Source organism: Lactuca saligna, chromosome 5 (genome assembly GCF_052625555.1).
Source record: "Lactuca saligna cultivar CGN05327 chromosome 5, ASM5262555v1, whole genome shotgun sequence".
NCBI classification, from domain to species: Eukaryota; Viridiplantae; Streptophyta; class Magnoliopsida; order Asterales; family Asteraceae; genus Lactuca; species Lactuca saligna.
In genome coordinates, this window is record NC_136421.1 from 120,009,557 (window position 1) to 120,081,645 (window position 72,089).

Here is a 72,089-nt window from a genome sequence, read left to right on the forward strand (position 1 = left end):
TAGTTTTTTATGGTGGAGAATTAGTGAATCGTCATTCACTTACCTTCAATTTATTTGCATGTTAGAGTACGGTATCCCTTTTCTAATATGTAAATATTGTTGTTGGATCCTAGCCCTAATTTTTCTTATTGGGTGATAATTAGGGATTCATATTCTAATCTATCTTTGTCCTTTCTATTTGTAGATGTCAAACGCAAACAATGCTGCTGCTAGTTCTTTCACATTGATGAGCCTTTGCCAAAAGGTCACTTTCGATGGAACGAATTTTAGCGAATGGATAAGATACATTCGCACCATTGCTCGCTATGAGGATAAGGAGTATATCCTCGATGAGAAGCTCGAGAAAATCAACCCTGAAATCGCTACTCCGGCTGAAATGACCACTTTTGAAACTCATGAGCGCGATCCAACGAAGGTACATTGCATCATGATAGCCACCATGAACTCCGAATTCCAAAACTCCTATGAGGACATGTACCCGTACGAGATGCATCAAGACTTATTGGAGAGATACCATCAAAACGCGAGACAAGAGCGTTATGAGATTTTCACTAACATGATTTCCGCTAAGATGGGTCATGGAGAGTCTCTTACCGTGCACCTGCAAAAGATGCAAAGGTATGTCGACCACCTTTGCAAGTTAAATGTTGACTTTGGGGAAGACTTGGTGATCGACATGGTGCTTCACTCGTTGCCTCCGATGTACAATCAATTTAGGATGACCTACCACATGAACAAAGAGGAGGTCACCCTAAGCAAACTCCAAGGTCTCTTGAGGGTCGCTGAGAGCAACTTCAAAGACAAGTCTGTTGCACCAAATCCCAATCCACCTGCTGCTCCTATCTTGGCTATTGGTCAAGGAAAGCGAAAGAAGAGGAAGGCTTCGTCTAAGAACTATCGCAAGGTTAAAGCCCGAGATGGTGCCTCTTCTAGTGGGACCAAAGTTGATCCTGCTAAGCCCTGCCCTAACCCAAAGGAGGCAGAGTGCCACCACTGCCATAAGATAGGACATTGGAAGAGAAGCTGCCCAGAGTACCTGCAAGCCATCAAGGAAGGAAAGATCAAGCCTTCTTTCGCAGGTATATACACAATTAAATCTAACGATTCTAATCATGCTATTTCTTGGGTTCTTGACACCGGTTGTGGTTATCATATTTGTTCTAATGTGCATGGACTAAGAAGAAGTAGGGATGTGGAGCAAGGTAGGATCAATCTAATCATGGGGAACAGAAGATCATCGCCTGTGACCAGGATTGGAGTGTATTCTTTAGTGCTTAGGAATAATTTATGTTTAGACTTGAACAATTGTTGCTATTTGCCAGAAATGGCTAGAAACATCATTTCATTTCATGGTTTATATAGACAAGGTTTTAGATTTTCTTTTAATAATGAGAATGGTTCTATTTTGGCTTATCTAAATGGTGTCTTTTACTTTGAAGCTATACCATGTAATGGAATTTATGAAACTGTTATGATTGTTGATAACTTAGGAAATGATGTTTTAAACATAGATTCTTCCACTAGTATGGATAAAGCATCCTTGTGGCATTGTCGTCTTGGACATGTCAACAAGAAGCGCATAGCCCAACTCCAAGAGGATGGAGTGTTGGAGTCATTCGACCTTAGGGAAGATGACACGTGCGAGTCTTGTTTTCTTGGAAAGATGACTAAGTCACCCTTCACAAGTACATGTGAAAGGGGTGAGGATCTATTGGACCTAATACATACCAATGTATGTGGACCGTTTAGATCAACCACGAAGGATGGGAACCGCTTCTACGTGACTTTTACCGATGACTATAGTAGATATGGGTATACCTATTTAATCAAGCAAAAGTCAGAAACTTTTGAAAAAGTTCAAAGAGTTCAAGAATGAAGTGGAGAATCAATTGGGCAGGAAAATCAAGATGCTTCGATTCGATCGAGGAGGAGAGTACCTAAGTCCTGAATTCCACGATTATCTCAAGGAGTGTGGAATGGTTTCACAATTGACGCCACCTAGGACACCACAATTGAATGGTGTGGCAGAAAGGCATAATCGAACCTTATTGGATATGGTTCGCTCCATGATGAGTCGTGCTTCACTATCAATCTCTTTTTGGGGGTATGCCTTAGAGACTGCCGCCCATATCCTTAACCGAGTCCATACTCAGAAGGTTGCCAAAACACCTCACGAAATGTGGACAGGGAAAGCTCCCTCATTGGCACATATCAAGGTTTGGGGTTGCGAGGCTTTCGTAAGATGAGATACTCACGACAAGCTCGAACCTCGAAGTGAGCGATGTATTTTCATCGGCTACCCGTAGAAATCCTTTGGATATCTCTTCTATAGACCGAAGGACAATGTTGTCTTTGTTGCAAGGAGAGGAGTTTTCCGAGAGCGAGAACTCATAGGCCAAGGAGACAGTGGGAGGCAAATCGAGCTTGAAGAGATTCAAGAGTCGATAGATGAAGGAACCTTTACCGCTGGCGCTCAACCCGAGGAGGAAACTCCGGTTGAACCGATTGACGAGTCCTTACCTCTTAGACGTTCCGGTAGAGTTAGAGTTCAACCCCAGTTTTATGATTTTGATATTACTACCGAAGGGGACACGTATATTAGTGACGGTACACTAATAAACCTTGATGAACCTAATAGCTATAAGGAAGCCATGGCAGGCCCGGAGTCTGCGAAATGGAAAGAGGAAATGGATAGCGAGATCTAATCCATGTATGATAACCAAGTTTGGAATTTGGTTGATAATGTGCCCGGATGTAAGACCGTTGGGTGCAAATGGATCTTCAAGAAGAAGACCGACGTGGATGGAAACGTACACACATATAAAGCGCGATTAGTTGCGAAGGGCTTTACTCAAACTCCTGGAGTTGACTATGATGAGACCTTCTCACTAGTTGCGAAGATAAAATCTATTAGAGTGATGCTAGCGATTGCCGCATTTCATGATTATGAGATTTGGCAAATGGATGTCAAGACCGCTTTCCTTAATGGGAAGTTGGCTGACGATGTTTACATGGCTCAACCAGAGGGGTTTGTGGATCCGAAGCATCCGAATAGAGTGTGTAAGCTTGAGAAGTCCATTTATGGACTTAAGCAAGCATCTCGCAGATGGAATCTTTGTTTCGATGAGAAAGTCAAATAGTTTGTGTTTGTACAAAGCGAAGATGAATCATGTGTATATGTCAAAGCCAGTAGGAGTATAGTAAGCTTTCTCGTTCTATATGTCGATGACATATTACTCATAGGAAACGACATCCCGACTCTGCAGGAGGTTAAGTCCTGGCTCGGGAAGTGCTTCGCTATGAAGGACCTCGGAGAGGCTTCTTATATTTTGGGAATAAGGATAGTGAGAGAAAGAAGTAAGAGACTAATAGGACTTAGTCAGAACACTTACTTAGAGAAGGTACTAAAACCTTTTAGTATGGAAAACTCGAAGAAGGGAGAATTACCGATACAAAGTAATGCCAAGTTGAGTAAGACTCAAAGTCCGAGTACCGAAGCTGAAATAGCATAAATGAGCCCAGTACCATACGCTTCCGTAGTTGGCTCTATCATGTGCGGTATGACTTGTACTCGCCCTGATGTAGCCTTTGCTTTGAGCATGGTTAGCAGATATCAAGGGAACCCTGGCAGAGCCCATTGGATTGCGGTGAAGAATATCCTTAAGTACCTTCGGAGGACGAAGGAATGGTTCTTAGTCCTCGGAGGGAGTGATGACTTGAAGGTGCGAGGGTATAGTGACGCCAGCTTTCAGACCGACAGGGACAACTACCGTTCGCAGTCGGGCTGGGTCTTTACCCTGAATGGAGGAGCAGTGACATGGAAGAGTTCCAAGCAGGAAATCGTAGCTGATTCAACGTGCGAATCAGAGTACATTGCAGTGAGCGAAGCGTCGAAGGAGGCAATATGGCTGAAGAACTTCATCGGTGATCTTGGAGTCGTACCTGCCATAAAGGAGCCCATGGAGATTTTCTGTGATAACGAAGGAGCGGTTGCCTTGACCAAGGAACCAAGAGATCATGGTAGATCACGACATATCGACAGAAAATATCATTTCATTAGACATCGTGTAGAAGAAGGAAAACTCGTAGTGAAGAGGATATCATCAGAAGATAACCCAGCAGATCCGCTTACGAAGGGACTGAGTAGGGTTAAGCACTTGCAGCATGCTAGGAGTATTGGGCTGAAGGATGATATTAGCATAGATTAGATAGATAGTATTAGAAACGTGTAATAGATAAATGTAATTAACATTTGATGATTAAATAAAGGAGGTTTATTTATGAGTAATGTTACTATCTTATGTTAATTGTTTAACTATTGTTTCACTTTGCATGTTTTGACTTCCAGAATAATTGAATTTATTAAGAATAATCGAATTATTCAAATTGTCCACAATCGTTCATATGTTGGAAGTAGATATGAATGAATATTGTCGTGAATTGGTGTGTAGATTGTCTAAATGGTGTTAGACATAGCAAAGGGTTGCTGCAACATTCATGAGTGCTTATGAACTGATTTTGAGCATTGCAACAAACCCGTGCTTGCTGGAATCACCTTATGGAATATGATATAAAAGGGTGATCGCAAGATGATAATATCCTATAGTCTTAAAACCTAGATATATGGTTTGTTATTTGTTAATTGATTGTACATTGATAATGCGAAAACGCATCAGTAACTCGGTGTTATAAAACACATTGTTGTGTATAGTTGGTTAATGAATAAGTAAATGCATATAAGTCGAAGTTTATCTGTAACTTTTATCCCAAGAAGGTAAAAGCGATATCTTGGCCGCTCGATGATTTGATTTGACTTATGTGTCGGGCCCGGTCAGAACTACATTGATGTGTTCGATTAAGTTCTATGTCGAATAAATCAGAGATCAAGAAACCTAAATGCTTGACTAATCATTCCATAGAATTGTCAGCATGATATCTAACTGAGGACTGTACGATCCCTTATCTAAAGGACAAGATTGATTAGATCAGAGTTTGACAGCGTCTTTGAGAGCTATGATTGCAAATCGAATTGTACTTGTGCATATAGTTACTAGACTTATCCAAGTGGGAGACTGTTGGAATAGTGTCTAAGGCTGCAACTATATTAGGCAAGTATTTGACACGGTTGTGCATGGTCGTTTTGGATTGCCTTCACCATAGCAACTTGATAGGATGATTTATTAAGAGAGAATAAATATTATATATATGTTATGAGAATAATATAAAGAATAATAATATTGTTATTTGATTAATATAAGTCATAAATTAATTGGTATTAATTTGGTGACTTAAAGAGATTAATTAAATAAGAGGGTATAAACTGTCAATTGTTTGATAGTTAAACTTTAGACTGTAAATCCATATTGGATAGGGGTTGGACGAATTCTAGAAGCTAGGGATAGCTTAAAATCGTCCAAGGCTATCTAAGGAATGGATTTGGATTGCTTTAAGAGAAGATTATCCAACTAGGGTTTGGGTTATAACCCTTAAGGAGTCTACAAGTATAAATAGACCCTATGGCAAAGGGAAATCTGCACCTCATTGAAAATAGAGAACCCCTGGCCGATTTTCTCCTACCTCCTCTCTCCCAAATCATCCTCTTTGCTATTTGGTGTTTGTAAGCCATTAGAGGAGTGACAATTGTGACTCTAGAGCTCCAAGACAACAAGATCAAACAAGAGATTCAAAGGTATGATTCTAGATCTGATTTAGTATTGTTCTTACACATAATTAGTCATTAGAAGTCTTGGATTCAAATGTTTAATTAGAAAGCCTAGATCCAAGCATTAGGGTTTTGCATGCGCACATAGGAAAGTTCTTATGGATAAAACCAAACAAAAATTTCTCCAGAATCGCTAAACCACTTACTACCCTGACTCAGAGGGGCATAACTTTTAGTTGGGGAGTAAAACAAGACACTGCGTTCCAGGCATTGAAGCAAGCCCTTCGTAGCACACTTATCTTGTCTCTTTCAGAAGTGACATAAGATTCGTTGTATATTGCGATGCATCCAATTAAGGGCTAGGTTGTGTGCTTATGCAGCGGGGAAAAGTTATTACTTATGCCTCAAGATAGCTTAAGGCACATGAATTCAACTACACAACTCACGGTATTAAGTTGGGAGTAGTGGTCTTTGCTCTAAAAATCTGGAGACATTACCTTTATGGTACCAAGTGCACTATATTCACCGACCACAAAAGCCTTCAACATATCTTCGATCAGAAAGAACTTAACATTAGGCAGCGGCAATGGGTAGAGCTACTCAATGATTATGAGTGTGAAATTCACTATGATTCTGATAAAAACCAATGTAGTAGCGGATGCCCTTAGTCGAAAGGAGTACTCTGGTCATAGGGTGAAGGCACTAACCATGACAATCCATTCCTAAATGTCCACACAAATCAAAGAGGCTTAGATGGAAGCCTTAAAACTAGAAAATGTGGTGGATGAAGCCTTAAGAGGGATGGAGAACAACTTTGAGATCAAATGATACATAGTTCGTTGTTTCATGGACTAGATCTGGACCCCAAAGTTCGGTGGTTACAGGGAGGCTATCATGAATGAAGCACATAAGACTCGATATGCCGTCCACTCAGGTTCAGATAAGATGTATGTGGATCTCAAGAAACTCTATTGGTGGCCAAACATGAAAGCAGAGATTACTACCTACGTGGGAAAGTGTCTAACTTGCGCCAAAGTAAAAGGTAGAATATCAAAAGCCCTCGGGTTCACTTCAACAACTAGAAATACCTGATTGGAAGTGGGATCAGATCATAATGGATTTCATTACCAAGTTGCCCAAGATGCTAGGTGGTCATGATACTATATGGATGATCGTCGACAGATTAACCAAGTCCACCCACTTCCTGCCAATCAAATAAACAGAAAAAATGGAGAACCTAACTAGAACTTACATCCGAGAGATAGTACAACTGCACGGTGTGCCAATATCTATTATTTCAGAGAGGGATAGTAGATTCACCTCATGATTTTGGTAGTCACTTTAGAAGGCTCTTGGAACTAGGTTGTATATGAGTATAACCTACCATCCACAAACGGACGGGCAGAGTGAGAGAATCATTTAAATGCTAGAAGACATGCTGAGAGCCTATGTGATCGACTTTTGTAAATCATGGGACACCCATTGGCCACTAGTCCAGTTTTCATATAACAACAACTCTTACACTTGCATCAAGGTTGCTCCATTCGAAGCCCTCTATGGTCGTAAGTGCATATCCCCTCTATGCTGAGCTGAGGTGGGTAACATGCAACTAGCAAAAGGGAATGTTCCTAATAGCACTCTCACTGGCCCATAAATCGTTAGAGAAACCACAGAAAAGATCGTACAAATCTGAGAACGGTTGAAAGCCTCAAGAGATAGACAAAAGAGCTAGGCAGACAGGAGACGAAAACCCTTGGAATTCCAGGTTGGTTGTAACATCCTAAATTCTGGTATGTCTTGAAACCCTAAGGAATGATAATTTGTGCATAATTGGTCCCTTAAGTACGTTGGGCGTACTTAAGTGTACACCTAAGCTGTTTTGGGCCTTTGGGCCTCATTTGGTTGTTGGGCTTGATTTGATTCTGTGAGTTAGAGGCCTTTTCATCTGTTTTGGCCGTGGACTTATCGGTTGGGCGTTATTTGGCCAAGGGGACCATTAAGGATATTAGACTTGGACTTTGGGGGCCATTTGCAAGAAAAGGGTAATTGGGCCTTGGGGGTAGAGTTTGAAGGTTGGGCCTTTCCTGGGATAATTTAAGGTCTTATCATTGATTATATTATTATTGTTATTATTCAGCTTGGAAGGTTGTGAATCATTAGGAGGATAGTATTCATATTCATCAGACGGAGGTGAGTCTTCTCACCATACCAATGGGTCTACGGCACCAAGGCTGGCCCATTGTGTGAAGATGTTATATGTATGTTATTCGCTTATGAATTGATATGTTATGTGATATTATGTTGGTACGGAAGACCCCGAGGGGAGCAAGTGGCATTGGATATAAGACCATGTGCAGGAGCCCATGGCATTCCTAGGTAAAGACCATGTGGGGTAGCCCATGGCATGGGATGTAAGGCCATGTGGGGTAGCCCATGGCAGTCCTAGGTAAAGATCATGTGGGGTAGCCCATGCCATTCTTGTTGAATCGTATTGCATGGTTTTTGTAGCATGTTTATGGATTTATTAGCCATCAGGATATCTGTATGTGAATGTGTGTGGTATGCTCTGGAAAACTCACTAAGCATTTCGCTTAGAGGTTGTTGGTTTGTTTCAGGTACTTTTCAGCCCAAGGGCAAGGGCAAAGCGTGATGATGTGGCGTGCACTCTATCTCTCTTTTTAATGTGTTGGGACCCTTTGATGTTTTAAAAAGGAAAACAATGATGTAATGAATGATGATTTGAAAACAAATGTTTTGGGAATTTATGGTTTATGGGATTGGTTTTGATTAAATCAAAAATCAAAAATTTTCTTTGAAAAATTGGGTCGTTACATTGGTGACCGCATTCTGTTTAAGGTCTCACCCTGAAAAGGCATGATATGCTTCGGAAAGCGTGTAAAACTAAATCCAAGGTACATCGGGTCATTCGAGATTCTCGCTAGAATCGGCCCCGTAGCTTACGAACTCCGTTTACTACAGGAACTTAACAACGTACACCCTGTCTTCCACGTGTCAAATCCAAAGAAGTTTTATCTGACAAAACTCTTGTGATTCCACTCAATAAAATCAAGATAAATGAGATTCTTAACTTCGTGGAATAATCCATAGAAATCATGGATAGGGAAGTCAAACTAACGAAACAAAGTCGCATACCGATAGTGAAGGTTCGCTGAAACGCCAAGCGGGGACCTGAATTCACTTGGGAGGGAGAAGACCAGATGCAACAAAAATACCCACATCTTTTCCCTAGTCCATGATGTACTCACTATAGAAAGAATTTCGGGACGAAATTCCCTCTAACGGGGGGATAATGTAACAACTCGTCATTCTTAATTCAATAAGAGTATTAAATAAATAAATAAATTACATTTCGATCCTTATGTATAAATACATCCTCTATTATCTCAGGGGCATAATTATAAGCTAATAACAAAATATAGCTTAGTTCTTAAGTGAATTATGATATTATAAATAAATTTAGGTGGATACTCTAAGGTTTAAATCATAAAGACAACTCCAAAAGGACTTCACGCTCAAGAAATTCAAACAAAAGGGGGTTTACAGAGTAGGAATAAAGATCAAGAGGGTTTACGGTTTAGAATTGGGATAAAAGGAGTGTTTATAGTTTCTTTTAGATCGTAAACACAATCCAAAGCCCATTAAGGGCGAAAACCTAAGAGTGAGGAACTGTGAACACCAAAGCCCAAGGCCCAATAGAACCGTAGACACCCCCATATATATACATATATATATATATATATATATATATATATATATATATATATATATATATGTATATATATATATATATATATATATATATATATATATATATATATATGTGTGTGTGTGTGTGTATGTGTGTTCACTCATAAATCAATTCCTTTCCCACCTTTTCAACCGTGAACGAATCTCAAAATCCTCTCAACTACCATCCGTGAACACCCCCTTTTTCTCTCAATCTTCAAGAGATTACGCCCAGATTCCTTCAAATCTTCATATTTTCAGCAAGAACATTCAAACCCACCTTCAAATCTTCATAACTTCCCAAGAACACATCGTAAACTCATCAAGATCCAACCGTAAACCCTTTTTGCCAACCAAAAACACTTTGCAACATTTCCAAATAATTCCAAATAAATTGTAAGTATTCCTTAATTAATATTTCCAATATTATTTAACTCATTATTTAAATTAATATATATTATTAATTTAAATATGACGTCAAATATAATTATTTTTAGGATAATGTTATTCGCACGTACGCTTACCCGAGGATCGTTTCTACGGCTCAATATTCAAACTCAAACGCAAATACGAGGTGAGTTCGTATCCCTATATTTTCAATATTTTTCCACATTTTTAGGGGGGGGGGGGAGGAATACAAGTACAACACAACTAAATTTGTGTAAACGATTTCAAATTACTTTAAACTGTTTCAATCAGTTGCAACCATTATTCTTACAGAAACACACATACGCACACACACACACACACACACATATATATATATATATATATATATATATATATGATTACAATTGTTAAACCTTTGTAACATGCTAAGCAAAGGAAAATTTTCAGAATAATCATAATTCAAATGGAACGGACATATAAACTGTAATAGGTATAGTTTATGGAACACCGATATCAAATTTACAAAGTGCAAAGATACAAAAAAAAATGAACATAGAAACTATAATTGGTATAGTTTATGGAACATAAGTATTAACTTACTAAATACAGGCTTTATTATAGTAACGAACATATAAACTATATTAGGTATAGTTTATGGATCATATATATAGTTATTCATTTCAAAGGATTTTTAATTATTCTACACATAACCGTCAGTATAGCTTTGTGAGACGCCCTTCAAGTACTTTCCTAAGTACCAACAAAAGCCCTGAAATTATAACCAGATTCTCCTGGAGGGAGAGCGCGAATTTGTGTATAGATCTATACAGGACTGACAACCTCGCACCTGAGCTGCTTGCAGCAGCTAGGCCGGCATGCCTATGTTGACAAATGTCGTATCGATTCTAACACATGAAGAACGTCGTTTCAGGCTATCCTAGGAGATCAAATATGGTTATGATAACTCGCAATTTGGTATTGAACAACACGATTAGTGTATGAATAAGTAACCACTTCACATAGTTTTATTTAAATAATAAGGCTATAAAATCATTATTTTACAAGTACCACTGGTGAATCCATAGGGTTTTTAACATAAGTACGAACACAAAAGACTATTCCAGCACATAGAAAAGATATAGTCATAGTTTTTTGTGAATTAAAACTACCTTTTTACTTTTACAGAGTACTATAAGATTTACCCGTTTTGAGTTCAAGAAATTACAGCAGAAAATATAGGATTTTCTGGGAAAACATACTTACATTTTCAAGGAACAAATTGATGGTTTTCAATTACAAATATGCTTATGAACTCACCAACTTAAAGGTTGATACACTTTCAAAATCACTTGTATTCTTAGGCAACCGATAAGACAGGTACACCCACAAGGTTTTGCGAAGACGAAGCTTTATAGAGTCATGTCTTTTATACTTTTGCTATACATTTTGATGTCAAACAAACTATGTATTGAACAGATGTAAACACTTTACTTTATCAATGTAATGGTTGTGATGCTTTGATTCCTATTATACAATTGTTGTGATACTGTACATGATATCCTTTTCCCCCGAACGTTTCCGCCGTTCCGGTTTGAGGGTGTGACAAAAGATACCATAGTGGGTGAAATAGACCGATTACCTATTGAAAGATAATAAAGCAGGTGAAATAGACATATTTTAGTTTCGAGCTATTATGTATGCTTAGTATCTGGTACTTTGGGGAAATCACTAAGCTTTGTGCTTACGGTTTATGTTTAAATAATTTTCAGGTACTTCTGTTTCTAAAGGAATGGCCTGACTTGATGGCACTGCATCCCCTAGTGTCACACCCCCAAATCGAAACGACGGAAACGTTCCGGGGTGGAGGACGTCATGTACAATATCACAACAATTGCATCATAGTAATCAAAGTAAACACAACCATTACATTAAGATATAAAAATTTACATCTGTTTGATACATTGTTTGTATACATCAAAAGTATAACAAATATAAAAGATGTGACTCTATACGCTCCGTCTTCTTAAAAGCTTGCGGGAGTACCAGTTTACTGATTTCCTGAGAATACAAGCGATTTTGAAAGAGTATCAACATTAAGCTGGTGAGTTCATAAATATGTTTTTGTAGTGAAAACATGTCATTGAATTCTGTAAAAATGTTTGTATGCTTCCCAAGAAAACCCAATATTTTCTTACATATATGTTTGTTGATGTGTTTTGTAGTAGTGTATAATGTATTAGTTCATATGCCTGGTTACCACCAACTGTATTGTATATCATTGTTTTGAATGAAAAACCCTCCGGGAGACTCTGGTTATACTATGATAGAATTTAGTTCAGTACACCAAAGGGTATAGTTTTGAAGTAGAGTCTTACAATCCTGTATAATCTAGTTTACGTACAGTTCTGTATTGATCTATTGTATTTACCCGTGTTTATACTTTATTGAGTAATAATTATACTTAAATAATTATGTAATAAAGTATCCTTGTTACCCAAGAATATCATAACTAAGTTTGTCATAGTTTATATGCTTAAGAATGTATAAACTCTAAATTTGTAATGCTGTATTTTGAAACCCCAAACTATATCTATTATAGTTTGCATGAATATTATGTATTCGATCCATAAATGGGTCTGAAAACTATGCAATTTCATAGTAAGTCGAAAACGTCCCATATGCTCAGCATAATACAAAAGGGATAAAATATCTAAGTATTTTATGAAAAATGAAAACTGTACAACAATATTCATTGCATCAGTTTTAAGTGATTAGAAATCCTTTTGTATAAATTCACAATTTATTTGTGTTTGGTTTGTATTCTCCCCCTGAAAACATTAAAATCATAAAAGTATAGGGGTATGAACTCATTGTTGGTTGCGTGAAATGTCGAACAATGAAACTAGAAATGAAGACCCTTAGATTGATGTACGCGACACTTAACGGGATCCTAATAACCATTAAATACATATGCGTATTTTATTAGCGAAACCATTATTTATAGTGTTGGAAAAACACTTGCTTTTGGTTTAGAATGTTACCGACACTTGGTTGAAGCAAGGAAAATGAGTTTTCAGTCGAGTTCACCACTTAGGGAGGGTTTGCGGCCGTGAAGGGGATTACGACCATGAACTGTTTATGGCCATAAATTGCCCCTTGAAGGGTTTACGGCCGTGAACGGTGTTCTTGAAGGAAATATGAATTTTTAAAGGGTTCACAGCCGTGAATGGTTTTTAGCCCTTGAAGGTTTGAAGATTTGAAGGGTTCTTGGTCGTGAAGTCAATAACAACAATGCTTGATCCGACGAAAAACGCGTTTTAGATGCTCCACAATAACGCCCAAAGGTGATTTTTGATATTTTTTGAAGAAAAGAGGGTATTTTTGTGTTTGCGGTTGAGAAGTTAGAGAGAGAATGGGGGAGTTTTCGGTTAGAAAAGTGTAAATTAGGGTAGGAATTACATATATATAGGGGGGTTCATGGTCGGTGGTGGGGTCCACCATCCGTGAACTTGTCACACCCCCAAACCAAGGATGGCAGAAACGTCAAGGGGTGGAGGACTTCATGTATAGTATCACAACAACGATTATAGTAGTGCTCAGAGTAAATACAACTATTCATAAATATAATCAGGAAAGAATTACACGGTTTTAAGTATTACATATTTTAATGATTGATCACGACATGATATAAAAATAGTTGTTCAACGCCGTAGCGTTCCATCCTCAAAAGCTTGTGGTTACTTGGTTTCGTTGATTTCATGAGAATACAAGTAATTTTGGAAAAGTGTCAACAATTAAGTTGGTGAGTTCATAAGCTTTTTAGTTAAAGAGTTTGGAAATCGTTCATTGTAATGTGTTGTGTGTTACCAAGAAAAATCCAATATTTTCCTTATAAAAGTTATGTGGCCCTAAATCCCAGGACCAAGAATAAACAAGTATTTTCCATACTTAAAGATATAAACATGGTTTTAAATCGGCATAAAACCCTTTTTAATTTGAGAAAAATCCCGTAATGGATGACTTGTAGTCTTAAATACCAAGACCAAAAGTGTACAGTAATATCCGTGCTTATTGATATAGAAAGTGATTTTAAATCGACATAAAACCCTTTTTGATTAATAAAAATTCCCGTAAAGTTTATGTGTTGTTAACTCCCTATGTGATTCGCTATAACCATACTATGACTGAATGAACCTGCCACGATGTTTCTCAGGCGTTGAAAACTGATATGACACTTGTCACCCGTAGACCTGCAGGTCCCACTGTAGCTAGCAGCAAGGTGTGGTGTGTCAAACCCAATATAGCTCTATACACAACTATTACGTTCTCCCTGCAAGAGACTCTGGTTATAACTACCAGGAATTTTAACCCGTACTCTAGGAGTATTGAGAAGAATGTCTCACAATTTAAGTTAACAAGTTTACGTGTGGTGTGCGTGAGTGTAAAACCTTTTTATATGGGAATAAAACCTTCCAAAATGTCTTTGTTGTGTTAATGGAAACATAAACCATACCTATTATATTTTATCAAAATGTTTAAATGTAACAGTATAACTTTGTTTATTATGGTTAACTGCTGTACTTGTGAAGGTAAAAACCATTTTGTTTACCGATATGTATATATACCTTTTACTAAAGTGAAGCAACATGCAATATAACAAATAATTAATTACCATACTTTTGTAGGGGAAAAATCCATTTGTTTTCTGATGTATGACTATATATTAAGACAAAATGTCATCTATTTGCAAAAACATATATTCACATAAAGATATACACCTTGCTCAACATGTTACAAGGTGAAATGAAATTGATAGCATTTTTCTGTTGTTAACATTTTCGTTTACTGTTCTTGGAAAATTTATAGAAAAATCATTAGAGGTTCAAATCAGAATCCGTAAATTCTGAGAGTTTGGGAAATGAGTCTAGTTTGTTCATAATTTTTATTATGAATTTTAATGACCTCCAACTTGTGTGAAAAAGTCCATAATCACAGACTGGTCTGGATTTGCTCTTGAAATGATAGGCAGTTTTGTAAAAATCACCATAAATTGTAGAAAAATCGTGTGGAGATGTGCAAGTAGTCATTTTAAAGCTAAGAAATGGAAGTACTCGCAACTAAAATATTTTTGAAAACTAAAATGTTTAATTTTCCCAAAAAAGTCCGTGAATGGAGTTGAACTTTTTTTTATGAAGGTTGTTAAATGAGTTTAGTTGTGTTCTTGGTGTTTTAACTTGTATTCCCCCCCCCCCCCCCCCCTCTTAAAACTTAAGAAAAACATGAAAAGATAGGGGTATGAACTCACCATATATGATTTCAGTGGGTGAATGTTGAAGATGAGAAGTGTTCAACTCAAGAACACTTGAAGGATCACTTGAAGATTCGAAGATCTAACATGAATGTGATGATGTTTGTGTAAGATATTTATGATTTGAGTAAGAGGGAATGTAATAACCATAAGGAGGGTGATGAAACTTACCAAAAATGAGAGAAAAATTGATGATAAGCCCTTAAATCTTGAATTTGAGTGAGAGGATTTAAGAGAAAAGTGATGTTTGATACTTGGTGGAAATGAGGAAAATGAGTGAAGTGAAGAGTGAGAGAGAGGGTTTTCAAGCTCATTTGGACGTGGGTTTGCTGGGAAATGAGTGGGGTAGTGCCATGAGGTGACTAGGAGTGATGGGGAGTACAATAGCTGGTCAAAGTAATGGGCATGGGGTGGTTGTTTGTGTCAAATATTATGGCAAGATTCACACTCCACCTCATGATCTCCCTTAATGGATTTTATTCTTAAATAAATATTTCCATAAAAATATGTTTATATTATGAATATTTAGGGTATTATATGTCAAAATATGATTTTTAGAGAAAATCCCGCGTTAAAATGATGAAAAACGGGCTTAAAATGGAGTCATGGTCGAAAACCGGGTGGAAAGTGGAAAAATCCGAAGTCAGGAGGGTGACTCCGGCCTTACAGCATTAGATTCGAAGTGGGGCTTGGCTGCTGAAGTGGGTCCGAAGGGAAAAAGGGGTTGCGGTCCGAGCAGCTACCGCGGTGGCTTCATCAGCAGGGAACCGAAGGCGAGGTTGCTGCGGCCGGTGGTTGCGGCTCACTGGCTGTGGTCAGCTTGCTACGGCTACTCCATTGCGATCCGAAGACTGCGGCTGCTCAAGGGCCTCAGACTCAGTTCAAGTGGCCTTGGATCCAAGAGGACTTGGCCCCTATAGAGAGGCTTCGACCCTAAGGGGCTATTTTCGAAACTATCTCCCCTCTTTGAGTGGTTTCTCATCAAACCAAGTACCGGGATGCCCTCAAATGATCAAAATAAATCGAAAGGGGTTTTGAGAGAGATTTTGGGAGAGATTTTACAATCTTGGAGAGATTTCTCATATGGAGAGAGATTTGGGAGAGATGTCACAATCTTGGAGAGATTTTTCATACGAAGAGAGATTTGGGAGAGATTTCACATTCTTGGAGAGATTTTTCATACGAAGAGAGATTTGGCAGAGATTTCACATTCTTGTAGAGATTTCTCATACAAAGAGAGATTTGGGAGATATTTCACATTATTGGAAACATTTTTCATACGAAGAGAGATTTGGGAGAGATTTCACATTCTTGGAGAGATTTCTCATACGAAGAGAGATTTAGGAGAGATTTCACATACTTGGAGAGATTTCTCATACAAAGAGAGATTTAGGAGAGATTTCATAATCTTGGAGAGATTTTTCATACAAAGAGAGATTTGGGAGAGATTTCACATTCTTGGAGAGATTTCTCATATAAAGAGAGATTTGGGAGAGATTTGGGGTAGCGAGAGATAGAGTGAAAGAGATTGGGAGAGGCTTCTTTTATGACCTTTTTGAGTGCTTGGCTCCACAACGCAAGGTCCGTATGCCCCGTTAAGCCATGTTTAAGGATCTTACACACTCCCAGTGAGTATGCAACATCGTTTTATCGGTTTAGTTCGTTACTTACCACAGTTTTAGGTTAAGGAAATCTAGATGTACGAACTTTTCAATTTATGATTTCTCATTAGAATAACAGGTTGTATAGTAATTACCTAATGTAAGCCCTAGTACACAAGGGTTAGTTGGGTTGATCGGTTTGACTTGTTGACTTTATTTGACTTTGACTTGACCAGAATTTGACGGTTGTCACAGAACTAGTTTACGGTTGTGAACAGGCTTACGACCATGATCAGGTTCACGGCCTTGAACACCAGTCAGGCCGGAAACTGTCGATTTTTTGAAGGAAACTCGAATTTTTTGTTCGATTTTTTTGGTTCCGAATCGTATATAATTTGATTATATAAAACATAAATGATTTTCCAAACCATAGGAATTAACAGAACAAAAAAAATGTGAATTTTATTTAATGAAAAATGGCTAACTTTAACGGAAAAAGGTTCGAGTTACTACATCATCCCCCAGATATAGGGAATTTCCTCTCGAAATTCAAACATAGAATACAAATCAAGGACTCGGAAAAAGGTGGGGATGCTCCTGTTTCATTTGTTCTTCGTGCTCCCAAGTGAATTCATGACCCCGCTTGGCATTCCAGCAGACCTTCACTATCCCTATGCGACTTTGTTTCTTTCTTTTGGTTTCCCGATCCATGATTTCGACTGGTTCTTCCATGAAGTTAAGGTTCTCGTTGATCTTGTTGGGTTTGATGTGTTGCGTCATGGGCTGTTCTTTTGTATATCCAGTTTTGGGCCTGTCCAACTGTGATTATAGATTAGGGTTACGTACTATATATAGTGCATGCATGTATGCCTTAGTATGAGATTGATTAATTATCTTTTGCATTGTAACCGTAAACACCTCTACAAACAAAGTTCTTAATCGAGCTCTTCTGAGGTGTCAAAGTTTTATCATTCGACATCATTCAAACTATTATTGTGTTCTTTATTGTTTCATTTATTGTTTTAATGCTTGAATCTATCGATCTTTATGGAATATTATTCCAACAATTGTTATCAGAGCGGGAGACTGTGTTACTCATACGCATCTCTTTTGTGTGAAGAATTCTTTAGGGTTTCCGCTTTTATTAGTAATTGATAAAAACCCTAATCTTTAGATTATAAGTCTGATTCTAGAAGATCCGAAAAACAAGCTCATCATGTCACACGACGACTCTCAAGCCAATCCCATTAACATCTCAAACAACATTGGATCCACTACAAGGGTTCCTATTCTCTACACTCAAGACTCCGAAGTATGGGCACATCACTTTGAAGATTACGTGATTCGATCTAAAGATAATGACTATCTCATCTGGGAAGCCATTACGATCGGTCCATTCATCCATTCTGGTACAAACAGGACAATAAAAACTCAAAAGGAATATAATAAGCTTTTATTGGATGTAGAAAAGATACCATAAGATGAAAATGATAAGTTAACGTGCAATCTCAAAGCTTTAAGGATGATCTGGTTTGCCCTACAAGCAAACACCTTCTGTCTGGTCAGTTCATGCACTACTACAAAAGAGATATGGGATAGACTAAAAGAACTGTATTCAACCGATGAAGATCTAGAGCACTCAATACAAACCTTGTTGCTCTCTGAGTTCGGTGCCTTTTCTCAAAAACCTGAGGAGACTCTTCTTTAGATGTTTGATCGTTACAATCATCTGCTCAGCAAGATGATGAAGCATGGTATTGAAAGAAAGGAGATTGAACAGAAAGACACGTTTATGAACGGCCTAAGACCGGAGTGGATAGCAGTGGTCTCAACTGTAAAGGCTCATGAACAGTTCAAGTCTTATTCACTCGCAAAACTGATGGGAATCCTAAAATCCCATGAAAGCACAGTAACAAAAGAAGCGAAGGCTGTGTCCAGCATTGGCTCATTAGCCCTTATCTCGAAAGGAAAGAATGTGACGGAAGAATAAGTTGATTCAGATTTGTCTGAGTGTGATCTTACAAGCAAGGAATATGCAATGATGGTATCCAATCCTAAGAAGTTTGCAAGAAAAAAATTCCCCGCCAATAAGAACCGAAACTGGCAAGGAAGCTACAGCTCAGAAAAGATGAAAGAAGAATAGAAGAACGTCACCCAAAAGGATGATGAGAAGAGAGAAAGCAAGCTGGCAGGAGATTCTGGATATGATTGCAATTACTGTCACGGCAAGAACCACTTTGCCAAGGACTGTATGCTGAGAAAGTTGGCAGAGAAAAAGGACAGTGAAGATGATGAAGCCTATTACCTGCGAAAGTCGGATGAAATAAAGAAAAAGAAAGCAACAAATACTTCAATGAACGCTTTAGTTGTGCAGGAGAATCTGGAAAATGACGAGTTCGGTGGAGTTGAAGTCTGGTCAACCGATTCTGAAGATGAAGAAGTAAGAAAGCCCTCACATGGTAGAGCATACGTGGCTAGAGAAAGAGTCAGCAGTTTGGCTGGGAAGTGCCTGATGGTATCTGCAGAAACACCAACCGAAGGTGAGGATAAGGAGTCGAATCTGAAAAGAGACAAGTGTTTTGCAGCCAAGCCCATGAGCAAAACAATCAACGACTGTGATCGTTTGATCAAAAAGGTACAATTCATCCTAGAATCATTGAAAGTTCCTGTCACTAACTATGAAGAAGAACTAAACGAACTTAAATTTAAATTTTCCAACTTAAGTGGTAGTCTCATGCAAACCCGACTAGCTAATTTTAACATAACTGATCAACTCAGCAGGGAGTCTTCCAAGAGTGAGGAAAGGAGAGCATGGATACAACTGAAGGAGCATGAGTTAGCTAGGGCTAGTGATGAGATTATTTATTTGCAAAGAGACAATTTAAAGTTTTTGAAACAACGAAATTTTTTCTGTTTAATTGCAAAACGCTTATACGCTAACATAACTCAACTCCATCTAGATTGTGAAATAGGGAAAAAGTTTCATAAGATGATTTTACCCTTCCTTGAACTTAAGGAGGATGAAGTTATTGCTGAATGTGAATCAATAATGTCCTCTGACGAAATTTCAGTCACTTACAAATATGGACCGGACAAAATTGAGACCTTTATCGACTCCAAAGAACACAAAAGTATGCAAAAAAATATCTGTTGGATGAAAATGATAGGTTGAAAATTAAGTCTGACACCATTCGAACATTTGACTCGTCACATGCCAAACTTTGCTCAGATCATAAAATAAATGTCGAAAACACATCAGAATTCGATGAGGAATGTGACATGAGTGAAATATCAGTGGAAGATGTAGTTGATTGCTTTGAGTTCTTAAAGAACGAAACCGAGAAAGAAGAACCCCTTATATCTGAAAACTTTGTTGAGTATGCTCGCTTTTCGAATGACAAGTCCAAGAAACTCAAAGAGAAAGCAGTGGTTTATCAGAAAGTTCAAACCGTGCCAATTCAGGTTTATGCAGCTACAGGAGTAACTGGAAAACAAACAGTAGAACTAAAAATCTTGGTTGATAAAGACAATGCTGAAGGGTGTGATAACAATTTTTGGTCCGCTCCTATCTGATGGGATTAGAACATAACAACAATCCTATGGTGTTCATGCAACCCTAATTGCTTGGATCTAGTTTTTCTACTTTGAACATGCAATAAACTTCCAAGACTTATAAACCCTAGATCTAGCATACAATTAATCATATTAACATAAAACTAGGGTTTAGATATTACTTTGATTGTTATATACCAATAACAATCTAATCCTTTCTTTGATTGGCTTTAGAAAGCTTAGTGCCTCAAGTGTTGCACCTCTAATGGAGTCACAAACACCATAAGAAATAAGGATGAAGAAGAAAGAGATACGAGGCACCAAAATTCATCTAGAAACCCTAAGGAATCATGCACCATGTTTTTTGGGCTTAGGGGTTCCTTAAATAGGTAGGCTATTAGGGTTATCTAACAAGGAACCCCTAATTTGACTGCTTAAGCCCTAAGCAGTCCATGGACTCCCTTTAGAATACCTCTTGGACGAAAATCATATGGGCTCACCATAGTTTTCGTCCAACCTTTATTCTAAAGCAATCCATAGCCTAATTGCAATTATCTTATAATTACAATTCCTGTCCCCTAAATTTAATTAATCTCTTTTAGCCACAAAATTAACTCTTAATTAATTCTTGACTAATATTAATTAAACAATATGATTTCTCCTTTAATATATTATTCTTATAATATATTAATAAATCATAATTAATCCTTTCTCTCCTTAATTCATCCTACATATTGCTATGGTGAAGGCAACTCAAAAGGACCACGCTCATAATCGGGTCAAGTACATACCAAAATAGTTATGGACTTAGACACTAATCCAACAGTCTCCCACTTGGATAAGTCTAATAACTATTTTTCCATATGACTTCAGAACCTGATCAGCAATCGTAGCTTTCAAAAGCCGCTGTCAACTCTGATCTTATCAGATAGCGTGTCCTTTAGATAAGGGATTATATATTCCTCCATTCTCAAGATATCGTATAGACATAAGACACGAATTTCCATCATTCTCTCTATACTGTTTCCCAACTTCTGATTTATGACGCCTGACAACAGACTACAATTGAACACATCAACTTTTTCCCGACTTGGCCAACCACTTAGGTGCCATCACTAAATCATCGAGGGGCCCACATATATCGCTTTTATCCCACTTTGGGTAAAAGGAATGGATAAAATTTGACTCATATGCTTGCTGGATTCACTAATCGAATCACACACAACAATAAGTTTTATAACACCAAGTTATTGGTGCGTTTACTTATTATCAATGTGCAACCGACCAACAAATAACAACTCACATGTCTCGGTTTCAAGAATATACAATATTATCGTCTCACTAATCACTCGTGATAAATCCATGAAGTGATCCAAGTGAGTGTGGGTTTAATCCAATACTCTAATCTTATCAAAGCACTGATGAACCCTAAAGCAAACTTGTTCTATGTCTATACACTTTAGATAATCTACAGATAAATTCATGCCAGTCTTCTTTCATACCTACTTCCAACGTATGATCCACTGTGGAGATTCGAATAACCCAGTTATTCTGGAAGTCAAAACATGCAAACTGAAACATAACAATAATAGTTAATCCTATATGGCCCCAAACATGTGAGAGTAAATAAAACACTTCTATTTAACCAACATATTGATTACTCATTATTTATCATTTTATGTTTCAGAAAATCAACTTCTTACTCAAATTACAACAATAGTTGTCCCATGCACAAAGCATGCACACTATATTTCCTATGGTCCTTGCTTTGTGAAATAGATCAATTGAAAAACCTTTTCAATGATGCTCATTTCACAATTCCTAATCCCTATCATTAGTGTTAGAACACAATGTTCTTGCCACTACTATAATATGCTAGATTCTAACATTTTATGCAATGATCCTTTCGCAAGGTCATAGCACAAAAGTCACAAAGACTTGGCCAATGAAATTACAAAGTACTCTATCGGAAATTGTTACAAGACAATTCCATAAACTTTAAGTATCACATTCAAAGTACATTCCTTTGAACATCCTTCTTGCATAAAAGTTTCTAATCTAGACATAGATTCTCAATATCCAACTCCCAATATAGAAACATTTCCAGATTTTCTATATGACAACTCATTTTTAATAGAATCTTATCTATTCATAATAACGTCAATATGGTCCATCCAATACCATACTTCCAACTACTCACAAGCGACCAATCCTCAACGAACTTTGGATCGTCCTTTGATAGTTGTTTAATTGTTTTAGTCAAAACCGATTCTAGTCTATTTCCCCTCTTAATGCGCTAGACATTTGGAAAATTTTAGAATGGTCAAATATTATAGCATTTCCTATACCCGAAGTGTATGTGACAGGATGCATAATGTCTTACATAAAGATATGATACTTTATCAAACTTCTGCCATAATATTTTATGTGTCACATTCTCACAATTCGAACTATGAAAAGGGATGCCGTAATCATAATCGAAATTTGAGAACACACTATGTATCCTTTGACTATATTGTAACGCCCGCAAAATCCGGGCTAGTCAAATTAGAGGCAATAGGGGTCGAAAACGACTTTTCTACAAAATATTATTTAGAATAAATAATCTTAACCAAGATGTAGGATATGTCGCAAGGTTTCCGTACATATAAAGAACGCCGAAATCCGAGTTATAACGAAGAAGTTATGACCCGTCGAAGTTTAGCGACGGAACCGGCACGACACCGGGAAGCGTAAATAGTGAATTTAGGATAGAGCGATATTTAGCCTTAGCAATCTAAACGAAGGTCGTAGAATATGTTAAACTAAGAACATCGATAAAAAGAACGCCCAAATCTGACTTCGTATGAAGAAGTTATGATTTTTCGAAGTTTCGGACTAGCAGTGTACAGCCCGAAATTCGAATATTAGACCGAGCGGTATTTAGCCGACACGACCTAAACGAGAATCGAAGGTCTCGTTAAAAGTAGCGTAACGAGAAAAAGATGGGCGAAAACGGATGTCGGATGAAGAAGTTATGAGGATTTAACGGACCAATCATGTCCCGGCCCGTTAATAATATAAAATTTAAAATTGAGCCAAAATTAGCCGACGGAGTCTAAACGAAAGTTGTAGAGTACGTTCCCGCCTTCGCGTGGATATAAATAACGTCGAAAACGGAGCTCTTACGTGAAAGTTACGAATTTTTAAAGTTTATGATCGTATTTGCGAAGGCTGATGAGGATTGATGACGTGGCACGTAGTGGGCCGTCCGATGATGGTCTTAGATCTCGCTTCGGATCATGCCACAAAGCCTCGCCCTACGCCCCGCGTACGAGATCTGGAACACACCGCATAAACCTCGGTCTGATCCATCCGACGAGTGGAAGACAGCTGGGTCCGAACTGGAGTTCTTATCCGAGGAGTACGCCCAGCGTACCCTCGGTACGCCTAGCGTAATGTCCGAAGCCTGACCCGATAAATTGATGTGCGAGGCTGCCATTTCTCTTCACCCCAAAACCTCTTCTTTCTCTGACTACTTTCTCTCTCTAGCACCTCTAAAAACCCCTAAGCCCTAGATAAAACCCCTAGCTACCAAGGGAAGCCCCGAGGCTCCCGGAGTCCCGAGAAAAAGAGCCTTTTGGTTTCGAAACGCTGCTCCAATTAAGTTCCGGTTTTCGATAAAATTCGCTGTAAGTGTGTTACGCTTACGCAATTTTTAATATTGCTTTCAAATAATTATAGGAATGTTATTAGGTCCTTAAAATAATTATTTGGGCTATTATTATGAGTCATATTGAGTGTTATTAAAACTTAATAATAGTCAGACTAATTAATTTGTCGCGGTTATCGTTAGACTAAACCCTAGTGGTATTGGTACTAGGTTTTATCGAAGGAAAATTGTTTTGAGAGTATCGAAGCACTGTCCGAGTGCTGAGTCATCACCTTTTAGGTGAGTGCATAGTCCCTTTCATCTTACACATAGATATGAAGTATTTTATATAAACTACGTGCTATGTGTGCATATTATCTGAATACTTGCTGTCTATGCTGGATGAATGTTTTATACATGTTTTAAAGGATTTAAACTGTATACGTATTTTATATATACGAATATGTTGGGTATGAGATGGGTAGATAAATGATGAGAGATAGAAGATGATGTGAGTATACATTGACAGCTATAGACTTAGTGCCTATGGGACAAACACCGGTAGCTATGGACTTAGTACCTGTTAGACGTTGGTAGCTATGGATTTAGTACCTGTTAGGAATTGGTAGCTATGGACTTAGTACCTATTAGTTAGACACTGGTAGCTATGGATTTAGTACCTGTTAGGAATTGGTAGCTATGGACTTAGTACCTATTGAACACTGGTAGCTATGGATTTAGTACCCGATGAGTAGACTATAGCAGCTATGGAATTAGTGCTTTACGAACGAACATCGACAGCTATGGATTTAGTGTTGCAACCCAAGTTGTCCCGTTACATTTTCCCCGTTACCGATAACGGAATATTCCAGTTTATAAAAGTTCCGTTAATTAGAGGGCGTCAATTTAATAAACATTCCATTGGTTCACATTAACATGTCGTTAAGTCGTGAGAAAAGGAAATAAAAACACATAACACACATTTCCATTTAGTTGGAAAATTTTAAGTTTTATTGTTACGACCACTAAATCGGGCGCGGCCAAAAGCCCCGTTTAACGGCAGTATCGGGTAAAATTCCACTGAGCGCCGACTATGAACCCTATATAGGGGTGAGTGGAGTCCATTGGAGACTTTTTACACTCTCTCTCTATACTCTCTCTCTAGACCCGTTTTCGCCCCGAATCCACAACCAGACGCTTCCAAATTGTAAGTCCGCTTACCCTAGCTTGTTCTAAACATTACTAGCTATAGTTATAGCCCAAAAACCATCCAAGAAGGCATGCAATAAGGACTTTACGGCCCAGGAACACTCTAGGGCCGTAAACCCCTAAAATGGTGCCAAACATGCCTTTAAACTTGCCCTTAAGCTTGGAAACTAATTGGGGATCTAGCCTAGGAGTTTTTAAACATCAAAACACAATGATTTAGGGCATAAATGAGAGTTTACGGCCCAAGCACATGCTTAGGCCGTAAACCCCTCTAAACCATGTCAAAATGCCCCAAAAACACTCCTAAACCACCCATAGGCTTCATACATAATTTAGGGGCTTAGTATTTGGGGTTTGGATCAATTAAACACATAAAAATGAAGGATAAAAAGGAGTTTACGGCCCAGGTCTATACCAAGGCCGTAAACACCCCAAATCATGCCCAAAGTGTGGTTTTGCTTCCCCAAATGGCCTTAGACATTTACCATAAAATACTAGGAAGGATTTAAGGGCTTAAACACAAGATATGGAGGGACTAAAAGGAGTTTACGGCCCAAGCAACTGTCTAGGCCGTAAACTCCCCAAAACACATCCAAATGATAGTTTTAATTCCCTAAAATAGCATCACACTTCATTAGAAATTGCTAGAAAGGGAATAGGGGCTTGAAACTTCACAAAACTCTAAGGGTGAGAGTTTACGGCCGTAAACTCCCTTAGGAGTGTCTCTAGGCCCTAAACTCCAATATAAAGCCCTTAGGAGCCTTGAACCCACTCATGCCTTTTAGGAAAAGTGCTTAGAATAATTCCATGATGCAAGTAGAAGCCTTAAACACCCTAGAACCCATCACCATGAGTTTACGGCCGTAAACTCATGGTGAGATGTCCCTGGGCCGTAAACTCAACATTGAGAGTGTACTCTTGGATAGTAAGCTCCATTCCTTAGCCATTGACACCCTTAAACGCTACCCGGGACACCCAAACACTTAACCAAAGTGTTTTCCGCTCCTGTGAGCGCGTATATTTGTTTAATTAGTATTAAATATGCTAATTGTATGTAACCATATGTTATCATATGTTACTTAGGTTATTGTGTGTGTTCAAGTCCTTGCGTGACACCGAACGCCCAAACGGCACCTTCGTCGGACCTACTTACACCAGGTGAGTTTATACCCCTGAACGAACCTTTTAAATGTTTTAACATGTTTTATAGGGGGGGAATACAAGTTAAACATGCCAGTTATCAAATCAATCACATGTGATTGATAACCCGCATGCACAAGATTTTACCACTGTACACTGTTTTACCAAGTAGGACACTATAATGGTTTTCAATTGTTTCAAAACTTTTACTCATACCGTTTTATCTAAATTCATTCCAACTGATTCATGAAAGATTTTCCAATGTTTTCAAACATATTTTACAAAAGAATACAAATTGTGATTTTCTCCGGATATAAAGGTTTTTCACCAAAGTTTCCATTTTTCGACGTATACTTTTACTTGTTAAATACTGCTTCTTCGCTTATACTTATTTTATACTCCTACTCTGTCACGCTTTCACTTATACTTGAAGTCACTTATACCTGATGGGCGCTTATACTTATTCACACTCTTACTTAGTGATACGATTCCACTTCACTTATACTTGATATCGCCTTCACTTCAGTTATACTTGATACGCTCTTACTTCACTTATTGTCGTCTCTACTTCGTGATACGTATATACTCATTCGACACTCTTACTTCACTTGCGACCACTCCTACTTCACTTGTTAGACACTCCTACTTCACTTGTTAGAGACTCCTACTTCACTTGTTAGACACTCCTACTTCACTTGCGACCACTCCTACTTCACTTGTTAGACAGTCCTACTTGACGAGAATCACTTTTACTTGATACCCACTCAAGCGTAGTTAGATGTATGTCTGTGCTTGTATAGATACATAAAAATAATGGTTGAAGGACTTAGGAAGTCTTGTCCGCCCTATTTCCTTTTCTTTGTTGAGATGTGGTCTGGTGGGATCGGATGTCCATCCAAAGTCGTTTGATTCATTAGTTATAGTAGGTACACAAGCATGGATATACGGGTTTACTTCAGTTAATTCAGTTAAGAGTCTCTACCTCTAGTTCATCACTTACATTAGAAACCCACTAGTTGGACGTCTCTACCCACTGATTGGGATGCATCTTCAGGACACGGCCTCCTCCGTCGTCTAGTTGGTAACCAGATTCTCCTGTAGGAGAGCGGACATTGTGTGTATAGATCTATACGGGATTGACACCCCCGCACCCTGACTTCTAGCTACAGTCCACGGCTCACCAAGCCAAGGGGTGACAAATGTCACATTATATAGACGCTTGTAGGGCGTCTGGTACTCTAGTTTCGGTTAGTATGGTTACGAGTATCCCGAGTTACCTTATAATTCATGGCCTTAAGGTAACGATATTTCGCCAACAATTTACACTGTATGCTGGTAATTCAATTTCAGAGTCACACTATTTTGACCTTACAAGACGTATCTCTCATTTGATGCTGTCTGGGGTCTGTATCCAATGTATTCATAGTATCCACTGTAATCTCTGTATTCACTGTATTCACTGTTTTAGACCTTGCTAGACGTATCTTTCATTTGATATTGTCTGCGGTCTGTATTCACTGTTTTGGACCTTACCAGCTGTACCTTTCATTTGGTACCTTCTGGGGTCTGTGTCTCTATTTGTTAGACTGAACCAGGCGTGTCGTTCGTTCGATACTCTCCTGGAGTCTATGATTCCTTGCCTTAGTCAGCAGTCCTCACTGCTGAGGCATATGTTATTCCCTGATGTCATTTGCTTTCCTCGATAATCAAATTCAGTATTTTGATAATGATAGCAATTTAGGGAAAATAACTTTTTACCACATAATACTGACCAGTCTTGGTAGAAGGCTACTTTTATTAAAGAAAATATAGGATTTTCTGGAAAGGACTCTAATACACTGAAATCTCTTAAACTATTACTTTATAAAGTTATTTGAATGAAATGTCACTAAATGCTTATGAACTCACCAACATTTGTTAAAATGCTGATACTCGCTTTTCAAATAACTTGTATTCTCAGGTTAGCATTAGACAGGTACATCCCTGGAGCTGTTGATGAAGATAGCTTAGTACCGTGATGTATTTATTCTATTACTTGTATTACTTTGATGTATTAATGTAACCATGTAAAATTTATTACTATTAATGCAATGTTTTGTTGTACTTTGATTACTATAATGCATGTGTTGTGATACTTGACATGACGTCACCCACCCCAGAACGTTTCCTCCGTTCCAGTTTTGGGGTGTGACAGATTGGTATTAGAGCATTGTTTATAGTGAGCTAAGTATATCAATTCATAAAAGATATACAACCTATAAACACAAAGGGATAAAACACTCTGACCAAGAATTATACTTTAAAATATAACCATATTTTACCAAAGTATAATAACATCCAGAATCTAAACAGTCGAACAAAAGTATCACAAGAAGAAACAATAATAAAAGTCTTCGGATGTTGAGCACTACAGTCAAACCTGGGCAGTTATGTAATCGTAAGCTGGGATAAATGTAACCTGATCAACTACATTTATCCGAGATGCAATGAACGTGTGCTTGGGAGTGATAGTGGTGTACAACAGGTCTGAAACTTACCAACTAGGATTGCTAGAGCCAAACATAAAGTTAAAATACTATAGGAGTATTTTAGAACACTAAAAGATCCACACTAATACCAGAATCATACTCAGAAGATAAGAATCAAACAAGAATTAAAATACCATAGGGGTATTTTAGAAACCATAACTAACCTTGGGTGCATAACTAAAAAAAAAGATCCTTATTGATATACCTACAACTACAGAGGGTGTACTCCCAAGGTTATATATAATAAGGATCCCATAGGCTGAGAATGTGTGGTTTCGCTCTATTTCCTTTTCCTCGTTGGGATGTGGTTCTAGAGTAGTATCATATATTCGAAGGCCTATCGGATCTAAGCTATATATGATTTGTATACCCTGTGTAATCGTAGCAGGACTCGATATGGATCATCCAGTGAAATGTTAATAATCTCTTAGGATTCTTTAGACGTTTCCATTCTCACGCGAACCCTGTAGACAACCCTATCCACTTCAGTGCTTGGCAGATGAGTTGATACAGACCCAGAGAAGGTTCATTGAGAAGATTTCCTGTTCGGAAATAAATGAACTGGGTCGAGACTATTGAATTCACCAGGTGCCTATATTTTTTTTAGGGACATCGGTGAGAAATTCGCCTAAACTTCGGAGATTCCCAGTCATCCATCATGAAGTGATGACACCCACAGTTGGAATCAGAAGGAAGGCGGAGTAGAAATTCAATATGTCCATACGAGAAGAGAACCCTAGGAAACTACCCGAAGGAAACCAACGCCGATTCCAGTCAAAGATACGAGGCAGACCGAGGTAGCCAGTACATGAAACCCGAGAATTGTCTTTTCCTCGTATTCGTCACGATAATTCACCCTTAAAATAATACAATTTAGTGATTTAGTGGTTACACTACTCACGCTATGTGTTAGGTAAATCATCGTTTCCTTTGCCAGATACACGATTGGGGCGGATCCCCGCATCTCTATTGAGAGAATTCTAGCCATCTGCCCTTGTGAGCCTCTCTTTCCGCAGTTTCGTTCTGAACCGTTCTCAAATCTCTCCAGGCCGGAGAGTGAAACCTTCTCCAGTATAAAGGTAACTTAGTAGGAATGACTCGCATCTTATGGCCTTTTTCCGATACTCATACACTCACTTCGATTACCAGGACTACATCATAGGGATGTAGGTCGACACTCAGACAACCAACATCCGAGGCACGGGAAAATTTATGCCTAATACGTTAAGGACAGAAATGTCGAGGGTTAACCATCGTCTCTCATTACCTTGTATTCCTTTCCGTGTAGGAAAACCATGCCACCGAAGAAGTGTAACCAATCCACAAGCAAGAAACCTGCTCTCCTATTCGATGAAGCTACGTTCCAAGCTGCAGTCTCAGCAGCCGTAGCAGCTGTCATGGCTCACCTGAATGCTAACACCGCAAATGTTAGCAAGGGCCCTGTCGGGAATTCGGATCCTGGCAATGGACAGCAACAACAAACACTTTCATACCCAGTCATCCAAGAACCTCAACCGAACTCACTAAAGAGGAAACTCAAGTTTGAGGAGGGAAGTGCCTCGGCTCAAGGACCTTCCGAAGGGCAACAAGCTAAGACGGCTAATGCTCCTGTAAATCCTTCCCTCCCGACTTCAAGAAGACCATACCTAGGAGACCTTCCCCACTGCAGCAAGTGCAACTACCATCATCATGGTGCCTGCCGGGAACTCTATTGTGCTAGGTGCCACATGTTGGGGCATACTGCTCGCGTCTGTAGAACCTCGGTTGAGTTCATTACATCAACCACCAATGTGGCGACCCGTACAGTTTGCCACCTATGCGGTGAATTGGGACACTTCAAGAAGGACTGCCCAACCGAAGAGAAAGACAAAGACACAGAAGGAGCCTGACACTACTGCTTAGGGAGAAGCGGCAAGGAAACTCGTTAGATTTTGGTACGTCTCTCGATCTCGGACAACTAAACTAAGAACAATAAAAGACTAATTCAAATGGAAATTCTCCCCAGTAAGGCGAAAGTCTCAGCACTTTTATAAAATTTAAAATTCATTAGGTGAAAACTATAATGGCTAAACATATACGTTACGACCATGTATATTTAAGATGGACAGACCTTGAGTGAGCGAATGCCGCCTGATTTCCTGTTCCTCGTTTGGTTGTGGATTTAGGGCGGGGTCGCTCAGTCAACAGTCCTCCCCAGCTTAAATAAACATGACTAGTATATGTGAGGCGATTATAAAAATGCCTCGTGAGAATCCGTTCATGAAAAGATACTCTATTCGGAAACACTTAGGACTCTCTATAGTCCCGCGTCGACTCTATCAGTCCAAGTATCCGCAGTAGTGATACATAGGACGAAACCCGAGACACCTAGAACTTGTGTTCCTGTTCGACACATGACTCTATCGATCTTCACTTTATATCGTGTCGGAGTGTTCCAACTTCGACGACTCTACTGATCATGGTTTGGCTTTGCGCAACCATGTGTTCATCCCTAGTGCTGTGTAAAAAGAACTTTCTCCATAGCCATGTCGGCAAATGAAGGTTCTCCCGAACCTAAACCTAACACAAATAATCAAACCTAATGCGATCCGAAACTCATCCCTCTTATCTCAAACCTTCCGAAGTACCCAAGAGAGGGTACCATGCGCCGTTGACCGACCCCTCGTAGCCAGATGAACAGTGAAGTGAACGACACTGTAGAAACTTCATTAGACGACAACCAACTGAAGCATACTTTGTAGATTCCCCAGAAAGACCCTTCGCACCTCGCACAACAGGTTCGCGAACCCAGAGAACAACACTTGTGAGACCCTATACTCACTATATTTGACTTAGACCGAGGAAACTCAGAACCTTCAGAAGAGTAGTTGCAGTAGATGTTCGCACTACTCAGGCACCTCGACCACCCAGTTATAGACAAGTGGTGCTTATCATCCTCCACCCTCTCGCAAGGAGGAAATCATCATCGCCCGGTAGACGAAGAACCACACTTTCTGAAGTAAACACTAGAATACCGAGAACCACAAGATAACCTTCGCAACCAAGAATACTTGATCAAAGTACAAAAGTAGTTGCGTTAAGCCTCAAGTCCCAAATCCCGAAGATATTATAGACTTGACACTAGTCCTGGGGTTAGTCGAGGGATTCTGCAGGAGCATGCGCTTTCCACGCTAGAATAAACCACAATCTTAGAGATTCATTGGACTATTAGGTGTTCCACGAATACTATCACACGCAGAGATAGTAGAACCACCTCCCGAGACAGTCCAACACTCGTCTAGTGAAACCCTATCTCCCCGACCCTTAGGGTTTCCGTACCTCAAGATTCGGTAGTGCAGGTCTATTTTGCACAAGCTTGAGATAGGCACTCTACAGAAAACCGATAACCATAGTCACGCAACCCACTCGATGATCTAGAAAGTCTCTATCAGCCAGTTGACAGAAAACACGAAACCAAAGACCACTCGAGATTCCTAAGAACCAACTTGAAGGACTACACGCACAGTACGAGTGAGAACGTTAGGAACTTCGGAATGGCGATCACGCCCGCGATGATCTTACCATAGAAGTACACTATGTTCTTGGTATTGAAAAGCTCTACCATTACGAGAACTTAGGACCATATGAGAATCCTCATGGAGACTCGGTCCAACCATTTTTCCGGCCGCCACTACCTTCGAATATACCACAAGATTCATACCCGATCGATCCACTTCTTAGACTTGATATCTGAATTCCAGACATCACTCTTCGTACTTCACTCATCTTGATAGAATTCTTTGAGAACCCTAACTTCATAGATACACCAGTCGGAACCCACTAGCTACACGAGACGGAATCCGCATCCCGTACGTGAAGGTCTGTCGGAATGACAAACACAGACCAGAGATCACTTGGGAATGCGAGGACAAACCGTATAGGAAGTACTCTCTTACCTCTACTTGGCCATTCATACCTACTTCCTTGTCCAGACCTGAATTTCGGGACGAAATTCCCTCTAACGGGGGGATGATGTGACAACCGAAGTTGTCCCGTTACATTTTCCCCGTTACCGATAACGGAATATTCCAGTTTATAAAAGTTTCGTTAATTAGAGGGCGTCAATTTAATAAACATTCCATTGGTTCACATTAACATGCCGTTAAGTCGTGAGAAAAGGAAATAAAAACACATAACACACATTTCCATTTAGTTGGAAAATGTTAAGTTTTATTGTTACGACCACTAAATCGGGCGCGACCAAAAGCCCCGTTTAACGGCAGTATCGGGTAAAATTCCACTGAGCGCCGACTATGAACCCTATATAGGGATGAGTGGAGTCCATTGGAGACTTTTTACACTCTCTCTCTATACTCTCTCTCTAGACCCATTTTTGCCCCGAATCCGCAACCAGACGCTTCCAAACTGTAAGTCCACTTACCCTAGCTTGTTCTAAACATTACTAGCTGTAGTTATAGCCCAAAAACCATCCAAGAAGGCATGGGATAACGAGTTTACAGCCCAGGAACACTCTAGGGCCGTAAACCCCTAAAATGGTGCCAAACATGCCTTTAAACTTGCCCTTAAGCTTGGAAACTAATTGGGGATGTAGCCTAGGATTGTTTAAACATCAAAACACAATGATTTAGGGCATATATGAGAGTTTACGGACCAAGCACATGCTTAGGCCGTAAACCCCTCTAAACCATGTCAAAATGCCCCAAAAACACTCCCAAACCACCCTTAGGCTTCATACATAATTTAGGGGCTTAGTATTTGGGGTTTGGATCAATTAAACACATCAAAATGAAGGATAAAAAGGAGTTTACGGCCCAAGTCTATACCAAGGCCGTAAACACCCCAAATCATGCCCAAAGTGTGGTTTTGCTTCCCCAAATGGCCTTAGACATTTACCATAAAATACTAGGAAGGATTTAAGGGCTTAAACACAAGAAATGGAGGGACTAAAAGGAGTTTATGGCCCAAGCAACTGTCTAGGCCGTAAACTCCCCAAAACACATCCAAATGATAGTTTTAATTCCCCAAAATAGCATCACACTTCATTAGAAATTGCTAGAAAGGGAATAGGGGCTTGAAACTTCACAAAACTCTAAGGGTGAGAGTTTACGGCCGTAAACTCCCTTAGGAGTGTCCCTAGGCCGTAAACTCCAAGATAAAGCCCTTAGGAGCCTTGAACCCACTCATGCCTTTTAGGAAAAGTGCTTAGAATAATTCCATGATGCAAGTAGAAGCCTTAAACACCCTAGAACCCATCACCATGAGTTTACGGCCGTAAACTCATGGTGAGATGTCCCTGGGCCGTAAACTCAACATTGGGAGTGTGCTCTTGGATAGTAAGCTCCATTCCTTAGCCATTGACACCCTTAAACGCTACCCGGGACACCCAAACACTTAACCAAAGTGTTTTCCGCTCCTGTGAGCGTGTATATTTGTTTAATTAGTATTAAATATGCTAATTGTATGTAAACATATGTTATCATATGTTAAATAGGTTATTGTGTGTGTTCAAGTCCTTGCGTGACACCGAACGCCCAAACGACACCTTCGTCGGACCTACTTACACCAGGTGAGTTCATACCCCTGAATGAACCTTTGGAATGTTTTAACATGTTTTATAGGGGGGGGGAATACAAGTTAAACATGCCAGTTATCAAATCAATCACATGTGATTGATAACCCGCATGCACAAGATTTTACCACTGTACACTGTTTTACCGAGTAGGACACTATAATGGTTTTCAATTGTTTCAAAACTTTTACTCATACCGTTTTATCTAAATTCATTCCAACTGATTCATGAATGATTTTCCAAGGTTTTCAAACATATTTTACAAAAGAATACAAATTGTGATTTTCTCCGGTTATAAAGGTTTTTCACCAAAGTTTCCCTTTTTCGACGTATACTTTTACTTGTTAAATATTGCTGCTTCGCTTATACTTATTTTATACTCCTACTCTGTCACGCTTTCACTTATACTTGAAGTCACTTATACCTGATGGACGCTTACACTTATTCACACTCTTACTTAGTGATACGATTCCACTACACTTATACTGGATATCGCCTTTACTTCACTTATACTTGATACGCTCTTACTTCACTTATTGTCGTCTCTACTTCGTGATACGCATATACTCATTCGACACTCTTACTTGACTTGCGACCACTCCTACTTCACTTGTTAGACACTCCTACTTCACTTGTTAGACACTCCTACTTCACTTGCGACCACTCCTACTTCACTTGTTAGACACTCCTACTTCACGAGAATCACTTTTACTTGATACCCACTCAAGCGTAGTTATATGTATGTCTATGCTTGTATAGATACATAAAAATAATGGTTGAAGGACTTTGGAAGGCTTGTCCGCCCTATTTCCTTTTCTTCGTTGAGATGTGGTCTGGTGGGATCGGATGTCCATCCAAAAGTCGTATGATTCATTAGTTATAGTAGGTACACAAGCATGGACATACGGGTTTACTTCAGTCAATTCAGTTAAGAGTCTCTACCTCTAGTTCATCACTTACATTAGAAACCCACTAGTTGGAAGTCTCTACCCACTGATTGGGATGCATCTTCAGGACACGGCCTCCTTCGTCGTCTAGTTGGTAACCAGAGTCTCCTGTAGGGAGAGAGGACATTGTGTGTATAGATCTATACGGGATTGACACCCCCGCACCCTGACTGCTAGCTACAGTCCACGGCTCACCAAGCCAAGGGGTGACAAATGTCATATTATATAGACGCTTGTAGGGCGTCTGGTACTCTAGTGTCGGTTAGTATGGTTACGAGTATCCCGGGTTACCTTATAATTCATGGCCTTAAGGTAACGGTATTTCACCAGCAATTTACACTGTATGCTGGTAATTCAATTTCAGAGTCACAATATTTTGACCTTACAAGACGTATCTCTCATTTGATGCTGTCTGGGGTCTGTATCCACTGTATTCACAGTATCCACTGTAATCTCTGTATTCACTGTATTCACTGTATTCACTGTTTTAGACCTTGCTAGACGTATTTTTCATTTGATATTGTCTGCGGTCTGTATTCACTGTTTTGGACCTTACCAGCTGTACCTTTCATTTGGTACCTTCTAGGGTCTGTGTCTTTATTTGTTAGACTGAGCCAGGCGTGTCGTTCGTTCGATACTCTCCTGGAGTCTATGATTCCTTGCCTTAGTCAGCAGTCCTCACTGCTGAGGCATATGTTATTCCCTGATGTCATTTGCTTTCCTCGATAATCAAATTCAGTATTTTGATAATGATAGCAATTTAGGGAAAATAACTATTTACCACATAACAGTGACCAGTCTTGGTAGAAGGCTGCTTTTATTAAAGAAAATATAGGATTTTCTGGAAAGGACTCTAATACACTGAAATCTCTTAAACTATTACTTTATAAAGTTATTTGAATGAAATGTCACTAAATGCTTATGAACTCACCAGCATTTGTAAAAATGCTGATACTCGCTTTTCAAATAACTTGTATTCTCAGGTTAGCATTAGACAGGTACATCCCTGGAGCTGTTGATGAAGATAGCTTAGTACCGTGCTGTATTTATTCTATTACTTGTATTACTTTGATGTATTAATGTAACCATGTAAAATTTATTACTATTAATGCAATGTTTTGTTGTACTTTGATTACTATAATGCATGTGTTGTGATACTTGACATGACGTCACCCACCCCAGAACGTTTCCGCCGTTCCGGTTTTGGGGTGTGACATTTAGTGCCAGTCCTATAACCCTGGAAGTAAGGGACTTCAGAATAAATGAATGCAGGATAGATGACTCTTAGGTTAAATCCTTAAGAGTAAAGAAGATAATGGGGATGGGTAATTGGGTGGATTGTTTGATTGTTTAACATAATATTTATATTATTGTGGGTTGAAAACCCTATGTACTCACCTGGTTTCCCAACCTGACCCACTCAGTTTATTTATATCACAGGTGTTGATATGAAGTCACTTTACACTGAGAGATTTAAAGAGATGTAGATCACTAGTGTAAACAAATGTAAGTCCTGTTTATGCTTATGTTTCTGTATTAACGATGACATCCCAAACGTTTTAAAATGAAATAAATACATTTCTTCGAAAATGTTTTAATAACGTATTTACCATGTTTTTCTGGGAACAAATTCCGCAACATTTTTGTAAAATGAAGTACTCTGATTTTTATAAAGCATAAACAAAAATCGGTCTTTTCTGGCCGTGATTTTGGGGATGTCACATATATTTATTAAAATTTCTCAATCTAAGCTTTAGATTTTGAACGAAGTATAATATTCTCTCCCTTAATTATTGCAAAACAACTTTTCAACCCATGCAACTTTGCAAATTGAATCTTTGTTTTTCAATAATTAATATTGCTAACTTGCAATACTAGCCATAATAATCATACAAGCACAACACTTATGCTCCCACTATCATGATGATTATTATTATATAAGCATAACACTTATGCCCCCACTATCTTTGACATGTATTCAGAAAACAGCTGAACTTCTAGAAAAACAATGCTAATTGAATTCCATAAAATTCATATTTCTAATACCAGATGCTTCGATAATCCTTTATCTAAGCTTCTCAAACTTATACACCTTTTCCTTAGATAGCTCATATGTGTGTTTAAACAATTCAGAACTTATGTTACTAAGTTCCAAATGTTCAAACTAATTGCCAAACCTCACAATTCGAACTATGGAAAGGGATGTCGTAACCATAATCGAATTTGAGAATACAATTTTCACAATTGCTATTTTCTTAAAATCTCTCTTAGTGAAAGCATTTCCTCACAGTCATTTCCATGAAGGAGGGAATCTTATGACACTTTGATTTTACGATGTATGAGTTCCTATCCATGTGAATTTGCCAAAACCAAAGTTTGCAACAAATCCAAACGCATATGGACTGAACTTTCTTAATCTTGATTTCTTGCCTTATGGTGACACGATTGCCCACCATGTCTTCCAAGTAGTTTAGCAACTTATCCTTACATATCAATGTACTTTCCATCGATCTATGTGCTTTTTCTTTATGCATTTAAATGAGAACTTATAGAACTCACATGCATAATTAACTCAATTGGAATGACACAAAAACAAAATAATGTCAACACGACAAGTTGTAAACCTCAAGTCGTGTGCTAGTGATGATCGATAAGGTTTATTCTTGATTTGTTTTTGAAACCTTTTTCAAGATCATTAAAACTACCACTAACCTCTTGACATATATGATTCTCTTTGTTAAGAAACATTTCTTGACAATCAAATATTCAAGAGTTGGTGCAGTTATTATCAAGATAAAAACACTTCACAAATTGGTCCTAGTTGGTCTCTGTCTTATCCAAGACATCACAACTTACTAATTTCAAATGTACAAGAATAAGAACTTTTCTTATTCTACATTTGATAAGTGTTACAAACCTACTTAAGACTTTTTGACTCAAGTCACAATCTTGACTCTAAGACTTGATATTGGAACGAAGTATGATTGACTTTTTGATTTTAACCATTTCTACAATTCTTGATTCCTTTTCTTAGACATGCAATTGCACTAAGACTCACTTAGAGGATCAATAGAGACATGGTTTTTAATCATTAACACCTATCATAAAACACAATAAAAGGTACTCTCACTTCTTCTTAGAATAAAGAAACTTTTTATCTTTCTGCCTACTTGATTCTTCTTTATTCGTTCTGCTATTCATTAAACTCTTTCAATTAACTCAAAATTACACTTTTAATCAAAAAATTAAACTTTTAATCAAAAATTTAAATTCCAAAATTAAACTTTTAATCAAAAATTTAAATTAAACTTTTAATTTAAATTTAAATTTAAATTCCAAAATTAAACTTTTAATCAAAAAATTAAAATTTAAATTCCAAAATTAAACTTTTAATCAAAAATTAAACTTTTAATCAAAAATTTAAATTCCAAAATTAAACTTTTAATCAAAAATTTAGATTCTGCTTTATTCGTTCTTCTTAGAATATTTCAAAATTAAACTTTTAATTAAAAATTTAAATTCCAAAACTTGAGGGCAAGTTTTGAAGCTTTTCAAAACATTAGGGTTTAACTTATTTCAATTTCAAAAACAAAACTTTTAAGTTCAAATTTAAACTATAAAACCTAAAGGGGGAAATTTGAACCTTTTCAAACTTACTAGGTCAAATATTTATCTAATAATAATCCTATATTATGCATATTTAACCAAATCCATCAATTTTGATAAGGATAAACATTCGAAACATAAAAAATCGATTTTAGGAAATAAAAACGAGTTTTGGTAATTATCCACATCAAAAATTATCACATCAAAATCTAACCAAAAAATCGAAAAACTCGACAACTGAACAACCAACTCGTCAAGTCCTCTTTGGAACTCGTCAAGTTCAAGCTAATCGTCGAGTTCTAAGAGCAACTCGGGAGTTCATCAGGCAGACAGCAAGAAATTTCGATTTTCTGGTCTTTTGCAGTTCAATTATGTATCAATTCAATAGAAAAACGACCTAGGCTCTGATACCACTGATGGAATTAGAGCATAATAACAATCCTATGGTGTTCATGCAACCCTAATTGCTTGGATCTAGTTTTTCTACTTTGAACATGTAATAAACTTCCAAGACTTATAAACCCTAGATCTAGCATACAGTTAATCATATTAACATAAAACTATGGTTTAGATATTACCTTGATTGTTATATAGCAATAACAATCTAATCCTTGCTTTGATTGGCTTTAGAAAGCTTAGTGCCTTAAGTGTTGCACCTCTAATGGAGTCAGAAACACCATAAGCAATAAGGATGAAGAAGAAAGAGATAGGAGGCACCAAAATTCGTCTAGAAACCCTAAGGAATCATTCACCACCTTTTTGGGGCTTAGGGGTTCCTTAAATAGGTAGGCTATAAGGGTTATCTAACAAGGAAACCCTAATTTGACTGCTTAAGCCCTAAGCAGTACATGGACTTCCTTTAGAATACCTCTTGGACGAAAATCATATGAGCTCACCAAAGATTTTGTCCAACCTTTATTCTAAAGCAATCCATAGCCTAATTGCAATTATCTAATAATTACAATTCCTATCCCCTAAATTTAATTAATCTCTTTTAGCCACAAAATTAACTCTTAATTAATTCTTGACTAATATTAATTAAACAATATGATTTCTCCTTTAATATATTATTCTTATAATATATTAATAAATCATAATTGATCCTTTCTCTCCTTAATTCATCCTACATATTGCTATGGTGAAGGAAAGCCAAGAGGACCATGCTCATAATCGGGTCAAGTACATACCAAAATAGTTATGGACTTAGACACTAATCCAACACCATCGATAATGCAGATGAGAGTGTTAGTCTGTCAGAACAAACATCATGGAGGGTAAATGGAAGATATGTAGCAGAACCAATCAACAAACCCTCAAGCTTTGACAAACCAAGCACTAGTGGAACCAAAGAGATACCGGAAGAACTAGGAAAGAAACCAAAAGAATCAAAGAAAACCATGAATTTGTTTCCTAATTCAACCAAAACTCAAAAGAAGAAGCAGCAGTCAAGCTTTAACATTCATAAATCTCAAAAGCAACTGGCTGAATAGAAACAGGAAAGAAACCGGAGATACATGAAAAATCTGAGTGAGCGAAAAAAGTTTTGGCAATCTCAGAACCCTAACCAGGTCTCTACTAAGAAAGAAACAAATATCAAAGGAAGTGACAAGGTCAAAAACAAACAGAAGTCTAGTTTCGGTCTAAACTCTTATTCTTCACGAAACAACTAGCCTAGCTTCAGTACACATCGGAACGGAACTTCAGGCTTCGGTTCTTCCACCAAGTATGAGAACCGAAAGTCAGGTTTCGGTTATACTACATGTCCTCAATAGACTTATTCAACGAAGGATTCTAAAGGAAAGGCAAAGCTTGATACTAACACTGACATAAAGAATATGAAAAATTCTGACTTTCCCACAACTCAAAAGAACATTTCAAAACCATCTAACATTACATCATTTGAAACACTAAAGTTTAAAAAAGATAAAAATAAAATTAAAGTGTACACCATTAAACGAAAAGATGAAACAACTTTAATAAAAAGAACTTACTTAGTTGATCTTTCTGCTGTTATTCCCTTCTCTGTAAAAGACTTACCTGGACCCAAGAAACTTTGGGTTCCTAAATCTGCTTGAATTTGTAGGTTATCAGTGACGAGCAGTTTGATGATGAATGGTATATAGACAGTGGCTGATCGCGTCACATGACAGGAAGAAAGGAAGAATTTCCGGAGTTTCGGTCTCTTAAAAAGGGTGGATGTGTAAAGTATGGCAACAACTCTTATGGTACGATCAAAGGTTATGGAATGATAACCAATGGATATTTCACAATTCGAAAAGTGGCATATGTTGAAGGATTGCAGTACAACCACATAAGTGTATCTCAATTAGTTGTAGGAACAGGACTGAAAGTCTCCTTTGATGACGAAGGCTCAGAAAACATTGAAAAACAATCCAAAAGAGTCTTGTTAAAATCCAAACGAAAGGGTGAAATGTACCCCCTTAATATCAATCCAATTAAAGGGAAACCAACTATACGTCTGTTGTCCAAAGCTAATTCTGATGATAGCTGGTTGTGGCGCCGGCGATTATCACATCTAAACTTCAAAGACACTAATAAGTTAGTGCTTGGAGATCATGTTCGAGGCCTCCCTCTACTAAAATTTGACAAGGAACACCTATGTGCAGCCTGTGAGAAGGGCAAACAAAGTCGAAAGAGCCATCCTACACGTATCAACACCAAGATCATTGAAGCTCTTGAACTTCTGCATATTGATTTATGTGGACCTTCGACTATCGAAAGCATTGGTGATATTAAGTACCTACTTGTCATTGTCGATGACTTTTCTCATTTCACCTGGGTTTACTTTCATAAACAGAAATCAGAAGCTACTCCCAAGTTAAAGATGTTTATCAAGCAAGTGGAACTGTAGCTACGGAAAGTGGTGAGAAACATCAGAAGTGACAACGGACTAGAATTCAAGAATAAAGAGCTTGAAGACTTTCTGACCGATAAGGGAGTATCTCATAACTTCTCTGCTCCCTATACTCCACAACATAATGGAATCATTGAAAGATGGAACCGTTCCCTTTGTGAAGCAGCCATAACCATGTTGAGCTTCGCTTACCTCCCATTATACTATTGGGCAGATGCAGTTGCCACTGCTTGTTATACTCAGAACAGATCTTTACTCAACAAGCGATTCTCAATTACTCCGTATGAGATTCTGAACAACAGAAAAACCAACGTCAGATTCTTTCACGTGTTCGGTTCAAGGTGCTTCATTCTTAACTCTAAAGAGAACCGCAACAAGTTCGATGTTAAATCAGATGAGGGAATCTTTCTGGGCTATTCACTCACTTCAAAGGCTTATAGGGTTTTGAATAAACACTCCAAACGTATTGAAGAAACATATTACGTAACCATTGATGACCTCTACATAAAGAAAGCTCAAGCAAAAGAAAGTGCCACAAGGGAAATTTTTCCTAAATCAGGACAGGTCTCAATTCCCATTTCAAATTTGTTCAAAGAATATATGAGGTTATTTGATGAACGAGAAAAAGCTACACACTCCGAGGCGAATGCATCCGACAACAAAATCGACCATCTGAAAAAGATTATCAAAAATGTTGTGAAAGACATGGAAAAGGATCCTACAAACCAAGCTAATGATCAACCCTCCGAAAAACCTCCAAGTAACAACGCAGTATTCAAGGGGGAGATCTCATATGTGTCTCATCCAACCAAGCAAGAGAATCCAACTCCAACCGAGGGGGAGGATCCTGAACCTAACTAGGAAACCACTTCGTCATCTGAGGGTGAGAATGAAAATCCAAATGAGAAAGATGATCGATCAGAATCTGAAGTAGAGGTAAATGCAGAGTTGGATCCTACCTATGACCCTGACTACCCTTATCTAACTAAGTGGACTAAAGACCATCCCAAATCACAAATAATTGGAGAATCATCTGAACGAATTCTTATGCGTTCTCAATAGAAAGCGAAACAAACTGCATTATTCTCTCACGTAGAATTTTGCATGTGTAATTCGTTTGTCTCCAAAATCGAACCAAAGATGATCAATACTGCACTTGAGCATGTTGATTGGGTGCAGGAAATGAAAGATGAACTCTATGAGTTTGAACGCAATCGAGTTTGGAGACTAATACCCACTCCAAAGGACGTGTCTGTGGTAGGATTGAAGTGGTCCTTTAGGAACAAGATGGATAAAGAAGGCAATTTCATCAGGATTAAGGCTCGTCTGGTGGTAAAAGGATATTGTCAAGAAGAAGGAATAGACTATGAGGAGACCTTCGCCCCCGTAGCTAGATTAGAATCGGTTCGAATATTTCTAGCATATGCTGCTCATAAAAACATCGAAGTTTTTCAAATGGATGTGAAATGTGCATTCCTCGATGGAGAACTAGAAGAAACGGTGTATGTGGAACAACCACCTGGGTTCGTGAATGAGAAATACCCTGATCATTGCTATGTATTGGATAAAACTGTGTATGGACTAAAGCAAGCGCCAAGGGCCTGGTATGAAACATTAACTCGTTTTCTAAAAATGTCTAAGTTTAAGCAAGGTTCTGTTGACCCAACCTTCTTTCGCAAGAAAGAAGGTGAACATCTTATGATTGTTCAGATTTATGTCGATGATATCATCTTCGGCTCCACGAATCCTAGCTTAACAGCTGAATTCCGAAAGCTGATGGAGACTAAATTTGAAATGAGCGCAATGGGTCCTATTAACTTTTTTCTTGGATTGAATATTAGACAGGGACCAGAAGGAATTTTTATTAACCAGGAAGCTTACACGAAGAATCTATTAGAAAAATTTGGAATGAAGGGTGACTCAAAAGTGAAGGTTCCTATGGTGTTTGGCACTAAGCTAACATCATCTCTGGAAAAACCTGCAGTCGACGTAACTCTCTATCGACAGATGATTGGATCACTCATGTATCTAACTGCCAGTAGACCAGATATTATGTTCTCGGTTTTTTATTGTGCCAGGTTTCAAGCCAATCCAAGAGAACCTCACATGGTGGCAGTAAAGAATATTTTTCGCTATTTGAAGCGAACCTCCTCGCTCGGTCTCTGGTATCCAGCTAAGTCAAGTTTCTTTATTCAAACCTTTTCTGACACTGATCTGGGTGGATGCGGTTTGGACCAAAATAACACAACTGGTGGATGCCAATTTCTTAATCGCAAACTAGTTAGCTGGCAGTCAAGAAAGTAAACTTGCGTGTCTCTTTCAACAGTCGAAGCTGAGTATATTGCTGCTGCCTCATGCACCTCACAAGTAATATATATACAAATCCAGTTAAGAGACTATGGAATAAGTATGAAGAAGATACCTCTTTATTGTGACTCGGAAAGTGCTATACGAATATGTCACAATCCAGTGCAACACTCAAAGACCAAGCACATTGCACTAAGATATCATTTTATCAAGGACCATGTTGAAGAGGGGAAAGTAGACGTCCATTTCGTTCGATCATCTGATCAACTTGCTGATATATTCACTAAAGCCTTACCTGAAGCAAGCTTCAACAAAATTTTACAAGGTTTTGGAATGATGGAAGCAGAGTCGGTACCGAATCCCAATATCTCCCACTAAAAATTAGACAAGCGAAATAGAGCGACCGCTCGGTCTATTTTGGGTCCAGATTTTTCGGGAACTGAAATAAACCGAACGCTCGATCTATTTCTGCTCCAGATTTTTTGGGAACCGAAATGAAACGATTGCTCGGTCTATTTCGGCTACGGAATTTTAAGGAACAGAAATGAACCGAACGCTCGGCTTATTTCGCTTCATACTTGTAAGATAAGGTTTCGGTTGTATATTATGCTTATTTTTTTAACAATTTTTTTTGTCTAGTGCTACAATATTTTCTTTTTCTGTTTTTCTTACTTTTCAGAAAATTTCAAAAATCCAAAAACATATATTTTTTTGTTTTGTTTATTTTGTTTGTATGCATGGTTCGTTTCTTTCTGTCTATTGTCTAAGTATTGGGCATTTCATAACTACAAAAGTTGGTGTGAGGCATGTATGATTTTCTTATCTTGAACTAGTTACGCGTCCTTAAAAGCATGCTGCTACATGTAGACTAAAGCCTCATTGACTATAAGTGAAGCCGTAATAAATCGATTCTACCTATCGGTTCTTCCCAATCAGGCTGCTAAATTCACTTTCATCCTGAGCTACCTCTCTCCTCTCAAATGAGTAAGGAGAGTTCTGCTTTGTTAATCTTATTTAGCAGAGGTAATTTCAGTTCTTTAAACCCCTCTTATAAAAATTTCTCCATCACATATCCTTTCATAACTGTAACCCTTGAGACTCTTAGACATAACCACTGAGGTTTATGGTTTGTTGGGTCAATATTTTGGTTTATACTTTGCTTTTCTAGGAAATTGATTTGTTATGTAATATTATATAGATGTTTACGGCCCAATGGGTGTTTACGGCCGTAAACCCTGTTTACGGCCCATATTCTCATGTATATATATATATATATATATATATATATATATATATATATATATATATATATATGGGTGAGGGGTGTGAGGAAAAGAGTGATGAACACCAAGGAGCTTAAGTGTGTGTATTCGAAGGTGTTCTAGAGAGAGAAACTAGAGAGTGTGTGTTAGTGTGTGTGAATCTTGTATCCGGATCTTCATTCTAATCATATCATACAAGATTCATATTAATCTTCTTCTACTTCTCTTCTATTTGATCTAACATCATCCGTTTGAATGAGATTCCGCACCATCAAACGGATCTGATTGATACACAGGCATTTTTGGGGACTTATAATTGGTATCAGAGCTTGGTTGTATCAATCAATTTTTTCAGATCTGCAGCTTATTTTATCTGATTTTGAAAAGAGAGTAGCGTTTTTGGATAGATCTCGCAAAAATAAGGGGGGTTTCTTCTTCGCATTTTTCGTAAAAACGAGTTTTTGATCGAGTTTTGGAACAAAATATGTGAAAAAACGTTGTTTTTCGTCAAGAACAGCGATTTCTGGAGAGTTTACGGTGTTTGAAGGGTTTACTGGCCGGAGTTTACGGCCGGAAATCGGTGGCCGGAGTTTGCGGCCGGCTGTTTGCGGTCTCGGCTTGGAGAACGGCTAGGGAATTTCGCGGCAGAACGGCTTGGATCGCTGTTGAAGACGGCTCGGCTCTGCGCTTTAATAAAAAGGACGCGTAGCTTAGGGGGAGGCAGGGATCGAACACACGACCTTAGATTCATAAACACGACGCTTTACCAACTCCACCAACAACGACTTTGTCTCTTATCTCCGAAATTTTAAACTTAACCACTCCCAGTCGCATCCAACTTTCGAAATTTTGTCAATTTCAGCCCAAAAATCAATTTCTTTCCTTTTTAAATATCTTTTTCAACCAAAAATTTTAATTTTTTAAGTTTTTACTTTTATTTTTGACTTTTTACTTAAAATTTTGACTTTGACTTTAAAGTTTGACCTTTGACTTTAAACTTTGACTTTCTAATTTGACTTTTAAAATTTCAAATTTAGCTTTTCGGTTTGACTTTTAAGTTTGACTTTTCAATTTTGCCTTTTGAGTTTGACTTTTTAAATTTGACTTTTAAGGTTCACTTTTGAGGTTTACAGTCAAAGGGCATTTTCTTTTAAGTTCTAGTTTTGCTTTTAATAGTTTTTGAAGTTCACGAGGGAATTAGAATCATGAAAGAGAGTCGTCAGGAGATTTTAAGACAAAATTTAAACATGTTCGATTATATCCCTGGAGAAACCCTGGAAACTCAGTTGCAGTGATTTACTACACTCACTACTGAGATGAATATAGCTGGGATCGTCTTGACCAAATATGAGATACACAAAAAGGTGTTGAATGCACTTCTGAAATCGTGGGATATGGACGTGGCTGACATCAAGAAGACAAAAGATCTCAATCGTCTTAGTCTGGATGATATAATTGAAGAACTTAACGCTTTGAATTGTAGAAAAACAATGAGTTCCGCAAACCTTCCGGTCAATGAAGTGTCGTGTTCTCATTCATGTGAAGTGTCATGTCCTCAATCATGTCAAGATACGATTAAATTTCTTCGGGAACAAATTGATTTATATAAAAGAGAAGTTGAGGACCTGAGATATGAAGGATATCAACTCAGGAAAGGACAGATGTAACATCCTGAAATATCAACAGTAGAGTAGAAGGGCTAAAAGAGTAAATTGGGAAAGAGTGACTCGGCGAGTCCATGGGTGGACTCGGCGAGTAGAGTCGCGACTGGGTCGCGTGTTAAGTAGCCGACTCGACGAGTTAGTAAGATGGACTCGGCGAGTACGCGCTGAGTGGAGAAAACCCTAATTCTCGGGGTTGAGCCCTATATAAAGAACATAACAGCCCTCTCTCAGCCTCTTTATTCATCCTCAAGTCCAGAAACCCTTAGCCTTCGTGTGTGAGTGATCATATCTCATTTGGGAGCTTGAAGGAGGTGTTTGTTGAAGGAATTTTGGGAGTTTGTAGGCTTAGAGCAAGCGGCTTTGCTTGGATTCGAGTTTCATTGCAGTTGGGGCGTTCCTTGGAGGTAATATCTCGTTCTTGGGCTGTTGTTATGTTGTTTCTTCATTTTGGGGTTTGTGGGGAGCTTGTCTTTGGATGTAATTGGAGTCTAGAGGTTAGATCCGAGGTTGCTACCTCAGATCTGGAATGGAGAAGGATTAGAGAGCATAAAAGTCCCTGTGTTGGAGTGTTTTGTGGAGCCATCATGTCCCAAACCCTAGCCCAATGTGCAAAAGGCCTAGATCTCTTTGGATTCACGTAAAGTTTGCCACTTTACATGATGGATGAGTTGTAGGAGGCTATATCTATGTTTTGGATCAATTGCATGGTCTGGAATGCTTCTGTATGGGTTCAGACCGGTGGTACTCAGCGAGTCACATGGGTGTACTCGACGAGTTGCTTGAAGATGAGCTGGAACTCGGCGAGTTGGAAGAACAACTAGGCGATTTGGATGAAGATGGCCTGGAACTCGGCGAGTTGTATGAACAACTCGGCGAGTAGGTTGAAGATAGCCTTGGACTCGGCGAGTCTGTTCTTGGACTCGGCGAGTCTTGTCGAAGAGTCCCAATATTTTCTGGTCGAGTCGAGAATCGGTGAGTCAAGGGATGACTCGGTGAGTTGTGTGCGAGTGGACTCAGAGTTGTTGAACTCGACGAGTCTCGTGGTGACTCGGCCAGTGAGGTCGCGGATTGAGGGAAGTTCTAAGTATGGGGACTCGGCGAGTCATCGGGTTGACTCGGCGAGTAGAGTCAGTCAGGGGTTGACTTTGACCTTTTCTTTGACCAAGGGTTGACTAGTGGTTTCCAGGGGCATTGTGGTAATTGTTGATTATTGTTTTGAGTTCAGTGCATTGGTGGTTGTCCAGTGGTGGAGATAGTATCAGCGATCGGAGCAGCTTGGATTATCTGTTCAGTTGGCAGTTTCGAGGTGAGTTATCCTCACTATATCAACGGGGTTTAAGGAACCAAGGCCGACCCTTTATCGGATGGAAATCCGGGTAGTTGTCTGTTGTTATGATATTGCGGGATATGGGCCAGAAGGCATTATGTTATGGCCGGTAGGCATTATATGTTGTTGGCCGGAAGGCATTATATGTTGTGGGCCGGAAGGCATTGTGACGTGGACCGGAAGTTCATGGCCTGGAAAGGCGTATGTGCGTAATTAGTACGTTGGATGAGTCGTAGGGGGATGTTATGCTAGTGATCGGCTAGGCCGATATCTTGGTTAGGGTGATGATATGTTCTGTGATCTGTTTGACCGATTTGCTGACTGTGAATTGTTATATGATTATATGTTATGTGCACTCGGTTGCCTGGACTGGAGTTTGACCCGATATGCATGGCTATTCTATGTTCTGTTATGTTATGTATGCTATTATGTTATGGGCCGGAAGGCAATATGTTATGGGCCGGAAGGCAATATGTTATTGGCCGGAAGGCAATATGTTTTGGACCGGAAGGTCGTGGCCTGGAAGGGCGTATATGTGGTTGGTATTTTGGCGGTATCTCACTAAGCTTTCGGGCTTACAGTTGTGGTTTTATGTTTTCAGGTTCTTCAGGAGATCGTGGCTAGGCGAAGGCGTGATCGTACCGCTCGTCATGATTTTATAGTGATGTGATTCTGGGAACACGTTAAATGTTTTGTATTGAAAACCTTTTTTGTAAAGATTTTAATGAAATCGAGCTGTTTTGAAAAATTTAAAATTGGTTGTATTTTTCGGTCGTTACAAGTTGGTATCAGAGCCTTGGTTTGAGTGAATTGGAGGAACACTCGTGTGACTCCATTCTCAAATCGAGGAAGGATTTAAAAGAGAAATTAAAATGGTTTTTAAATTAAGTAAGAGGAGGACGCGGAGGTACGATTAGCCGGAGCCAGTAAGTAACCCCAAATTACCATTCATGACATTTGATTTATTGATCTTTGATAGAACAGCATGCTAGTGATAGGCTAGGGATCTTTACGATTTCATGATATGTTGCCTGATTTGTGATGCCTGTAGCCTAGGGTTCCTTATGGGAGATTTTCAGTGTTCCTCTAGTGGTGAGGGTTGAGCGTTGTTATGCATGTTTCTCTAGGGTGTTGTGGTAGTACTTCATACAAATATGGGTAGGTGTGGAAGGTAGTATGGGCCCGTACTACTGAAAGCACAGGACCCATACGCGTATCAGGGAAACCATGATCTCTAGGGATGGGTTGAGAGAGTTGGATCCCAGGATAAGTGGGAAGAGTCTGAGATTTTGTGTGGTGTTTTCCAGTATGAAGATTCCGAGGCATGATGAGAGTGGATCCGGATCAGGATCGGGAGCTGGAGAGAGAGTTCCGGGAGGATCGGTGCCGCCCGAGGTCATCGGTCAGATGAGCACGTACGAGTTGGATGCGAGGATTCGTGAGATCTTGCGTGATGAGATTGTTGAGTTGTTCCGAGCTGAGTTGCCAGAGTTGTTTGGGTCGATCAAGACCGCCATGGTTGAGTATTTTGATGAGCGCTATGCGGCTCTCGCAGAGACGGCTGCCGACGCGGCTACAGCGGCTGTAGCGACAGCAGGGGGAGGAGCTGGTCGGGGTTTTCAGTATCGGGACTTCGCTAATACGAAGCCTCCTACTTTCGATGGAGTTTAGGACCCGATCGTCGCTATGAGATGGTTATCAGACGTGGAGGGGTGTTTCTTCACGTGTTTATGCCCTGCTGATCAGAGGGTGAGGTGTGCTCTGAACCTGTTGAGGCTCGGGGCGAAGGATTGGTGGAGATTGACCACGGGGTCATATTCAGATGCGCAGAGGGCTGCGGTATGAGGGGATGAGTTCCGAGAGATGTTCATCACTCGTTATGTTCCGCAGGTTGAGAGGGAGAGATTGGCTCAGGAGTCCCTTGAGCTGAAGCAGGATTCGGAGTCGGTGACTGAGATCACCAGGATGTTCACTGAGAGGGAAATGTTTTGCCCTGAGTTCACTTTGGAGCAGGCTCAGATGTCCCGATATCTGGATATGCTCAAGAGGGACATCAGGCAGTTTGTGTCTGCGCAGAGGTGCGGGACATTGTTGGAGTTGCAGGACGTCGCTAGGCGGCGTGAGTTAGAGATTGAGTTGCAGTTGCATGAGCTGAGGCAGGCTCCGGTGCAGTCACAGTCGGTGCCGAAACGGTCCAAGACCGTTGATGTTAGAGTGGGGGATCTGAGCAGCCACACTTGTGGGAAGTGTGGGAAGGGTCACACCGGAGTTTGTTGGTTCGGTGGTGCATGCCACAAGTGCGGAAAGGAGGGGCACTATGAGAGGGATTGTCAACAGTCAGCGAAGGCCCAGGGTTTAAGGATCTGTTATCATTGTCATCGGATTGGACACTTGAGGGTCAACTGTCCACTGTTTTCTGCAGGACCGGTGCAGGCTCCAGCACCGGCCACTTCGAGGATTACAGGTGGAGGTCAGGGTGGAGCGGAGCCCCCAAGGGCTCAAGGTCGAGCTTTTCAGCTTGTAGCAGAGGAGGTCAGGGCAGTGCCGGATGCAGCTGCGGGTATGTTTCTTTCTTGTTGCCTCGTGGATTTCTGATTATTGTGGAGTATCGTTTATCTGCTAGTCTCGTTGGAGAGTTTTCATTTTGGTATCCGTTGTTTCTTGAGAGTTTGGCATGATTATGGATTTGTGTTTCGGGTTTTCGTTTTGGTATCCATTGTTCCCTGAAGGTTTGGTATGGTTATAGTTTGGTGTTTTGTGCTGGTATCTTTGTGTGGTTTTCGATGCGGTATTCGTCATCTTGCGGGTTGTGGTTTTGGTCATGGGTTATTGTTTTGGGAATTTCGTTGGTTATCATTCATGAGGGTTATTAGTGGAAACCCGGCCTTGGGTTGCAGGCCGGGTAGCATCTGCTTTCTGAGGAGTGGTTAGATGCAGATTAAGTTTCTTTCGAGCAGGTTGATTAGTGTTGATGTGAGATCTCGTTGAGATTGTTTATGCTTGTGGGAAGCAGTCCGCGTGTAAGTGTTTTCCTTGTGGAAGAGTTGTTATGGGAGGTCGGTGATGGAGACCGGTAATTGATAGTTAGTGTCCAAGTGGGGGAGAATCGGAGAATTCTCCGGGAGATCGATGAGTATTTGAGAGTGCTTAGCTGTTGGGTTTCAACAAGTGTTCTGTCAGCCCAGAGTATAGGCTGATAGGAGTAAGTGTCGGATATGCGGGGCGGGATTCAGACCTAGGGCATTTGAGTGTGGAGGGCCTGGGATCGGGCCAGGATTGAGTACGTATGTTGGAGATAGAGTTCGGAACCCTTAGAGGGTGAGAACAGTATGCATGGGAGGATTCCCGGAGTGATGGCTCGGAATGATGAGTGCTGTTTGAGCTGTCCGGAGAGACTGACGGCCGGAAGGCGAATCAGTCAGGCCGGAGGCTCGGGAGGACGGTCCAGCCAGACTGAAGACCTGGTGAGATGGACTAGTCATGCTGAAGACTCGGTAGGTATATTCGGGTCGGTCCGAGGAAATGGGTTGGTTATGTTGTGATGTGTTAGCACTAGAAGGTCTGGCCCCGGGTATTGATCTTGATTAGTAGAGATGGTGCATGGACTCGAGAGTCCTTGCGAGCAGATTCAGGGCATATGTGTTGCATGGATAGCGGTTGCGCTAAAAAGGGTGGTGTAGCGTTGGGCGAACACCGTGGCACTTGTTGGAGTGGCGTTATGGCCAAGTGGATTCCTTGGAAAAGGAAGTGAGAGAGGTGTGTAACTCCGAGAGGGAGTGCAAGTTCACGGAAGTGAAAGCGGCAGAGCAGAGTTATGTTTAGAGTAATTCGAGTATAGTTTTTGAGCAGCGTGTTTGCGGAAGTGGAATAGAAGCTCATCCAGTTTGGGATGTCTGCTGAGGTTGCGGAGGAATTCCGCAGATGTAGAGCCAAGAGAGTCGGAAGGGATGTAGGGAGAGAGTCTTGGGCTCTCAGTGTGATTCTGATCATGGTATTGGATATGTATTAGTGATTCATCCTGGGGGATGTTGGAGGATACCATCAGTGTATCGGGTTTTCCCAACCTGAGGGTGCTGGAGAAAGTTCAGCATGTGTATGTGATTGCAAGAGGAGAACTCATGGGAGTTGCTCTGAGATCAAGAATGGGTCTTTCCGTCATCACGGAATGGATAGAGTGGGATTCCGATTGGGGATCCGATGGTTCATGGCTTTCTAGTCCTTATGGGACGAGTGATTGTCGAGATTTGGGGCAGTGATGCTTCATGGGTAATTCTCGGTTGTTGAGTGTGATTATCAGAGGGTACAGCCGGTGCCCGGCTCGAGACGGTGGTTAGGACACCGTAAGGAAAGAGAAAGTGTGTTTAAGTTTCGATGGGTATGCCATGAGGGACTTGGCCCGGTTAAGGCCAGGTGGCGCGTTGTGGGAGTATCGTTGGGATTTAATTGCAGTAGGCTTCGAGGAAGAAGCCTAATTTAAGTGGGGGAGAATTGTAACATCCCGAAATATCAAGAGTATAGTAGAAGGGCTAAAAGAGTAAATTGGGAAAGAGTGACTCGGCGAGTCCATGAGTGGACTCGGCAAGTAGAGTCGCGACTGGATCGCGTGTTAAGTAGACGACTCGGCGAGTCAGTAAGATGGACTCGGCGAGTAAGCGCTGAGTGGAGAAAACCGTAATTCTCGGGGTTGAGCCATATATAAAGAACATAACAGCCCTCTCTCAGCCTCTTTATTCATCCTCAAGTCCAGAAACCCTTAGCCTTTGTGTGTGAGTGATCATATCTCATTTGGGAGCTTGAAAGAGGTGTTTGTTGAAGGAATTTTGGGAGTTTGAAGGCTTGGAGCAAGGGGCTTTGCTTAGATTCGAGTTTCATTGCAGCTGAGGCGTTCCTTTGAGGTAATATCCCGTTCTTGGGCTGTTGTTATGTTGTTTCTTCATTTTGGGGTTTGTGGGGAGCTTGTCTTTGGATGTAATTGGAGTCTAGAGGTTACATCCGAGGTTGCTACCTCAGATCTGGAATGGAGAAGGATCAGAGAGCATGAAAGTCCCTGTGTTGGAGTGTTTTGTGGAGCCATCATGTCCCAAACCCTAGCCCAATGTGCAAAAGGCCTAGATCTCTTTGGATTCACGTAAAGTTTGCCACTTTACGTGATGGATGAGTTGTAGGAGGCTATATCTATGTTTTGGATCAATTGCATGGTCTGGAATGCTTCTGTATGGGTTCAGACCGGTGGTACTCGGCGAGTCACATGGGTGTACTCGACGAGTTGCTTGAAGATGAGCTGGAACTCGGCGAGTTGGAAGAACAACTCGGCGATTTGGATGAAGATGGCCTGGAACTCGGCGAGTTGTATGAACAACTCGGCGAGTAGGTTGAAGATAGCCTTGGACTCGGCGAGTCTTGTCGAAGAGTCCCAATATTTTCTGGTCGAGTCGAGAATCGGTGAGTCAAGGGATGACTCGGTGAGTTGTGTGCGAGTGGACTCAGAGTTGTTGAACTCGACGAGTCTCGTGGTGACTCGGCCAGTGAGGTCGCGGATTGAGGGAAGTTCTAAGTATGGGGACTCGGCGAGTCATCGGTTTGACTCGGCGAGTAGAGTCAGTCAGGGGTTGACTTTGACCTTGTCTTTGACCAAGGGTTGACCAGTGGTTTCCAGGGGCATTGTGGTAATTGTTGATTATTGTTTTGAGTTCAGTGCATTGGTGGTTGTCCAGTGGTGGAGATCGTATCAGCGATCGGAGCATCTTGGATTATCTGTTCAGTCGACAGTTTCGAGGTGAGTTATCCTCACTATATCAACGGGGTTTAAGGCACCAAGGCCGACCCTTTATCGGATGGAAATCCGGGTAGTTGTCTGTTGTTATGATATTGCGGGATATGGGCCGGAAGGCATTATGTTATGGCCGGAAGGCATTATATGTTGTTGGCCGGAAGGCATTATATGTTGTGGGCCGGAAGGAATTGTGACGTGGACGGGAAGGTCATGGCCTGGAAAGGCGTATGTGCGTAATTAGTACGTTGGATGAGTCGTAGGGGGATGTTATGCTAGTGATCGGCTAGGTCGATATCTTGGTTAGGGTTATGATATGTTCTGTGATCTGTTTGACCGATTTGCTGACTGTGAACTGTTATATGATTATATGTTATGTGCACTCGGTTGCCTGGACTGGAGTTTGACCCGATATGCATGGCTGTTCTATGTTCTGTTATGTTATGTATGCTATTACGTTATGGGCCGGAAGGCAATATGTTATGGGCCGGAAGGCAATATGTTTTGGACCGGAAGGTCGTGGCCTGGAAGGGCGTATATGTGGTTGGTATTTTGGGGGTATCTCACTAAGCTTTCGGGCTTACAGTTGTGGTTTTATGTTTTCAGGTTCTTTAGGAGATCGTGGCTAGGCAAAGGCGTGATCGTACCGCTCCTCATGATTTTATAGTGATGTGATTCTGGGAACACGTTAAATGTTTTGTATTGAAAACCTTTTCTGTAAACATTTTAATGAAATTGAGCTGTTTTGAAAAATTTAAAATTGGTTGTATTTTTCGGTCGTTACAACAAAAACCCGTGAAGGCTGAATTAGAAACAAAAATAAAGGATTTTAGAAGAATTCAGGCAGAGTATAGTGAGAAATGTGAATTGTAAAATTATGTTAAAAGGAAAAATGATGCGCTGACTGCTGAGCTTGATACATTGAAGAAAAGATTTGATTCTACAAACTTTGCTTTTCAAAAATTTGATGGATCAAGCGAGATAGTTGCCAACATGATCGATCATTGCATGGATTTTAAACGAAATCAGTCAAAGGGTCTAGGGTATGATAGTGTTCCTCCACCTTTCAATCATAACTACACATCCATCCCTATGACATAGAAAGAAATTGACAGGGAGGCACATCTTCGATATGGCAAACCAGCTGGATTTGTGTCAGGAGGTATTGAAGTTCAAAATACTAATGCTTCTACTTTATGTGCAGGTAAAGTAGCATAGGATGAGAACAAGGAGAACACCATTGAACAAACCAACATCTCCTTGAACTCTAAATATGTTGCTTCGAACTCAACTGCTTCTGATCAACCTGCTGTTGAGAAATACAAGCCACCAATTCCAGGGAAATAGAGTGCCTCCTGCAAGTGTGCATGTGGGAACAACAAGAGACAAGGCAAAGACACGCCACCAGGGGCAGGAAGAAACAACTTCACAGTGAAGAAAAATACATGTTTTCACTGTGGAACACCTGGACACATTGCCAGAAATTGTCCAAATCGCGCATACGTTCCCTACTATGCACAAGGCTGGCAGAACGCGCCAAGAGGGAGATACTCCAAAAGAAACCCCTCAAGGTCACGTTCAGACCATGATGACTGGAACGCGCAAAAGGCCAAAAATCAAACCCAAAAGGCCAAGAATCAAAATCCCAAAGTCAAGAAGAGAATGTCGGCCAAGAAGCCAAATTCAAGAGATGCTCCCGTGAAGCCAAAATCAAAGTCATCTCAACGACCGACATCAAGATCAAAAGCAAGTACTGAGCCACCCATCAGATCAAAAAAGAAGTCGGTTAAACCCAACTACAAATGGGTTCCGAAGGCTCAATCTCCCAAATCAACTAACGATTCTAATATTTCTATGTCTTCTATTTGTGATAAACAGGACATGTCATGGGAGAGAGTACCGTGCAAGGATGACAAAGGTCGACCCAGTTTTAAAATGGACTAGGTTCCAAAGACCAACTGATCCCGCTCTGTGTCGAAGCAGCTATGGAGGCATATCATCAGACTTCGGTTTGTTGGTAGTGGCTGTTCCTGGCACTTGATAGGAGACATCTCTCAACTGTACAACACTCAGAACATTGTTTGGGAGAATGTGTCCTCTACGGGAAGGGAAGAAAAGAAGTGATCACTCACAGGGTTTGTACTTAATGACATGAAGAATTTTGGGATCTGTTCTGAGTTTACGCGTGCTGTTCTCAGACCTTCTGGATGCAAATTCAATCGGTGACTTACGGATTGAGTTTTCTTCTCTATACTCCTGAGTTTTTCTTAAGTTGATTCGCTTTAAAGAAAAATTCTTGTTTTAGGATAGTTTAAATTTGCGCATTTACTTTCGTTTCTCTCCTATGCACAAATTTAGGGGGAGAAATAAAAACAAAACAAAAATTAGAGAAGTTTAAAAAACCACAAAACATTAGAAAATCAAAAAATCAAAAAAATATATATGTTGGTTATGAAATGTGCTTGAGAAAGATGTTCTGGGAAGTGATATGATAAAGTGATAACATGCAACCTGAGTCTGCGTAACGTACCCGAAGTTGAAGGGTCTATGCTCTGGTTTGATGCGTCGGTAGGCACGAAAAATTTTAAATGGACTTGACTAGGGAGAGTTGAACTTAGGAAATTTATAGACTTGACAAATCTTGACCTAGTTAGATCCGTTCAGCCTGACAATACGACGCTCAGATAGGTTGAGCAGGGAGATATATATGGGAATCTACTTGTCACATTAATGAACCCGTACTTGGAACCGTGGTTTAACTTTTCCTCGATGTGCGGATTCTGTCCTTAATTCTGGTTGGATGGAGCGACTGGTAAATTCCGATAAATTAGGTCTGTAGAATATCATTTTCTTTCTTTCCGTCTGTTAGTCATATGTTGTCTCCTTTGCGCGACTTCCAATCCGACCTGGTACACAACATATGCAACTCTATTTCTCTGCAGGTTATATATGTGAAAGACTTCTTATCTGTTAGCCATATGCTGTCTCCTCTGCGCGACTTCTAATCCGACCTGGTACACAGCATATGCAACCTTCTACTTCTCAACCCCTCTGAAGTAATAAGTAATAAGTAATAGAATTCTGAATCTATCCTCTCTCTGAATGGTTGTCTGCTCACCCGATGTAAGGAGTACTCTAGAAGTTCTTGATGGCTGGGGCATATCAGGAAGCGGGAAACACGTTCTAGTACACTTAAAATTGAACACATACATATTGTCTATAGATCTCGCTCAATTTAGGTGGACAACAATATCCCTGGTCGTCGTCAGATGAATGGTCCTTAAGATATAGTATCTAAGAAATTAGGATCAGATATAATTTTTAGGAACTTAAGTTCACCTTGTCTTGTAACAAATAGTATGTCCTAAATAAGTCACAATTTTTCGTGTTTAAGTGGACAACAATACCGACGATCGACGAGACAAAGACGTGAAGATAGAAGGTACCGACAAGTGGATAAAGGTTGTCTAAAAAACTTTGATCCCAAATCTCTTTTAAAGTTAGATATCATTTTTATTTTTGTTAAATTTGTCATAGTTTCTTCTAATTTAAATATTATGGGAGAATTAAAAAAAAATCAGAAAAATTCGAAAAATCAGAAAAATTTAAAAATCCAAAAATAGTGTTATTTCTGTTTTATTTCTTGTTCAGAAAAATCAAAAATCCAAAAATATTTTTGTTTCTGTTTTAATTTTTGTGCTAAGTTTTATTTTAGTTTTGTTTTGTCTTGAAAACTGATTTCAGGTATAGATAAGACTCATGGAGTTTGTGTTGAAGATTTCTGAGCCAAAGCTTCATCTGTGAGCATCGAGGAATTCGTATTCAAAGGAGCAAGAAATGAAGATTATTCTTTCGGCATTCAATCTTTCAACCCCAGAAGCAAGGTGAAGCTGAAATTGAAGAATATGTGACGGATTGCATTGAAGCCTCCTCAATCAGTCTGCTGCTATTGTTGTACCTGCTGAAGTGATCTAGAAGATTTGTTCTCTCTGATGTTTCTCTCTGAAGATTCTCAAGCTGAAAGCGCTATCTTTCAAGAATCAGTACGTAAAGCCTCCTCATTCGACGTGCGTTCAATGCCAAATTCTGAAGAAATGCCCAACTGCTCAAGATGAAGTCAATTATTGAAGATTCATCAAGTTCATCTTGAAGTCGTGAAGAATTTGAAGATAATAGCTGAAGCTAAAGCTCCCAATGAAGATTATCAAGAAAGCCAGCTACTTTTTAGGGGGAGCTTGTTGGGTCATTTAAGAAAAGAAAAGAAAGCTATAAACCAAGGGGGAGATTGTTGGGTCAATAGTTTGGTTTATACTTTGCTTTTTTAGGAAATTGATTTGTTATGTAATATTATATAGATGTTTACGGCCCAATGGGTGTTTACGGCCGTAAACCCTGTTTACGACCCATATTCTCATGTATATATATATATATATATATATATATATATATATATATATAGGGGTGAGGGGTGTGAGGAAAAGAGTGATGAACACCAAGGAGCTTAAGTGTGTGTATTCGAAGGTCTTCTAGAGAGAGAAACTAGAGAGTGTTTGTTAGTGTGTGTGAATCTTGTATCCGGATCTTCATTCTAATCATATCATACAAGATTCATATTAATCTTCTTCTACTTCTCTTCAATTTGATCTGACATAATCCGTTTGATTGGGATTCCGCACCATCAAACGGATCTGATTGATACACAGGCATTTTTGGGGACTTACATGGTTACACAAACTCTGTGTTTTTGATCTTGGATGCCTACACCATGCACTAAGTGAAACCCAAAATTCAACATCTTTAAAGAATTAACGGTGAATTTTAATATTCAAGATTTGACTTGTTACCTAAAGAAGTCTCATTTTATTTTCTTGCGTGCTCTTTATGAAATTGTCTAAAACCAAGACATTTCTTCCCCAAAAGATCCAATTTAGTTTTTGTTTTAGAGATTTCTATTATCCATTCTGCCACTTCCCACGTATCCAACCTCCTTTTTTAACAAACCACATTGGTCTCACAAGGACCTCTTCCAACATTCGGTCTTATGTTAAGCATCGAAGTTCGGTTGAGGTTTAGCCACCCTCTAAAAGCCTATGTGTAAAAAGAAGCCTTTCAATGTTTCTTAACAAACAATTGATCGTATTCTCACGGGATACCATACAAGCACTTCAAGTCTCTCTTGACTTTGAAGGAAGAGATTCGTGCCCGGGATCCTCAGTTTTATGTCATACTTGACATCACTCACCTCCCATACACTTATCGCTTTATTTCTTTTTCTTTGACACACTAATGCACGAGAATCTTTATGATTCTCCATCAATCCTGAATGTGTTGATTATGAAATTTCATGATGTTGTTGATCAGATTAGAAGTTCAAACGTATTTTTGGATAAGGGCGCGTGAATTTGATACGGCTCCTAATATCACGCTTGTTGACGTTTATCTGGGGAAGCCAACTATCACATCCCTACTTTATAGGCGCCTTTTCAGAGATTGTATCATCATTATAACAAGATTTTTTTCTCTCTCCTGGGAGCCGTATATAAAGAATTGATGACACTATTCCATCTTATTATCTTCCTCAAAAATTTCTCAAGAATTACAGGCAACGTTTAACTGTTCATCTTCTTCACAAAGCTCAACAATGGCGGATTCTTCATCAATTCAGGATCAAACTGCATCGTCATCCCTGCTTTCGATCAAGACTAACCAGAACATGATCATTCAGATGACACCATTCCTATATGATCATTACATGCTTCAAGTTTTGGAGTCCCTCAAGTATTCCCCTCTCGTAATCGCCTTAACTCAAGTGGAATCTGTTCCCATGTCACTCCTGTCTCAAGTATACTCCACAGCCCACTACGACAAAATCAAAGATCGCATCTACTTTCAGATTCATACTCATAAAGTTTCGATTTCCAATGTACGATTTTGCTCTCTTCTAGGGCTTGTAGTAGACGCCTCATTCATCTCCCCAGACTTCATCACTACAACTCAATTGTTCAAGATGTTCTATGAGATAGGATACACTGAGGTCCTTACCACCTTCACCAAGTTCAAGAAGTTGTGCTTACCTCCATAGTGGAATGGGTTGCTCACCCTTCTTCACAAGGGATTAGCTGAACGTGCTGGTGGCTCTGATGGATCCAACAAATGCTTCATGGCGCTCCTACACGGTATCTACAACGGAATCAATTTGGACTATGGGACTTCAATCTGGTCCCAACTTGTGCAACATTTGTCCTCCTCGACCAAGCATTCTGAGATTTCTTGTGGTTGCTTTTGGACTATCTTCGCTCAAAGGGCAATCACATCCCTCAATGTTCCATTCATGAAGGACTCTCTGCTTTCCTCAATTTCATCCTTTCATACCAAAAAGATCATCATGGCTGATCCAGCCAAGTTTTTGAACAAAGGGTCTATTACGGAATCTATGTACCGGTCTGTCTCTCAAGAAAGCAAACTCATCTATGAATACAAACTGCTTCCTCCGACGAGTCCACGATAATTAACTCCAGAGATGCAAGCAGCCTTAGATAAGGTGGAAAAACCGGCTAAGCGAGGGTGATTCCTCTGCTCCTAAGAAGCTCAAGAAAATGGCTCGCAGACACCTCACCTCTTCACCTTCACATTCAGACTCGAAGGACGACCAGTCTAAAGGTGACGATGATGAAGGGCAACACAAAGGTTCACCTAGGGGTAATACACCTCCTTGGTCTCCAACTCCTAAGGTTATTGTTAATGATTCTATTCCAACACCCCCTCCATCTCCACCCAAGACCACTGTTCAGGTCACTATTGCTCCACCACCGCCTGTCATTTCTACACCAATCACTACCTCTCCATTACAACCACCTCTATTTTCCAATGCAACCCTCACCTCTACACCTATCATCACTTCAACCATAGATTCTTCTGTCAACATCAGCACATCTGATGTGGGGGCGAAGACTGAAGAACCTCCTAAAGTCACCACGGAGCCTCTTTCACCAACTCCTTCTAATGATTCTAGTCCAGTTTTTGGAGGAGTTGATTTTGAATTTGATTCTACATATTACAGTCCCTACCAAATTCCCAGTGAGGAAGATGAATCTGCTATGGCAACAAAGCAGCACTTTGACAGTGTTCATGAAAAGCTTGATAACCTGATCACTTCAACAAAAAAGTATAATGATGTTGTTCTTAAAGCTTTCATAGATACAACCCTGAACCAATATACAGATTCCATCGACAAGTGTACTGCTGCAATCGATGATTCAACTTCTCTGTGCAGACGAGCCTCTGCTGATGTTAAAGATCTCATTCAGGACTCCAAGGTTTTTCTTGACTCTCTCAAGGTTCATGCTAATTCCAATGCTGCCAAGCTCACAGAGTCCATTGATTCGCTTTTTGAATCTCTTCAAGTGGAGCAGACCAAGTTTGAAATAGTCAGCTCCGACCTCTCTGCTGACAACAAGACTTTCTTGTCTTCCATTGACTCTCGGTTTGAAAAGCTCACTGCTGATCTTCTTATGGAATGACAACCCAAAGATTATCTAGCTCAACAGACGGCAATCAATGCAGCAGAGCAGGCAACAGTTGCCAAGGCTGAACACGAAATTGCGCTGTTGAAAACCGAACAGGCCGTTTTTCGCAGTTTTGCTGGGGATGTTCTGTCTCAGTTACATAATCTGCTTAAGGCTCATGATCCTATTCTCACGCTCTCTATTCGCAATCATTTGACCTCCAAACTACTTCCCTCTCTTGAACTCTTACGCGAAATGAAAGGTGTTTCGGAGAGAATTGTTCCTCCCCAACAAGGGGGGAGAAGAGAAGCCACACCCTATTCCTCTAAAACGGAAGGTAAAAACCGAATTGAAGGATAATTTAGCTTCAGGTTCTGGTGTCAAAGAATGAAAGAAGCGTGTTATTGGAGAAGATGACGAGGATGAAGAAGATCAAGAAACTATTTCTATGATCTTGAACCGAAAGAAAGAAAAGGAGGAGATAGATGAAACTCTTCAAGCAGATAAGGAGGGTGTAGAAAAAGAAAAGAAGAAGAAAGAAGAGGATGATGCATTAAGTTGCAAGAAGGTGTTGTTCCCTTCCTAGACAAGAGAGACACTTATCAGGGAAGCGATAGAGTTTCCAAGCACCTACTGGCTGGAGCCTGTAACTTCCTTTGATTGTGACAATACAAGGGACTCGCAGTTCGACATGCCTATTACTCGAAAGGCTTTTGTTTTCCACTGTTTTAAACCAACGATTGATTTGCCTCCACCCCATCCTCATGTCGACCGTGAACTTATACATTTTTATCTTGAGTTCAATCAGCCTCAGTACCTGACCTGGAGTGCTCAAAAAATTACTACGGTTAAGGTGCTGAAACCAAAATTTGCGGGGAAGTTTATCAATGTTTCTTTCAGGATAAATCGAGGTTCAAGTAACGCAGTTTCTATTATCTCCCTGGCAGAACTTCCTAACTTGAATCATCATGATTAGATTCTGCTCTTCAATATCTTGCTTACTAATGCAACAGAGTATGAACCAATCTTAAGACATTTGAAAAGGATGTTGGCCTCTTATATTCATGAGGTGGCGAATATGGATCAATAGGTAGCGAATGTTATGTGGAAGAAACCAACGGTGAAGCCAACTGTGAAGCAAGGAGATGTCAACAAAATGGCTCTCGGACAGATTGATCCTGGTCATCTTACTGTGATGTTTACAAGAGCTAAAGGTGAAAGGTTCTTGTTTGCTCTGGTGGGCAAACACTTGTTTTCAATTGATTGCTTGGATATATCATCAATATTATTCATCGGTGCAAGGCGAATTCTGAGTCTGATAAGAAGAATTTCACAAACATGCTTCAGTGGTACATTACTTTTTGACAAACTCTTTTGTCCATCATACCGAATGTGTTCAAGACTATCAAATAGTCTGCTGCAAATCAGTTAAAGTAAGCTCTCGGTTCCATTGACGCAAAGGGGGAGATTGTTAGGTTTGATGTATTGCGTCATGGGCAGTTCTTTTGTATATCCAGTTTTGGGCCTGTCCAACTGTGATTATAGATTAGGGTTACGTACTATATATAGTGCATGCATGTATGCCTTAGTATGAGATTGATTAATTATCTTTTGCATTGTAACCGTAAACACCTCTACAGACGAAGTTCTTAATCGACCTCTTCTGAGGTGTCAAAGGTTAATCATTCGACATCATTCAAACCGTTCTTGTGTTCTTAATTGTTTCATTAATTGTTTTACTGCTTGAATCTATCGATCTTTAAGGAGTATTATTCCAACAGATCTTGATCTCATTAAGAGGGATCACAAGGGTTTCGTTGGATAAACACTTTTTAAGGTTTGAGACGTGGAAGACAGGATGAATATTGTTAAGCTCTTGTGGAAAACGAATTGTGTATGCTACGGGACCTATCCTAGCGATGATCTCGAATGGTCCTATGTATCTCGAATTCAGCTTTCCACGCTTTTCGAAGCGTATCATGCCTTTCCAGGGTGAGACCTTCAATAGAACACGGTCACCAACCTGGAACTCCAAGGGTTTTCGTCTCTTATCGGTGTAGCTCTTTTGTCTATCTCTTGAAGCTTTTAATCGTTCCCAGATTTGTAAGATATTTTCCGTGGTTTCACGGATGATTTCTGGGCCAGTGAAAGAGCTATCAGAAACTTGACCTCTAGCTAACTGTGTCACCCACCTCAGCCCAACACAAAGGAGATCTACACTTACAACCATAGAGGGATTCAAACGGCATAGCTTTGATGCTAGTATGATAGTTGTTGTTGTAGGAGAACTCGACCATAGAGGGCTTCAACATGTCTTCCAATGTCTGAATGGTTCTCTCACTCTGCCCATGGGTTTGTGGATGGTAATTTGTGCTCATATCCAGCTTACTTCCAAGAGACTTCTGTAGTGACTGCCAAAATCTTGAGGTGAATCTCCTAACCCAATCGGAGATAATGGACATAGGCACACCATGCGTACGAACTATCTCTTAGATGTAGATTCGTGTAAGTGTTTCCATCTTGAATGTTTCTTTTATTGGAAGGAAGTGGGCGGATTTAGTCAATCGATCGAAAATTACCCATATGATATCGTACCCACTCGGAGACTTGGGCAACTTAGTGTTAAAATCCCTCGCAATCCTTTCCCACTTCCACTCAGGTATTTCTGGCTGCTGAAGTACACCTAAGGGCTTTTGATATTCCATTTTCACCTTGGCGCAAGTCAGACACTTGCCCACGAAAGTAGCGATCTCTGCTTTCATGTTTGGCCACCAATAGAGCTTTTTGAGATCCAGGTACATCTTATCTGAACCTGGATGAATGAAGTATCTAGACTTGTCAGCTTCGTTCATGACAACCTCCTTTTAACCACCGAACTCTAGGGTCCAAATCCGGTTCATGAAATAATAAACTCCGTCTCCTCTGATCTCCAAGTTCTTTCCTATTCCCCCTCAAGGCTTCATCTGACATGTTCTCTGGTTTTAAGGGCTCCAGCTATGCCTCTTTGATTTGATCGGATAGATGGGAATGGATGATCATTGTCAGTGCCTTCACTCTAAGACCTGAATACTCTTTCCGGATGAGGGCATTCGTTACCACATTGGCTTTGTTGGGATGATAACGTATCTCACACTCATAATCATTGAGTAGCTCCACCTATTGCCTTTGCCTCATGTTCAATTCCTTCTGATCGAAAATGTGATGCAAGATCTTATGGTCAGTGAAGACAGTGCACTTGGTTCCGTCGAAATAATGTATCCATATTTTTAATGTGAAGCCACAGCTTCCAATTCCAGGTCATGAGTTGTATAATTGACTTCGTGTGCTTTTAGCTATCTTGAGGCATAGACAATAACATTTCCTTGTTGCATGAGCACATAGCTTAGGTCCAGATGATGCATCGCAGAAGACAATGAAGTCCTCCATCCCTTCAGGCAGAGACAAGATAGGTGCACTGCATAGGGTTTGCTTCAATGTTTGAAATGCAGTGTCTTGTTTTTCTCCCTAACTAAACGATGCACCTTTCTGAGTCAGGGTGGTTAAAGGTTTAGCAATCCTGGAAAAATTCTAGATAAACCTACAATAGTAGCCAGCGAGACCCAAGAATTGACAGATTTCTTTGGGCGTCTTCGGTGCTGACCAATTTCAATCGCCTTCATTTTAGAAGGGTCCACGTGTATGCCTTCCGCACTAACCACGTGACCAATGAAAGCTAATTTTCTAATCCAGAATTCGCACTTTGAAAACTTTGCATAAAGTTTCTCCGCCCTTAGTGTTTCTAAAACTAGCCCCAAGTGATGTCTATGATCTTCCTTACTCCGAGAGTAGACAAGTATATCATCAATAAACATTATTACGAACTTGTCTAGGAAAGGGCAGCACACCCAATTAATCAGATCCATGAATACCGTCGGTGTGTTGGTTAGACCAAAAGGGCATCACTACAAACTCATAGTGACCATATCGAGTATGAAATGTTGTCTTAGCAACATCACCCTCATGGACTCGTAGTTGATGGTACCCCGATCTTAGGTCTATCTTTGAGAAGTAACTGGCTCCTTACAGTTGATCGAAGAGGTCGTCGATTCAGGGAAGAGGATAACAATTTTTGATGGTGATCTTGTTTAGTTCACAATAATCTATGCACATTCGAAAGGATCCATCCTTCCTTTTCACAAAAAACACTAGGTCTCCCCAGGGTGAGGAACTCGGTATGATGAATCCCTTGCTGAGTAGCTCATTGAGTTGGCTAGATAAATCTTGCATTTCTGCCGGCGCTAAACGGTATAGGGATTTAGCAATTGGCACTCGGGAGGGATTCCGGGAAGCTCTTCGGTAAAGACATCAGGAAAGTTGCAGACTTCGAGGATGCTCTCGAGGTCTTTAAATTCTTGCTTCTTATTAACGACATGAGCTAGGGATGCAAGGCACTCCTTTCGAAGATATTTCTGGGCTTTGATGCATGAAATGATACAGAGGTTTGAGCTGAGTTTATCACTATAAATAATGAGGGCTCCACCAGATGGTAGATTGAGGCGAATGGCTTTTTCATAATAGAGGATATCAGCATGATTGGGGCTCAAGCAATCCATGCCGATGATGAAATCAAAACTTTTTATGTAAACTGGCATAAGTTCAATTGGAAAGGAATAGTCGTCTTGGGTAAGGGTGCCGCCAATGAATACGTCGTTAGTGGTCTCTTTCGTTCTGTTAGCCATCTCAAGGGTAAGTTTTCAGTTAAAGGCTGGGGTTTATGCTTGCGTAGATGCTTGAATGCATGATTAACAAAACTTCTCTCCGCACCAGAATAGAAAAGAATGCATTCATAAGAGTTGTAGAGGAGGAATGTACCCGTAACAATGGTGGGATCAGCAACTTCCTCCTCTTGATCCATAACTAGCACTCTCCCTACGTTCCCAACTATTTTTGCCTTAGGACAATTCCTCTTGAAGTGCCCGATCTCCCCACAGCTATAACAGGCTTGACCAACGTCCGCTCCAGGAGCCTGATTGGTTGGTTGGGCTGGTGTCTTGCAAAATCGAGATGTGTGCCCCTTCTTGCCACAACTATTGCATTGCATATCACGACAAGGTCCATGATGATGAAAGTTACACTTGTGGCACCTTGGAAGAGTACCAGCATATCTATTGGCAGGTGCTTGAGCTGCAGGAGTGGTAGCAGCATGAACTGCCACTATTTGTTGTTTCTTCGACGGCTCCTGCGAAGACTGGCCCTTGCGCTTATTCCAAAACTTTTTCTTCCCACCACTCGCCTTCTGTGGTTCGGAAATGGCTGCCACTGCATCAAGATCAACCCCGTGATCTATGAGAGTTTGCGCTAAAAACTTGGCGCTGTCAAATGTGAGAGGTTTAGCAGCCAAAATATTTCCTTGAGTTGGGGGTGTCAATCCCCAATGTACCTTTCTATTTTCTTTCTTTCCGGGGTGACCATTCCTGGACAAAGAAGAGCCAGATCGCAAAATCTAGCTGTATAAGTGGCAATGTCAGAACCCTTCATCTTTAGGTTCCAAAGTTCATGCTCCAACTTCTGCATTTCGCCTCTTGAGTAGTACTCAGCAAGCATAAGTTCCTTTAAACGCTCCCAACCTATGACATTTGCTACTGGCAGAGTTAGGGATTTGACTCGGCTATTCCACCAAGTCAGGGGTCTATTGATGAAGGTGAAGGTGGCGAACTTCACCTTGCTTTCCTCGGGGCTCGCACAAATCTCGAAAACTGATTCGATCTTCTAGAACCAACGAGTGAGTGTAATGACACCTCCATTGCTGTCGAAGGATTTGGGCTTCGCATTCATGAAAGCTTTATAGGAACACTCCTTCTAGTGTCCCTGACCACCATCAAGATTAAGGGGATGGGTACCACTTCCAGACCCACTGGAGCCGCCAGAATTAATCTGCGACATCGCAGAAGCTACAACGGCTGTAACTGCTGCCTGGAACATGGCAGGATCGAACTGAGGAGTTGGTGGCATCGGATCTGTCGGAGGATTGTTGTTCTTTCTGTTGGGTCTCTTCTTCAAAGGCATCTTATTCTAAAAGAATCAAGAAGAAGAGGATGGTAAGTCCCTTAGAATCAAGTGATATGAAACAAGACATATCACAACCTGATAGTCAAAGTGTTCTACTAAGCGATATACAGAGAAAGGCTACCAACATAAGTGAACTATCGCTAGAAAAGGTATAAGTAGCAACACTTGGAATGAATCTCTACACTGAGTTAGGATCTAGCTAAAATACTCCTATAGTATTTTAAAGTTGTGTTTCATTAGTATCGGATTTGGTAAGTTTTAGACTTGTCACGACACCACATCCACTCCCAAACACATGTTGGTCATATTTCGGAAAAATATAGTTGACCAGGTTATATTGGCCCCACATGTTACTAAATAACTGTCCAGGTTTAAACATAGTGTCCAACTCATCTTAAATACTTTTATGTAGTTCTTACTGTGTTGTAGCTTCTTGTACCTATGTATTTCTTGTATACTTCTTGAAAAATACCTATATTTTAAAGTATACTTTTTAGTTTCAGAGCACTCTAGCCCTTTACTATTTATAGGTGTATACCATGTAAGGTTCGATATACTTAGTTCACTATAAACAATAGCTCTGATACCAATCTCTCACACACCTAAACCGAAACGGCGGAAACGTTCGAGGGTAGAGGACGTCATGTACAATATCACAACAATTGCATCATAGTAATCAAAGTAAACATAACAATTACATTAAGATATGAATATTTATATATGTTTGATACATAGTTTGTATACATCAAAAGTATAAAAAATCTAAAAGACGAGACACTATACGCTCTGTCTTCTCAAAAGCTTGTGGGAGTACCTGTCTACTGATTTCCTGAGAATACAAGCGATTTTGAAAGAGTATCAGCATTAAGCTCGTAAGTTCATAAGTATGTTTTTGTAGTGAAAAACTGTCATTGAATTCTGTAAAAATGCTCTTATGCTTCCAAAGAAAATCCAATATTTTCTAACATATATGTTTGTTACAGTGTTCTGTAGTAGTGTAGAATGTATTATTTTGTATGCCTGGTTACCACCAGTTGTATTGTATATCATTGTTTTTAATGAAAAACCTTTTGTATGAAAACCCTGGCTATTACCAGTAATGTATAGAATGTTTTGTTTGAAAACCCTAGTTACCACCAATATGTATAAAATGTTTCGTTTGAAAACCTTAGTTACCACCAATATGTATAGAATGTTCTGTTTGAAAACCCTAGTTACCACCCGTATGTATAGAATATTTTGTTTGAAAACCTTGGTCACTACCAGTATGTATAACAGTTTCGTTAATTAAAATAAAACCATTTATTGTATCCCCTAGAATCCCCGTAGTTCTATTAATTAAAATAAAACTAATGAATTTCTTCCGATTTAACCCAAAGATTTACTCGTTACTGTTCATCCGATTTCATCAACCCAAGTTTGTTTCACTTCCTCGTTCCAATTACTGGTTTTTATCATCCATCTTCGACAATATAGTCTTCCAACCATGGTTTCTCATTTATGTTTTGATCAATTGATTTATATTTGAGATTCGATCAATGATTTATGACCGGGTCTGAAAATCGACTGTGATGTGTTGGACATTCGAATGTTCTTGTTTGCAAATTAAGTCTCATCCATCTTATGTTCTTTCAAAATCGAACCAACTAGAGAAGATTTCTTGTTGTAATTTATTTCAATTGGTTGTCTCATGGATTTTTGAGATTTATCGTTTTGGTGAACGACTACATAGGTCTAGATGATGAAGAATATGTGAAGGTTGATTTAATGTGTTGTTTGATTTCTTACTCAACTCGTTTAGCGTGGAAATGGAATTGCGAAAAGTTGATTTTGTTATTTGGCGTTAACTGGTGTTGGTGGTCATACCTTAAAAGTCAAAATTGAATTTGTGAATAAGAACTATTTCGCATACGAATGGTTGGAGCTTGACAACCTGCGAATGAAATCGGGACTCAATTGGGAAGGACAACAGTAAAATGAAAACTCAAAATTGAAATGTTATTGTTCTCATATGCTCGCTACTTCATGGTTCACAATTCTTATTGTTCTCGTTTAATGGTTCTCAGAATTGATATTCAATTGGGATGAACATTGCTCAACCTGTAAAGTCAAAATTGTGAGCATGCCTGCGAATGTTCATTGTTAGCGACTCGCAGCGAACCTGCCTGTCTCAATAACCTGTGATTGGATTCGGTTTGGCTAAGGTTTTGCTTTTGTTCGCATCGTGATGCTCGGAACGAACATGCTTTCATTTTTGTATCAACAAACTTGGAAGGAACTTGGGATCGGTTGCTTGTGCTTGAAATGAAAGTGGACTCAGATTCGCATCTTTATGCTAGGAAATGATGGAATTGAATGTAATCATATTTGTGGTTTCGCTTGTGAACATTCATTTGAAATCACGTTCCACTCGTATTCTTTTAATCACACGTTCAATTGGGGAAGAAGACACAATGTTACATTATTCGTCCTTGCATTTTAATGATTTGACATTTTTGGGCCCTGTTGTTTTCATAGTTTATCTTTTTTGGATCAATTCCAGAAACTTGTTACAAATTAAAGAGAAAATGAAGCAGAATTACCATTCCAACCCATGTCTTTCAGCAAGTGATAGTTTCTGCCCAATAATGAAAAAAATTTGCAAATTTGAGGGCAGGTGAATAGTTTTGGATTTTTTAATGCATATATTTTTTCGTGAACAGAAAATTAAAGATTCCATCAAGTCTTGGCGGTTCAAAAAGTCATTTTTCGTGATAACGACCAATTTTCACGAGTTTTTCAGATTTTATACTTCATTGTGTATATCATTTTGTCACAGGGGAGCATAATAATTATTTATCCATTCAAGATCATTCTCATGACCATATGAAGGCTTTATAATCACGTTTTTTATTCGAAATCGGGGGAGGATTTGGTATGGCCATTCAAAATTGGATTTGTGATTTTTAAAATTTGAAGATTTTTGATAAAGCTTATGGTAGAATTATCAAGGTAGCTTTTAAAGTAACAGTTCTTTATCGAGCTCTTCTAAAGCTTTTGCATAGTAGTTTCCTTTACAGTAGGAGTTCTTCATCGAGCTCTTTTAAGGAATTGTTATATCTCCGACTTCTAGTATTTTCTCGATCAAGTGGCGTTACGAATCTTAAAATTTGGGTTGTTACATGATAATTTTGGTGGCTTATATCATTAGCTTATTTGAAGATCATTGTGACTTGGAGGGGGAGAAGTGATTCAGTTTCTTTGTTCTGAAATGGTTTTTATGGTGGGTTTGCCTTGGTTGAAGATCTTTGAGATTACATTAGAAAATGAAGTTTAAAGACATTACTTCAGTGCTTGTTTTATATATCCTAGAGCCCATTTTTGAAGATTATTGAAGAATCAAGATTCATGGATTGCTTTACATTTCATCGTCGCGATATCTTTTCTTATTTGCTAGATGCTTATTTTGGAAGTTGAAGCATTGTCATCCATTCCATACTTTAAGGGGGAGATTGTAGGGTTTCAAAGTACTCCATTGATTATGGCAATGAGCCCCCTTAATGAAGTGTCACACCCCCAAACCAAGGATGACGGAAACGACTGGGGGTGGAGGACTTCATGTAGTATCATAACAACAATGGCAATAGTGATGAAAGTAAAAACAACCAACATATATATAATTGAAATAGTTACATCATTGTATGAATTATATGTTTCAAAATCAATTACAATATGTGGACAAAATATGAAAATTTTGACGCCTCAACGTCCCATCCTCAAAAGCACTTGGTTACCTGTTTAGTGATTTCCTGAGAATACAAGTTGTTTGAAAAAGGAAAGGTTGGTGAGTTCATAAGCTTTTGCTAGTAAGAGTTTGAAAATCGATCTTTGTAATGAGTTGTATGATACCAAGAAAATCCAATATTTTCCTTATAAAAGTTATGAGGTCCTAAGTGCCAGGACCGAAGGTGAACAAGTATTTGTCATACTTAAAAACATAAAAAGTGATTTTAAATCGACATAAAACCCCTTATTATTTATAAAAATTCCCGTAAACTTTATGTGTTGTTAACTCCCTGTGTGAGCCGCTATAACCATACTATGACTAGAGGTAACCTACACAACGTCTTTTAGATGCCCTGATCCTATGACTCTTGTCACCCGCAGACCTGCCGGTCCGACTGTAGCTAGAAGCGAGGTGTGGGATGTCAACCCCAATATAGATCTATACACAATTATCACGCTCTCCCTACAAGAGATTCTGGTTGTAACTTACAGGAATTGATATCCCATACTCGAACGTACGGGGAGAGTATGTCTCACAACTTAAGTTAGCAAGTTTACGTGTAGGGTGCGTGAGTGTAGAACCTTTTTCTGTGGGAATAAATCTTCCGAAAAGTGTTTATTGTATTAATAGAAACATAAACCATACCTATTATAGTTTATCAAAACAAGGGTAGTA

General features: G+C 39.6%; 1 pseudogene; it reads left to right on the top strand.

Moving 5' to 3' along the window:
- Positions 1-41,466: 41,466 nt before the first annotated feature.
- On the top strand, positions 41,467-46,495 carry LOC145045650 (uncharacterized; annotated as a pseudogene).
- The last annotated feature ends 25,594 nt before the right edge of the window (positions 46,496-72,089 follow it).